Source organism: Lytechinus variegatus, chromosome 13 (assembly GCF_018143015.1).
Source record: "Lytechinus variegatus isolate NC3 chromosome 13, Lvar_3.0, whole genome shotgun sequence".
Lineage (NCBI taxonomy): Eukaryota > Metazoa > Echinodermata > Echinoidea > Temnopleuroida > Toxopneustidae > Lytechinus > Lytechinus variegatus.
The window spans coordinates 1,099,640-1,171,728 of NC_054752.1; the positions used below are offsets into that span (position 1 = coordinate 1,099,640).

At 35.8% G+C, this 72,089-nt stretch overlaps 4 protein-coding genes across 4 annotated transcripts; 1 reads left to right on the plus strand and 3 right to left on the minus strand.

Moving 5' to 3' along the window:
• The first annotated feature begins 15,355 nt into the window (after nucleotides 1–15,355).
• On the plus strand, nucleotides 15,356–15,947 carry LOC121426556. Its single transcript, XM_041622903.1, has 2 exons — nucleotides 15,356–15,447; nucleotides 15,601–15,947. Exons 1-2 carry the CDS (start codon nucleotides 15,405–15,407, stop codon nucleotides 15,945–15,947), a joined length of 390 nt encoding a protein of 129 aa, XP_041478837.1. The 5' UTR covers nucleotides 15,356–15,404.
• Nucleotides 15,948–16,520: 573 nt separating this feature from the next.
• On the minus strand, nucleotides 16,521–17,609 carry LOC121426557. The gene is made up of 3 exons (XM_041622904.1): nucleotides 17,390–17,609; nucleotides 16,959–17,006; nucleotides 16,521–16,631 (listed from the first exon to the last, which is right to left on the minus strand). The coding sequence occupies exons 1-3, from the start codon at nucleotides 17,607–17,609 to the stop codon at nucleotides 16,549–16,551; spliced, it is 351 nt and encodes a 116-aa protein (XP_041478838.1). The 3' UTR covers nucleotides 16,521–16,548.
• Nucleotides 17,610–23,173: 5,564 nt separating this feature from the next.
• LOC121426363 lies at nucleotides 23,174–25,060 on the minus strand. The gene has a single exon (XM_041622643.1). It carries the CDS (start codon nucleotides 25,058–25,060, stop codon nucleotides 23,243–23,245), a length of 1,818 nt encoding a protein of 605 aa, XP_041478577.1. The 3' UTR covers nucleotides 23,174–23,242.
• Nucleotides 25,061–44,020: 18,960 nt separating this feature from the next.
• Nucleotides 44,021–59,420, minus strand: LOC121426742 (co-chaperone protein p23-1-like). The gene is made up of 7 exons (XM_041623125.1): nucleotides 59,250–59,420; nucleotides 52,156–52,260; nucleotides 51,622–51,700; nucleotides 50,036–50,131; nucleotides 46,324–46,425; nucleotides 45,240–45,447; nucleotides 44,021–44,238 (listed from the first exon to the last, which is right to left on the minus strand). The coding sequence occupies exons 1-7, from the start codon at nucleotides 59,258–59,260 to the stop codon at nucleotides 44,183–44,185; spliced, it is 657 nt and encodes a 218-aa protein (XP_041479059.1). The 5' UTR covers nucleotides 59,261–59,420; the 3' UTR covers nucleotides 44,021–44,182.
• Between the last annotated feature and the right edge of the window lie 12,669 nt (nucleotides 59,421–72,089).

The following is a 72,089-nucleotide window of genomic DNA, read 5'->3' on the forward strand; positions in this document are numbered from 1 at the left end:
GTAAATATATAACTTTAGTGATCACTTAAAAAATTGTGCTCAATTTAGTTACTACAAAAACACACAACCTCTTTACACAGATGATAATCTAATGGTGAAAATATCCGTTTGCATCAAATTGCCCCTATTGGCCCCCTTTTTTTTACTTTGCCCCCCCCCAAAAAAAAAAATACGTTCCGCCGCCATTGGCTAAAACACGCATCATCTTCATGGCTAACTGCAAAATGTCCCCTTTAGATCAGGTCAGAGCTTATATATTTAAAAATTCTGTTCGCGCTTCTTGCTAGCAGTTATTATCTAAATTTAGTTACATAGGCATCTCGCTTTGAAGATCGCAAACATATTGCCCATCATATTAACAAAAATATATAGCTCGCGCTCGCATTATTTAAAAAGGGTTTATCATGTTATTACATATTTACTTTAATTTATAAGGATAAAGCTAATTATTGACTGTTAGGACTACACTTTCAAAGAAACAAACAAAAATCAACTTTAAACTGCCGATCAAGGAAAATATGGCTAAAAAAAATCCCCCCCCCCTCTATTTGACGAAAGTTGGATCCGCCGGGAGGGAGGCAGGGGGCATCAAAAATGGAATAAAAAACAGGGGAATTAATATTTTCCAAAATGGGAAAGTTCCTTTTTCAAAAATAAATATGCCGTTTTTCATGTTTTTTCGAAATAAAATACTCTTTTTAAAGTATACAAGTTAAGTTTTCAGGCTGGAATATTGAAAAATTTCAGCTTGCGCTTCGCACTCTCATTCGATTGGTGAAATATGCATCCTAAAGAGGTCACTAAATGCTTTCTTTAACAGGTTCCTTTTCTGGTCAGTATGTTCAAGCTCGCGTTTTGCGCTCGTGTTAATTCTTTATTTAGATGCACATCTTTTTAATGACAGCAGAAATCTGCTCGGATTTTTAAAAACTAATTTTCATCTTTATTGAAATAACCTAAAGTTTAGCTTGTGATTCACGCTCGCAACACCTCGCAATAATGCCATTTTAAGAATAACTGACCACAAAAAACGTTTTACAACTTCACCTTTGAATTTGTTTTACCAAGCCGCTCGCTCATTATATTCTCTCCCGAAAAATAAAGCCTAAATATACATTTTGCCATAATAAGAAGTCACTTCAAAAAAGTTATTCTCTACTTAATCACTATCAAACAGACAATGACTTCAAGCAGATGATAATCTTCAGGTGAAAATATCACCACAGTCCCAACTTTGACGTATGAGTTTCATTTTTTGGCTTTACCCCCAACGAAAATTCGTTCGGCCGCCCTTGCCTTCCCATCCTCATATGATAACTGAACGGCAACAGTGTCCCCCGCCCCCTCCCCTTGCCTCTGCCTCTGCTTTCCAGGTTTTCATTTTTCGGATTAACGAACCTTATTTTGTTTTCGGATTAACGAACCTTATTTTGTTTTCGGATTAACGAACCTTATTTCGTTTTCGGATAAACGAACCTTATTTTGTTTTCGGATTAACGAAGCTTATTTCGTTTTCGGATTAACGAACCTTCGGAAAAACGAACCTTATTTCGTTTTCGGATCAACGAACCTTCGGAATAACGAACCTTTTTTCGTTTTCGGATTAACGAACCTTCGGAACAACGAACCTTATTTCGTTTTCGGATTAACGAACCTTCGGAACAACGAACCTTATTTCGTTTTCGGATTATCGAACCTTCGGAATAACGAATCGTCGGAATTACGCCACAAATGTTCGGATTAACGAACCCTTTTTCGTTTTCGGATAAACGAACATCGAGGTATAGGCAATTTACGTGTTTCGGAATTACGAACCTTCGGAATAAAGAACCTTCGGAATTACGAAGCTTCGGAATTACGAAGTGTAACCGTCATTCCAAAGGTTCGTTAGTCCGAAAACGAAATGAGGTTCGTAATTCAGAAGGTTCGTTAATCCGAAAACGAAATGAGGTTCGTAATTCCGAAGGCTCGTTAGTCCGAAAACGAAATGAACAACGAACCTCATTTCGTTTTCGGATAAACGAACCTTCGGAACAACGAACCTTATTTCGTTTTCGGATTAACGAACCTTCGGAACAACGAACCTCATTTCGTTTTCGGATTGTCGAACCTTCGGAACAACGAACCTTATTTCGCTTTCGGATTAACGAACCTTCGGAATATCCGAACCTTCGGAATAACGAAGCTTCGGAAATACGAATGTATACGGTGCCCATTGTGGAATGAGATATTTTACGATAGATAGTTTTTAAGGGTGCAGTATGTTTGACAGAAAATGAAAAAAGTTTGTGTTTTTATTTTTGATCTGATTTTTAAAAATCATTTTATACTTAACGTTTAGCATCAGACGCACTTAGAATGTTGGACAGCATTCTGTCCACTGTGTTAGTAATATTCTGGGCAATTATTATTCAATTGAGCAAATTTATTAACAACTTATTAGTTTTTATTACCCAATTTGGACAGATTTTAACCAATAGCTTTGTGGACTGCATGTTACCCAGTGATTGTTAGAAAATTTTTAAGAGTGTGTTCTTGTATTATTTAATTTTCGCTTCTAGTCAAATATGACCCGATATGGACATATAGATGTATAATTAAAACATGCCTATATTCATTCATTTGCTTGATTTGTCGTTTTCTATAAAACCTAGTGGACACAGTGATAGATCCTGCAGAAGCAACGGGTATCGTACTTCGATCATCGACAGTGAACGATTGTCAAGCGATATATCGGTTTCTTGTGGCCCATGCTGAGTGGGAAGGATGCTTAGATATGGTCAAAATAACTGAGCAAGGTTTGTAAGCTTTATCATCTTTAATTGGTCTGATCGCTACAATTATTTAGTAAAAAATTAACAAAATGTAAGATGGTTATAGAGGATATTGACTGTTTGATTGAATTTAATATACACATAGGAATAAGGGTTCACGTTTGACTATTGTTCATGTAAACAAACAATGGAAAAATGTTGACTCTGGATATTGCCGGCATTAACAAGGACCCCCGGTTCTTACAAGGAGCCTCCCGGATGCATTCGATAGTCACACGGATGTACAAGGTGGCTACAAGGATGAACACGAAAGATGATCTGCCTGTGAACTCTGGAATAATTTGACGGTACATTGAGGATGGCGCCAGATGAGTAGCCGGTATGTACAATGTATATGTCCACGGAAGACACCAGATTGACAATCCGATAATCCGTGTTGCATTCGTGAATGTGTAAACGGGTTGTTTAGTTTCATTGTGAAGATAAAAAGGTCTTATCTCATTGTTACAGTAAGAATGGTAATAGATTCGTCCGAACTTGTTATTTTTTCAATGCTAATTGGGATTTTGTTTTTCTTTATAACAGATTTAATTAGGGATGGCTTCGGGGATAGACCAGTCTTCCATTGTGATGTAGCTGAAGCCTATGGCAGTGATGGCCAGACGTCTCTAATTGGATATGGACTCTACTCATTTCATTTTTGTGCGTGGGAAGGACGAACAGCATTATGGGAAAACATTTTCATCCATCCTTTATACCGAGGTAATCATTATCATCTTATCTCATTAGAAGAAATAATAAAATGAAAACAAGCATTTCCTTCAACATCAGGTGCAAAATGAAGAAGAACTTATCAAATCTATGTTTCGATGATTAAATCAATACATTAATTGCTGGTATTTTTTCTCTCTTGTGAAATAAAATTCTAATCTAAATTGCCAGCTTTCTCTCTAAATTAATTAAACATACAATTATTTTGTTATGGACCATTTAAAAAAATCATTTCATTGTGGCTTATTTGAATCAGTCAGAACCTAGTTAGGAACTCCAGATGGCCCACAGCGGCCTAAAGGTGGCAGTTACTGCGGCCACCTGAGAGAGCTTCTGGTGGGCCACCGCCGTGCTTGCAAATTCTTTTGCTGGTGGACCAGTTGGCAATTTACACGCTGTAATTATAGAGGTGGGCCGCCTGCGGCTACTTGATGGCTAAGAAGTGTTTGTTAGGTAACTTGGAAGTGGCATGCTGGTGGCATTGGAGGAGGGCCAACCGCGGCTAGCTGGTGGCATGGCAGTTACGTTGCTAGCATCATCCCGCTAGTGGCAATGAGATGGCATCGAGGTGGCACAGCTAGGGGCACAAGAGTGGCTAGAAGGTAGCAAATGTCAAATCAACTGTTTCTTCCTTGAAATTTGATTGGCTCTGAAAAGAGTAGTTGTTTCCGAGATGGAATATCATCTTTCGGGATGTGGGATATTTGGTGACAGCTTTGGTACCTTCTGAAATGGCACGCTTAGCAAGCTCACCAGTGAGAAGCAGATCACAGCCGTACTTTCGGGGATTAAAATGTTGCTCTTACGGCTGCTGTATGTGGTAGACGTAAGACTTCACCAGCGACACGCTTCTGTCGCTTGAACACATCGTTAAAGGACAAGTCCACCCCCAAAAAATTGATTTGAATAAAAAAGAAAGATCCAACAAACATAACACTGAAAAATTTCATCAAAATCGGATGTAAAATAAGAAAGTTATGACATTTTTAAGTTTTCCTTAATTTCATAAAACAGTTATCATGGTTATATATGCACATCCTGATCGGTACACAAATGAGGAAACTGATGACGCCATCCAGTCACTATTTCTTTTGTATTTTATTGAATGAATATGAAATATTCTAATTTTCTCCTGATTATCAAGTGAAACAACGATTTATTCCTTCCGAACATGTGGAATAAGCATTGTTGAATACTACCCAGTCAGCAAAATATATGAGGCCCATATGGGATTCATCTGGGCAAATCTGGGCAACAATATGGGCTCCATATGGGCAACACATATGGGAATGAACGGGCCCCATATGACCCATATGGGTCCTATATACCGTTTGCACCGTCATGGGCCCCATATAGGCCAAGTGGGTTTCACGCGGGTTAAATGTGGGCATGCCCACATAAAACCCATGAAAACCCCACGTGGCCCATCTGGGCCCCATATGAATACAAAACTGTGATTCCATCTGGGTTCCATGTGGGCCATGTGGGTTTCAAATGGGTTAGATCTGGGCAAGCCCACATAAAACCCATGTACACCCCACATGGCCCATCTTGGCCCCATATGAAAACTATACTGTGTTTTTATATGGGTCCCATGTGGGTTTCATATGGGAAAAATCTGGGCAAGCCCACATAAAACCCATGTAAACCCCACATCACATAGCCCATCTGGGCCCCATATGAAAACAATACTGTGTTTTTATATGGGTCCAATGTGGGCCCCATGTAGGTTCACGATGTTTTAATGAATTAAAAAAGTTCCTTTAATTTGTGTCATTAAGGTGACTTTACAACCTAATACTCTAATCCTTATCATTTTGCCATATCCTATAATCCTACATTCTAACCCGAAATCTCAATCCTATCCTACACCTAACTACTGAATCTTGTTATTGACTTCTATATATACAGCGAGTTTGCTATACTTGACAGGCAATGGTTAATAACAATTTTCAATATTTAAACTTGAAAATTTTGTCCTGAAATTAAATGTTTCGATTCTTAAATTTATAGTAATAAATTACATACTTTTCTGAAACTTTTCACGGTGGAATCCTTGCATAAACATAAACATTTCAATTGTTGTAGCTGTATTAGCTAAAAATTTTGGTCATTTACTGTTGTAATGAATATTCATGGTGCAGTCTAGATCGATCGATCCAGTGATATGCCCATCTCCAGCCCAGCTGATATTCATCTGGTACATATGGGCCCAGATACATCCCATCTGGGTCCCATTTATTTTTGCCCATCTGGGTCCCACTTGAAAATGCCCATCTCCAGCCCAGAGGATATTCATCTGGCACATATGGGCCAAGATATATCCCAGATGGGTCCCATATATTTTAGCCCATCTAGGTCCCACTTGGAAATGCCCATCTCGAGCCCAGGTGATATTCATCTGGCACGTATGGGCCCAGATATATCCGAGATGGGTCCCACATTTTTTATCCCATCTGGGTCCCACTTGGAAACGCCCATCTCCAGCCCCGATGATATTCATCTGGTACATATGTGCCCAGATATATCCCAGATGGGCCCCACATATTTTAGCGCACCTGGGTCCCACTTGGAAATGCCCATCTTCAGCCCAGATGATATTCATCTGGTACATAATTTGATTTGATTTTGATTTGATTTATTGTTTCACATTCCACAAAAACATACATCTTGAACACAATTATGAATACATGATGACAAAAAATACATAGTTGTAGTATTTAACAAGAAAATACAATTACGTGAAATATGAGGAACCTATTAAAAAGCAAAGCTTGTAAACATATAGGTTCCCAGAATAAAATATTAAAGGATTAAAAACTCCTAACGCAATGAAGCGACATTAATAAAATGAAAATACTCAATACATTATAAAGAGATCTACAAGATAGTCACTCGAGCAAGGCGCTTAACCGCTAGCATACGATTGTAAAAGAAATGTTTTCAGCCTACATTTAAAAGAATATAGAGAGGGTGCCTGAATTATATGGGTGTCTAAATTATTCCAAAAGGAAGGCCCTGTAAAAGCAAATGATTTAAGGGCAAGAACAGTGCGCACTGGGGAAATGTGGAAATTGTGTACTTGTCGAGTTGGGTAAGAATGGATTTCTTGATTTTGAACAAGCAAATCAGAAAATACACTTGGTAATTCCTGTTTATTTAGTTGATACATAAATATACCAACAAAATAATAATATAAATCGGTTACTTTCAATAACTTGTTTGAATAAAATAGCGGATTAGTATGAGCCAGAAAGTCAGAAGAAGAAATTATCCTCACGGCTCTTTTTTGAATTTTAAGTATGGATTCAAGTTTTGTCTTAGAGGCATTTCCCCAGGCTAAAATTCCATTATTCAGATATGGTAACAATAAAGTGGAATACAATAGTTTCAAAATGTGATGCGGAAAATGAGGCTTAAGTTTATTTATGACTCCAACATTTCTTGAGAGCAATTTACGAAGGTGATGAATGTGAACTTTCCATGATAATTTACAATCAATAAAGATACCAAGAAATTTTGCTGATTCAATTTGTTCTAAAACATTACCATTCATATAAACAAGACCTGGCAATGTGTGTAATGAGTTGCTAAAAACCATATAATGTGTCTTTTTAAAATTTAGGGATAACTTATTAGCTTGTATCCAATCACACACAGAGCATAATTCAACATTTAGTCTTTCAAGAAGGATTTGAGGATTGCTGTGTGTAAAAAATAAGCTCGTGTCATCTGCGAAAAGAAGAAATGATAATAAAGAGGATGAGTTTTGGAAATCATTGATGTATAAAATAAATAGCAATGGACCCAAAAGGGAACCCTGAGGCACGCCACATGAAATTTGCTGTATCTGAGAATCGGAGTTATTAATGACCACAAATTGAGTTCTGTTTATAAGGTAACTTCTGAACCACTCCAAGGCCTTTCCACGAATCCCATAATGAGAAAGCTTGTATAAAAGTATTTCATGGTTGATCGTGTCAAAGGCCTTGGAGAAGTCCAGAAAAATACCAGCAACATGAGATTTGTTATCAATTGCCTTGGTAACTTTATCGATTAATAACATTATTGCATGAACTGTTGAATGCTTTTTACGAAAGCCAAATTGTGAATTAATAAAAATATTACAATTCATAAGAAATTTTATTGTACGAGAATATACTGTTTTTTCTAAAATCTTGGAGAAAGTAGTCAGTAGTGAAATAGGGCGATAGTTACCCAATTCATCCTCTGAACCCTTTTTATGGATAGGTATAACTTTAACAACCTTCATCTTATTAGGGACAATGCCACACTGTAAAGAAAGATTGTATACGTGCGTCAAGGGCATCACAATTTTATCAATAATTTTAATGAGAAAATCATAAGAAATACCATCATTACCAGAACTTTTTTTCGCCGGTAGATTTTTAACTATTTCTATAATTTCGTGCTCGGAAACGGGTGAAAAGAATATGGTACGAGGATTACGGTTTGGCAAAAAAGAATGAAAGGGTTTGTTACTATTAGGTATAGCATTAGCCAAATTTGGGCCAATGTTTACAAAGAAGGAATTGAATGCTTCGGCAATGTCTGCATCATCTGTAATTTCCTTGTTTTGGTCGACGATCCTATTAATATTCTTTTTTGATCCTTCCTTCTTAAAAACTTGATTTATCACTTTCCAGGTTGACCTTGTATCTTTTTTATGAGTTTCAAATAAAGAGAAAAAATAGTTTCTTTTGGCTTGTCTCAGCACTGATGTTAGGGTATTTCTATAAATTGAATATTTAGATTTAGCGTTATCTGTGCCTGTAGATTTATATTTATAGTATAGTTTATTTTTCTTGTTTATTGATTTAAGTAGAGACCGTGTGATCCAGGGAGAACGTGGTACTTTTTTATAATTTGATTTGGATAATGTTCTTACTGGAAAATAATGGTCAAATAATGGTAGAATAATATTTAGAAATTCATCATAAGCTTGGTTAGCATCAGTTGTATTTAGTACCGTGGACCAGTCAACCTGAGACAAGCATTCTATAAAACGTCTAGTATTTTGTTCTGACATTCTTCTTAAACCTCGAAATGTTGAATAGTTTTGTTTAGTATTAAAAATGTGGGGAGAAGAAACAAATACAGGGAAGTGATCTGTTAGATCAGATACTATTATACTCATGTCTAAATAACTGTGGATGTTTGTGAAAACATTGTCAATGAGCGTCGTAGTAACACCAAAAATGCGAGTTGGCTTAGTGATGCAAGGAGTAAAAGAATTGGAAATCATAGTGTCTAAAAAATCCTGGCAAGCTGGCTTTTCGTGGTAGTGAAGCAGATCGATATTAAAATCGCCCATTATAAAGCAATGTTTGTTCTGAAAATAGGGTGAATCAGAAAAGGAATGCAATACTTCTGTAAAATCAGTTATGTTAGCGTTAGGCGGTCTGTAAATTTCACCAACAAGTACATTTTTTCCTGATGCAATTTCAATTTCAATGAAAATGCTTTCAATTGTTTCCGTCATGCATGTAAAATCATTCATTACTTTAAATTGGAGATTATTTCTTACATATAAAGCTACGCCGCCACCGTGTTTATTTACTCTATTATTGACAACGATTGCATAATCATCCAAATGAACAAGAGAAGTAAGTGGATCGGATAACCAGGTTTCGCATAAACCTACGACAGATATTTCTTCATTCAGTGAGCTGAGAAACAATTGAAAATGGTCAAAATTTTTATACAAGCTTCTTATATTATAATGTAGAGCTGTAAAATTTGAAGATTCTAATTTTTTACATTTTAAATCCTGAGGCAATACATAATAAGAAGACGTGTCTTTTATTGATAAGTCATTTGTATCATAAGTAAGATTTATATCAGGCATCCTTTCATTATAAATATCCGCGACAGTTGGATTTGTACATTGTATGTGTTCAGGACTTACATTAAGATGGGGAAGAACATTAGGCACGTCATGGATACTACTCATTAAAGAGAGCAGATGTCACAGGAAGAGAAAAAGCGCCTCTGAAAGGCAAACAGTAATTGGCATATCTTGGTGATAGTAAAAAATTCAAATCGAATTTAGATATCAAATAGAACAATAGCAGTTGGAAACGCATAGCCCGAGTGACCATTATGAACATCATGTCGATAGAATCAGACCAAACAACCAATGTGATAATGGCAACAGGAGTTACGTAATTTGTAAAAGAGTTTGTCTGCATAACGAATGAGAAGCATATTCTTTTTTCTGTAAATGTCATAACTTTTTTGTAGAATATAACAGGTTGGAATATAACTGTACATACAAATAATATGCTGCTGAGTTTTTTCCCACGCAATGGTTGTAGACTTTGCTAGTCGCAAATTGCAATAAAAACATAACAAGTGAATCCTTTTTGTTATTGCTTAAAGGTTTCTCATGAATTGTCAAAAACCCTGAACAGAAACTGTAATTTTGGCTTCCAATATATAATTTACGTGTTGACTCTGGCAGTTATATTCTTGTTTACTACAAAATGACTAGCCATGACAATATAATTTTGTAGTTTGCTAAGAATATTAATACAAGCAAATATTCTTATTAAAAAACCCTCATGGTTTACACTACAAAATTATATTTGCCCTTGTTCTAAAAGAAATATGCAGTAAAGATGCTTGAGAAAAATTGAGTGAAGAAATACTGAGGTACTCAGTGAAATAAAAAGAAAATATAATCTTTTCTGTGTTAGTATCATTGACCACACATGGTACTACATTGGTTCTCAATTTTATATGTTTAAATTCAACTAGCTTCCGGGGAAAGAAAAAAAAATGAATTTCCATTATGAATTGATTTTTAATGGGCCCAGATATAACCCAGATATAACCCAGATGGGTCCCACATATTTTAGCCCATCTGGGTTCCACTTGGAAATGCCCATCTCCATCCCAGATGATATTCATCTGGTACATATGGGCCCAGATACATCCCAGATGGGTCCCATATATGTTTGCCTATCTGGGTCCCACTTGAAAATGCCCATCTTCAGTCCAGATGATATTCATCTGGTACATATGGGCCCAGATTTAACCCAGATGGGTGCCACATATTTGAGCCCATCTGGGTCCCACTTGGAAATGCCCATTTCCAGCCAAGATGATATTCATCTGGTACATATGGGCCAAAATATAACCCAGATGGGCCCCATATATCTGGGCCCCATGTGGACCTACCCACTTCTAGCTAATATGGTTTCCATATGGGCCATATGGGTCCCAGATAACCCACATTGGACCCATATGGGGCCCAGATATTTTGCTATCTGGGTATGGTTCAATCAAGTCGGTCCTTATTGTCAAATCTCTAAAAAATGATATCGTCGTATCCCCTGCAGAAGGGCGCTAGCCGGTGCGCGCGCGGAAAAAACGTTTTCGAGATAATCGCGTTTTAAAGTTTTGAATGCCTACCAAAACTAAACTCCTTAGTTTGAATGACTATAACCAGGATATAATTTGGGAAATATAAACATTTGTCATGATACCGAATTTGAAAACCACATTTTAAATACTTTTTAAGTTACGAGCGTTTGACTGCCAGAGTCTTTCTGCCGGGACTGCCAGTGCGCGAACGTCTTCCCTGCAGAAGGGCCGTACGCGCCTAGCGCCCTTCTGCCGGGAGCAAACAAGCGAGATGCGCGCTGTCACAGAAGGGCCTCTTCCATAGGCGCGAGTGTTAAGCGAGCGCTCAGCAGTGTGCTCTACTATACTAGGCCTATGGCGACACATTTTGTGGGATTATAATGAAAACAGGTTGTTTTAAACAATTTGTTACATTTACAAAATTGATAAATTATGAAAATACTTCTCCTGGTTGTTTAATTTGCTATTTAAAGGTCAAGTCCACCCCAGAACAAAGTTGATTTGAATCAATAGAGAAAAATCATGCAGGAATATCGGATATCAAAATGGGATGTAAAATAAGAAAGTTATGATATTTTAAATTTTCGCTTATTTTTCTCAAAACATTTCTTTGCTCAACTCAGTGATATGCAAATGAGAGTCGGTGACGTCATCTACTCGCTATTTCTTTTGTGTTTTTTTAATTATACAATATATCAATTTTTATCGATTTGACAATTAGGACCCTCTTGTTTGAACCACAAAATGGTAAAACAATGGAATTCCACATGTTCAGAGAGGAATGAATTTTTGTTTCACAAGATAATTAGGAGAAAATTAAAATATTTCATATTTCATATAATGGAATACAAAAGAAATAGTGAGTGGATGATGTCATCGGTCCCCTCATTTGCATCCCGACCAGGCTGTGCATATAAATGTTTTGTGAAATTAGGCGAAACTTTAAGTCATTACTTTCTTATTTTAGATCCGATTTTGATGTAATTTTCAGTGTTATTGCTTGTTTTATTTTTCTGTTTCTATTAAAATCAGCTTTTTCTTTAATAAATGTTAAAACTATTCCTAATTCATCAACACTCACACACGTATACAACTGAACCCACTTGTTCTATTTGTTAAGTTATAAAATTTTAGTATTCCGTTATATTTCCCTCTGATAAGTTTGTCTTAAACTAGGGGCAGTCATCCCCCCCCCCACCATTCAGAAAGATAAACTGTTTGCTGTTCTCGGGTCCACTTTTTTTCTTATTGGTCTCGACTATCTTAACCGTGTAACACGACTCAGCCTGTGGTATTTGCCTTAAATATGTTTTGGAAAGTAATCTCTGTGTTTGAAAATTACACACCTCCCCCAATCCCGGCTATGGGCCTGCAACCTTCCTCCCAACATAATATTGACATCAGCAATTATTTCATCAAACTTTAATAATGCACAACCAAGCATACAATACCAGATCAAAGCCCTTATCAGTCTTTGTAGTTTTCTTCTCATCCTTCAATCCTTTCCCTTTTTATACCAACATCACAACTGCAAGTGGTATACGACAGTCACACATATATTTAAATTAGAGAGTTAATTTTTTATTAAAGAATTTCTTGTCGTACCACTTAGATTAAACAATGTCAAAAGCTTATATTAACAAATTATCCGGCACATCTATTGAAAATTGATTATGAATTGATAAAATAAAAAACATTCAAACATTTCATAATAATTCTATCGTGAACAAAAATTATATATCATAATGGTCTTATCTTAAAACTATCAAATTTCATAGTTCCACTGTATCATTATCCCTGTAAAGATTGAAAAAATGCGAAGGATGTATTAATAAAAACCGAAACCCAGTGAGTGAATCAACCTGAGAAGATGAGAGGATCAATATAAAAGTAGTTTCATAAAAATTTGTTATGAAATAATTAGAAAGTTATAGAAATTTGAAAGGTCTTGTTGTACTATCTATGGGGATCCTCAAATTGGCAAACATGCTTCAAAATGGCTGATTTTGTCGACAACTCTCCATTTGTTTGGTACACAAATTTTTCAGATTATCCCCACCATCTCCAAAATTGCATCCTATCTCCTACTGAGCACAATACATGTCTTTTGGAAAATATAATTCATACCACATATGTCAAGGTCAGGCTGGAGGAGATAATCAGAAATATGTATTAATAAAGGTGGAAATCTGAAAATTTGTGTGCAAAACAAAATCAACCATTTTGAGGCATGATTGCCAATTTGATGATCCCCGTAGACAGTGATGCAAGACTTTTCAAACGTCCATAACTCTCTTATTTTATAACCAACTTTGGTGAAATTTATTTAAGATTGCTCCTCTCATTTAACTCTTTCTAATAAAATTGACTAACCCATTGGGTTTTGGTTTCCTTTAAAGCGGGTCCTGAGAATCTGAACTCGCACAATGACTGGCGAAAACGCTATATTATTTACAAAGTCGTTGCACTGAATTCGAACAATTTCTTAAAATCCAGTATGAATTATAAAATCTGGAAAATGAAATCATACACACATACCTTTTAATATATACATTAATTAAAAAAAAAATGGTACCCCTAATTTCTCAGTAAATTTTGAGGATTTGAATACTAGATCAAACAACATTGCAGGGTTATATTGATAGACGTATAGATAGAAGCATCTGATAACTGATAATAATCAGTAAGCACCTGCAAATGATACATTATTATAAAATAATCTATATTAATTCATTTTGATGAAAAATACACTCATACATTATTTACAACTTTATGTATATTGGCAAATGAAGCACTTGTATTTGATTTCATTAAAAACATTGAATAATTATAAGGAATGTTTACAGATAGTTTTGTAGACAAAATAATGCAAAACAGTTCATTACAAATTAAACACAATATTCTGTGGCAATTAACATCAAATGCTAACTTTCTATAATACAGGACAATATTTGTGTGGCATGCAATATTCATATAGCTCTTGCCAACACAAACTAAAGAAATTGTCTATACATGGCAATATTGGTGGCATGTAATAAATTAAATCTCTGAACATCACACACTGAAGAAATTTTCTATAAATTGCAATATTGGCATGTAATAATTATTTCTCTAAACATTACAGTCTGAAGACATTTTTTTTATAAAAATGGCAATATCTATGGCATGTAATAAATTAAATCTCTGAACATCACACACTGAAAAAACTTATACAAAGTGGTTATAGTTTTAGCATGTAATAAAGCTCTGAATATCATTCAATGATGGAACTTTCTTTAACTTGGCAATACATTCACTTGCTCATTGCACTTACTTCGTACACAACTAAAATGGTCCTATAGATAATTTCATATCCGAACATTTCAATAGTAACAATCTTTTGAACGGAAATGAAAACTTAAACCTGCCCCATGCTTTAATTCTTAATACAAATAAAATAAAAGAAAACTAGAATTTCAATCTGATTATGAGTATTTGAACAATATGACTAAGGTGGTTTAAAATGATCTTAGGTTTTTTTTGGGGGGGGTGCAGTGTTTAACTCCTTGGGTGCCAAGCTCGCATTTTTGCGAGTTACAATACACACAAATGTCAAAGAGCATTAACATTTCTAGCACAGATAACAGATAACATTTGTAAATACTATATTGAAAAAGTATCTTTTAATTGTTTAGTTTAAAGTTGTGGAGCTCTGATAATGTTATCAATATGTTTTGATCACAAACTTTTAAAATAGAATATTATACATTATCACAAGATACTTTATTTTTATTTTGTTATGATTCTTTAATTCAATCAAATCTCCTAATATCTAAGAATAAAAAATGAATATAAATCCTAAAGGCATAAATGAATATCAAACAAATAGACACCATTAGATTTAACATAATTGAATAGCAAGTAAAGGGTAGACACTCTCTGGGTATCCAAATAGTACAACATGGCATATTCGGATGTCAACAGCTATTCAGATTATTTGAGTATATATATATTTGTCCGATGTCTAAGTTTAATATTCAGGAATTTGGATTATATATGTGGATGACTATAGAAGTTGACAAGCACTTACTTCAAACCTTTCTGGGTTTTGAGCTGGTTGTGCAGAAGCTGGCATGGTTGTGTGATATTGATCACTTGCCCTCTGCAACCACCCTGTCTGTGGTGAGTCTATACAACATACAACACACAAGTCTGTAGAATGTCACTTTTGTCACCAAAAAATTTCAGTTTCATTCATTTATGATTTTTTTTTTCATGACAGACTTTGTGTTCAATTTTTTTAATTCACTAGAGCGCTCAAAACATTAATTTTGAGTACATTTTTGGGGCGGCCTCTATAAGTTACTTTGCAAAGTAAAAACTCACTGTTTAATTCAGGAAAAATATGTGAAGAATTTAATCTAATTTAGAGCCAAGTTATATAATGAATCGGGATAGACCAATTCTGTGGACTTCTCGCAAGGTGTGGCCATGGGTCTATCGGGGTTGACCGATTCTGTGGACTTCTCGCAAGGTGTGGCCATGGGTCTATCGGGATAGATCGATTCTGTGGACTTCTCGCAAGGTGTGGCCATGGGTCTATCGGGGTGGACCGATTCTGTGGACTTCTCGCAAGGTGTGGCCATCGGTCTATCGGGGTTGACCGATTCTGTGGACTTCTCGTAAGGTGTGGCCATGGGTCTATCGGGGTTGACCGATTCTGTGGACTTCTCGCAAGTTGTGGCCATGGGTCTATCGGGGTTGACCGATTCTGTGGACTTCTCGCAAGGTGTGGCCATGGGTCTATCAGCGTTGACCGATTCTGTGGACTTCTCGCAAGGTGTGGCCATGAGTCTATCGGGGTTGACCGATTCTGTGGACTTCTCGCAAGGTGTGGCCATGGGTCTATCAGGGTTGACCGATTCTGTGGACTTCTCGCAAGGTGTGGCCATGGGTCTATCGGGGTTGACCGATTCTGTGGACTTCTCGCAAGGTAAGGCCATGGGTCTATTGACAACTCCCTGTAATATTTGAGACACAAAATGAAAGAGACCAATCACTTACTAGTAGAAAACTTGGATAACTGAAATTGCTAATTATATTTGTTATGTATATACTGATTGTCAATTACAAACAATTTGATTAAATAGGTTTTGACCTGCAAGTCCTGTGATTAGAAGTCAAGTTCATATCCAACTGAGCAACAGCATCTCCAGATGTCTGTGTTTACTCTTTAAAAACATTGATAAGGAAATTAATGTGAATTTTACACACTGCATAGTTGTTATGCTCTGAACATGGGTCGTCATCTACAAAGTGCTTGTAGCACAGGAAAACCTCACACACGACACAAACAGAAAACACCTCGTCTGCACACCAAAAGTGCTCACAAATTTCTACATGATGCTCCTGCCTGCCTCTAAGCACCTCTCCAAGAATGCTGATACATTCATCGTCAGTAAAAAAGTATTATTTCAAATGAAATCTGTCATCCCAACATAAGGGTGACAATTATTAGAAAACATTAAAAATATATATATATTTATACATATTCACCGTAGTGATTTTCTCATTTAAAAAAAAATCCATTAAAAAATACATGTCCTTTAATCATGTATGTATAACGTATGCCAAATTATTTAAGATGTAAATACTGCATAAAGATGAAATACATACCTTCTGTGACAGCTCCTCCAAGGTCAGCTCTCTTTCCTTTATCTGTTATACATTATACAGAAAAACAGAATGGATTTAGCAAAATGATAGGTCATATGCAGCATGCCTGAAGGAAAGGGGGGTTACGATTTAATACTGAGAATATCCAGCATATCACATTGACAAAAAAACCAATGGGCCATTTAGCCCACAAAATGTTCATTAAATGTTGATGCAAATAAAGTTTAGAGTGTTATTTTCATGCATACAATTTTGAAAAGTATTGAATAAGTAGCACCCCCCCCAAAAAAAAAAAACAAGTCATGATAATAATACTTCATCTATGATAGTATGATATAAATATTGTATGTATAAAGATCAAATATATACCTTCTGTAATATTTCCCTCTATGACAGCTGCAGCTCTCTCTCCCTTTTCTGTCAGAAATGGAGAAAAAACAGAATGATTGTATGTAGTAATCTGATAAATGGTATGCAGCATGCCTGGAGAGGGGGGGGGGGGTACATTTAAATACCAAGACTATCCAGCATATCACAATTAAAAAAAATACAGAGGGTCATCTAGCCCCCCAAATGTTAACAGTTTGATACAAATACAGTTTAGAGTGTTGTTTTCATGCATGCAAGTTTGAAAATCATTGAAGAAGTAGCACCTCCAACAAAACAACACTACATCTATCTTCAATAGCTACAGTATTAATGGTTCAGTAAATTAAATAAATTTATAATAATCATCTTGACCTGACCAAACAAATACTGGTCTGCATAATGCTGGGTCATAAAGAAAATGATTTTCTCACCTCTTAGGAATTTCAAAGGAATATCGTCATCATCTTCATCCGAGTCCTCTCTCAAAATTTGTAGCACCTTGCCGTGCCATCTCTCCCTCCCCCATGGCATGACGACTGCATCTCCGACCCTCGGATGGCGACGATGAGGACATATAATGTCTTTATATTCAACTACGTTCTCTGATTGGTTCCTAAAACATCTAATCAGCAGCAGTGTGTCTGGCTCCATGACTGTTACTGAATTTTTTATTAGGAAAATTGAAGGAAAAAAAACACAGAAAATCTGTGAACAGTGAATGCAAACAAAATATGATGGCTTTCTCATAATCAGGTCAGAACCAGGTGATTATTCGTCTAGATCTGTAAGAACTAGATCTAGACTTTCTAGTCTACCGACTACTGCATTTAAGTAAATGGTAGTAATATCTAGTAGTAGTAACCAGGGGGAGGGGGCACTTCACTTGATGAGTGGATACCATGCTTGTCCATGGGGTTTCGAAAAGCACCCTAAACAAGTATTTTCCATGTTCTGACAATTGCACCCCTTAACAAGTATTGGCGTGTGAATCCATACCGTTATTAAGTATTGGAAACAAAAATGGTACCCTTGACAAGTATTCGCTTAATTTGACACCCTAAACAATTCCAGCACTCACAAACGTCTGCTTTAGATCTACCTTTACCTACCATATTTTGGGTTTCGTATCGCCCCACCTCCCACGCCTCGCTCTAATCGGACCCTAAACACATAGTGTTGGCGCAATTGAAAGAGTACATTTTAGTGTTTTTATACCCTCACAAATTTGACCCGAAACACGTAGCTTTCCTAGCGAAATATATACCCTTATTTCAGTATTTTGGTGTTTTTCACCCTTACGATACGTACGTAACGTGCCCAATCTCGAAAAAGATACCCTTTCTACATGTTTCTTTGGACACGCATGGTATCTCCACTCGTCAATGGAAGTGCTCCCCCCCCCCCCCCCCCGAGTAGTAACTAGACCCTTTACTATAGTAGGCCTATACCTTTTGTAGTCAAGAGATCAAGATTAACATAGAAAACTTTGAATCCCATGCATCAACATACAAATTATAATAGTATCATTGAACAAAGTAACACTTTTTAAACAAATTAGACTTTGCACTTGGCCACTCAACACAACAAGAGACCCACAGCCAGCCAAGCACAGGCAAAATGACGCCCAAAATCATACAGGCACACAATGTCAGTAGGTCAAGATCTACTGAAGACGAGAGTTTGACATTTACCTTTCACAGCTAGTACTACTACTAGATCTAGTAGTAGTACTGCACATACAATGTAGTGATTATATAAGTGTCCTACTAGTAGTACATAGTAATATTAGCCTACTAACAATAATATTAAACAGAAAACAGTATTGAAAATACAAACAATACACGAATTTCGACAAGTGGGACTTGAGATCTAAACAAACAAAAATATGGCGTAATTTCACGATTTAACTTGTTTTGGGGGAATTGCCTTCATTGAAACACAGTGTGCCGGTTAAAATACTCGTAATGAACGATATTGTATAAAATGAAATTAAAATTTATATTGAAAAGCTGAATTTATCATGCTTACCGGACGCTCTCCTTCTCCCGTTCGGAATTAGCGCCTTTCTGCCGGGCTGAATTTTAGCAAAGCCGGTTATCGTATAAAGGCTGTAACGTGTGCGCATGCGCACGATCGCACTGCGCCCTTCTGCCGGGAAGTGATTTTGTCTTCCATCTGCTAGTGCCCTTTGATTATTGACCATAACTTTAAAAATAAACATTTCCCAAAGCCGGGATTTTTTTTAAAATGTTGGTCTTTCCAAACCCTATCGATTTATGAAAAAAAATGAAAAGTGAAAATTTGGACGAAATTCCCTGCTAGCGCCCTTCTGCCGGGCATACGACGATATATTATATTATTCAAACAATAAAAAAACAAAGAAATAGTGAATGAGGGACATCATCGACTGTCTCATTTGCATGTCACCGAGTTGTGCATACCAATGTTTTGTTAAAAATAAAACGAAACTTTAAAATGTCATAACTTTCTTATGTTTTATATAAAACACATCTGTAGGATTTGTTGTTGCTGTTATTGTCGATTGACACTTTTGTTGGCTATATTGACATGATTGATGACTCTTGAACATAGTGTAAGAACTTTGTGAAAGGAAACATAGATTTGGGTGAATTGAAAAAAAAAATGTTGAGTTTGATATGTAGATTGAGTAAAAGTGGATTTAATCCCTTTTACCATGTTTGCATGTAAACTCTTCATAGGTGAAATACAACGAGGATGAATACATTTTATGCTATAGCTTTCATTATAACTAATAATTACAAACAAGAAAAATTATATCTGAACATTATCGAGTCGCTGTTTATCTGGTTGACATATGCATCTATTTATATGGATATTTCCATGAAAATATGAAAGAACAATGACAACAAATCACTGTAAAGTATCGGTTGGTTTCTTTCAAAAAAAAAAATATTGAAGAACAAAATCATGCAAGGATTTAACGATAATACTGAAGGCTAGTGTATATGACAAACCATTTTCCTTACCTAAATCAAATATTGATATGCATCAGTTAAGTAAATATGTAGGGTAGACTCGTGTGGTCTAAATATTTTCACAAATAAAATATTTACGTTTATTGGCGCTAAATTCCGGAAGTCTAAATATTTTTACAATTAATAAATTTACGTTTATTGGCAATAAATTCCGGAATTCATTCCCCAAAGCTTGCATAGCTTTAAACAAAAATTGATAAACATATTGCTTTCCAAACACAATAAGAGCAGGGCCCGCTGGGAGAACAGTTTCATTACTGAAGTGGCTTCCCTGCGTAAATATATTATTTATCATTATCATTATTATTATTACATTTCATGGCAACAGTGATTGACTTGCATATAACCTCCTTCTCCTCCCCTTCTTTTTACTCTCACACATCAGATTTTTTTCATTCTCGTTCATGTAAAATTGGTTGTGAAGACCATTCTTTCCATTCAGCTTGAACCCCCTCCTTTTAACATTTTTAAACAAAATCCTGCGTATGCTAACTGATTCGTTCCATTGTAATTGTCTAATTATTGTATAGTCAGTCTAAACAGTGTCTTTGTTTTATTTTATGAAAAACATTAAAAAAAAACTAATATTTTTTCTATACATGTTCACCTTTTCAACTTCATATTGTAATCCGATTTTTTTATCATATATGTATTATGATGAGTTGTGAATGAAAACGAGAGTGGAAAAATAAATTCAAATCAAATCAAAATAATTAACATATTTCAATCTCTAGATGATTGAGATATTTGATTATGTCGCTACCTCCGACCAGTGGCATTGCTATAATTTGTAGTTCTTCAGTTTCTACCGTTTTTGTTCCATTTTTTTCATATCTCCTCTCTCTCTCTCTCTTTCTCTTTCTTCCTTTTCTATCTCCCCATCCATGTCTTTATCTTTCTCTCTCTCTCTCTCCCTCCTCCATCATTCTCTCAATTTCTTTCTCTATCTCACCATGCAATGCGACTTATTATTATTATTATTGAATTCGAATAATCAGCGACTATCTGTAATGTTTCAGTAAAACGAAATAAGTATACAAAACTCTCTGTATATAAAATTGTATTCTAATTGTTACCACTTCCATTTCTCCTATTACTCTGAATACGTCACTAATTCAAAATCTCGATATCCTCAAGTCAAATTTATCCAATCCAATTCACTTACATCATAAATCCTTCCAATCCGCTTTCTCGTATACATGTACTATATCTTAAGCAAAATTTGAAACCTCAGCAGCTACTTATATTTGAAAATTTTCTGTTGATTCATATTAACCCCCAAAGTATTAATGATAGTAGATTTTTTATGCTTTGTGTATTTTTATAATTCTATTTTGATACTGTTATGTTTAATGCTGTTTTTATGTAAAAGTTCTGTACAATTCAGCTCTTGCTGCGAACAGTCTTTGAATAAAATACCATTATTATTATTATTATTATAAATTTGTGTTTTAATCATCTAGACCTTTTGTAAATAATGTGATTACTGATTTTTTCTGTAAAAACTTGAATACATATTTTTTACGCCTGTACTCAATTCAATTCAATAAAAAAATGTTTTATCGAAACATGCCTCGTACTCAAAGGCTGAAAGGCTTAATAAAACACGTTTTCAATTCGCAATAACGAAATGATACCTTGATCATATACACAAAGTCATATAAGCGCAATATAATTATTTTTGTAATACATGGAAATTTATTGTTGAAAATAAAACTCATACATTTTTATTGTATTGAACATTATACATTATGAAGTACATAAATTATAATCACTAGTATACATTATAGGGCTAATTTTACATGCATGAACATTTTCAAATAACAAAAGCAAGATTTTTAAAAAGTCCATTGCTTCTTTTGGTTAACATATTCAACACAAAGATGGGTGTGCCATCCAATGGACAATGGTCGACCCCACCCCACAATACACGAAGTCACTCTTGTCATTAAAATAAAGTGCTAGCTAGTCTCCTCTCCTTCAAGTCAGCCATTATAATCTTACATTCATTCATTGCCTTTTATACTTTATCTACTATTGTATTAGCTTTTAAAATGTACAGCCTTTTAATGCATTTTACTATGTGTTTTACTACGTAATATTGTGCCAACACAAACTTCTAAATGCGATTTTTCCTGCTCCGGCTGTATTTCCATGTGCGATTGTTACTATCGTGTTTGATCATCAAAGAAAGACCATTTTTGAAATTGAAATACATCCATCATTACATGGCAATTTTATGGAAATCATCCAAAAGGAAACGCACATTATTAAAAAGTAATGAGTTAGCTATTTACGTATGGTATAATAGTAGAGAAATTTAGGTTATATTACGCGCGTTACCATTTTTAATGGTCACAATTCCAGGCTGTTTTCCATCGCTGCATATTACGGCTATCACGTGATATAAATTCATAGCTTCTTTATTCTCCTGACATGAGTAAAATAATTTATGTTACTTTTTTCAGCGCTAAATAACGATAAAACTGAAATTAATCTGGAGCAACACAAAATTTGATCAATTGGATCACCGTAAGGTGTATGTCACAGAACGGATGCAATAATGGTAGGTGATAACGTCGAAAATCATTATTGAGGAATGCAAATATGCCATAATAGAATGAAAATATATGGATAATGCACGGATCTAGCGTCAAAGAGCTTGATCTGCATGTTCATAACATCCATATAATTTACAAAATCAAAGAAAAACTGTGTAAGCTGGTATAAAGATCGATTTCTTGATGTAATGTCAGAACATACCCACGACTAGGTTCGAATAAGTGAGTAAGCATATTGACAAAAATACAAACAAGCAAAAACAAGACCAGACAGAACAAAGAACTTAAATGAATCATGGGTATTTATAGGCCTAGAGCGTTTCTGAAAATGAAAACATACGATACACTGTTAGAAAAAATAAAAGAAGTTCCTGCAGCAGAGTCTCGAGAACACCTGTAATCTTACCGAATTGCGTAATAATCATTCTGTAAATTCATAAAACAAGATTTTTTCTGCAATTTAACAGAACAGGTCTGTTTAAAAAGGGGAAAAGGGTGTTTTATTCAAGGAAATTTGTAAGATTCCATACATCAAATACCAATTTCCTGTAAGATTACGCAATTCGGTAAGATTACAGGTGTTCTCGAGACTCTGCTGCAGGAAATTCTTTTATTTTTTTCTAACAGTGTGATAAGACGCAGTAATAATTGCCCATCCTCGATCAGTATCGTTTGTTTGCTTGTTCGTGTTTCATTTGTTATTGTTTTAGAGGATAAATAGATTTTTGAATATGAGAATATTTTCCCCATCACATGCTACCATGTTCCCCGATGACGTCATTATCACACTAGATGCAACAAGATGACTGGATCCATACCGCAGAGTATTTGATAAAGGGAGTGATGCTACTCTTCTCTTCTTCATGTCACCCTCACACATCACCTGATCAATCACACACGTCTTGTACTCATCATTTGATGTTACGACGTAGAGGTCGTCTGTCATACGATCAACACACACATTTAGGATGATATCACTGTGGGGGATATTCTTTTGGGTGCCCCCACTACCCCGTCTGTCAATGATGAACGCTTTGCGATCTCTTGGCCATGGTTGAGCGATGATCTGACCTGATGACAGCACACCACGCATTGCTATCTTCTCTCTACACTTGATGGTATTGATAATCTTACCGTCAACTGGGTTGATGACGTATATCTTAGACTGACCCGATTCAGCAGCGATGATCATCCCATCCTGGTCAGTTGCTACATGCACCCATGTGTCATTATGCATTGTGTTCCTTGGTATTGTGACGTCACTGATGTGATTCCACTGTCTGTCGTATATACTGATGCATCCGGGTAAACTGCGTCCTTTGCAACCTTTGATGTATCTACCACATACTACCTTGTCATCATTCAGAGTTGCACATGAGAAAACCCATGATGTCTCACAGCCATTGATGACTCTCTGAGTGCCTTTGCTGGAAAGATCTAACATGTAGGTATGCCTATCAATTGTTGCATCTCTGACCATCGCCTTGTCTACACATCCAACGATGCGCGGGAATGTCAACTTATCTCTGACATTGATTGTATCGATGAGCTTCCACTCTCCATCATACCCAGCAATTCTTCCATCATGCTTCTCTCTCCCAACACCCTTCACAAACTTCACACCTGATACAACACGATTTATTTCTTTTACCTCACCCTCATTCAGCTGCTTCTTTAGTTCCTCACTCACTGATGCATGCACACGATGTCCATCTATTACAATATTTTTATCGTCTTCAAGAGTTCTGTCCAGTGTCTCTTTTGCTTTCTCTGTTGATTTTGTGTCGTCTTGCCATGATTTCTCAAGCTCTCCAATCTTTCTCTCGATCTCTTGAGCGATCTTCTGAATGTCACCATGAAGAATGCTCTGTTTATCACTTATCAGTTGTCGTCTTTTTTCTGCATTTGAACAGTTTTCTTCATGCCGCTTCTTTCTTTCCTCATTGTTCCTTTTAATTTTATTCTGGATCCTTAAAATCTCCTCCTGGAGTTTTTGATTTCTCGCATCGATTTCCTTGTCGATTTTATCACCATATTCCTTTTCCCTGGCCCTGTCTCTTTCAAAAGCCTTTACGACTTCGGAATCAACTTCATTCACAATGGTTCGCAAATGTTCGTCGGCGGTTGGTCTACATTGACAAATCTGCTTTCCATAAACTCGACATAGTTCTAATTTGCCCATCGTCGTTTTCGTTAGGATGCAGAGATTTGCCTTGATTTCAAGGAGGGCGTCCTCTATATCCTGACGTATGCAGTGTTGCCCATGGTGATCTATCATCGCGCATGAAACACACAAAGCTTTATCGTGACTTTTGCAGTATAGATCCATGATTTTATCGTGTTTTTCGCAATAAATAACAAGCCCACCTTTTCTTGCTATACCGATGCATTCTTTCTTCAAGGCACAGTCATGGCAAAGCTTCTTCTTCTCCTTCACGAAGAACGTCACATCAGTAAAAGATTCGCAGTCGACTTCTTCACAAACGACGCCCTCTATTGAGCCAAGACTGAATTTAGACGCCATGTTGAACTGCTTGCCGAAAAAGAAGAAGACAAGAGTAAAATGTGTATGAAAATGAAGCTCTAGGGAACAAATGCAGGAATTGAGACAAAATGGGAGAATATATAGCAAAAAAGGCAAGGAGGTGAGAAATGTAAAAAAGAAAGGCTTGGTTGGCATGGTTGGTCGGCACTGACTTTATTCACAATGAAATAATTCAGAATACAAAATTACTGAGAAGGAAAGATATAACAATAATTTTTTTTATACTTTGCCGTAATATTTTAACAAAATACTAAATATCATAACAAAATGGAAATAAAATTGTAGGGATGTCTTGTTCTTCCTCAGGGTCTATGGGGATTGGTTGAAGGCAAGATAGATTTAGTAAAACCCAGGGGCGGATCTAAGATTTTCCAAAGGGAGGGGGCAAGAGTGGATAAAAGGCCATGATGGGAGAGACAAACGGAGAGACAAACAGAGGCCGAGAGTGGAAGATAGAAAAGAGGGGGGGGGGGGGGGTTCGTACCAAAGCATTCCGTATTTTCAACTCGATCTTCCTTCTCCATTGGCCCCACTATTGTTTAATATCTTAAAACGTTTACCATCTAAAAACTATACAAGAACAAATTTATTCTTTTATAAAAATGGTGAAATCTGGCCATAGTAATGCTCTTTATATAGGCCTACCGCAATACACATCTTGCTTCTGTGTATAAAAAATGCCATTAAATAAATCGTAGCTACACAAGATAACATCATCACACACACTTTCCTTACCTTTGTAAGTCACAAATAAAGCCGAGCTGAATTTAATAAATTCTCCGCGATAATAATGATTTGTTAGAGGAAAATTCGTGTAATGGTAAAACATGCACGTGAATTACTCGAAAAAAAGATGTACAGCGATTAGTTGCTTGTGCAAATGAACTTCAACTAGTGATGTTTTAGAAACATACTAGTATTCAGAAATGACTCATTTTGCATGTATGACATTTGCCAAAGAAATTTGACGAGCAAATAAAAATGGAAGGCGTCGCTTTACTCAATGAATTTCAATTCAATTAAATGTTATTCAACCATAAAACTAAGTATATTTACAAAATCACAAAACAAATTAAAATGCAAAGTTATGGTTTTGGACCACAAGTAAAGGAAATGTGGATTGTTTAAACAATAGCGTGTGTTTTTTTGTTGTTGTAATCTTTACCCATTGCATGTGACTGTGTTCTTTTATTTGGTTGTTGGTTGTTCCTTTATGTTTTAAAAGAATACCCTATTTGGTGATTATTATTCATCTAGAACACATTATTTCTGTATTTTTAACGAAATATCATAAGAATATTACTCTGATATTAGTATTCATAACCCCATGATGCATAAATTTCTTGTGAATTTATATGATTCATTCAATCTTACAATAACTATATAGATCTACCCAACTCATGATGAGGAAATAAACGTTATTGGCGTTGAACCCCATAGCGATGGACAGGAAGGGAATCTCCCAGTGTTTTTTTTTTTATTTACAGTAGCCATCACAATGTTTGTTAGATCATTGTTACGTTGACACTGCAATGACTACACATGATGCTGAGAGTAGGTACCATGAAGGAATTAACGTGACGAAGTTAAAATGAGAGTTGACAACATCACCTAACATAAATTTGTAATCACTTTGTAATTCAGAAGACCATCAAATATCTTTCCAAGCGTTTTTTTTTGCTCGTTCGCCGGTCGACCGAGCAAAGAATACTCCGAAACTCGTTATAGCGGTAAATCTTGAGCAAGTAAAAAAAAATAGTTCAAATGATACTCCATGCATGAGACTTTTCAGCAGCAGTTACAGTCCTATAGTTCATATAAATGCTTCCTAAAATTCCTAGATCATTGTCTCATAATTTTTAAATGTAGTATTTACCCATTGCATGTGTGCTCTTTTGTTTGGTTGTTGGTTGTTCCTTTATCTGTTTTAAAAGAATATTTTACTCTGTTTCTGTATATGACGTCGATACGTGTCAGGGAAGGGCGGCGGGGGGGGGTCCCTGATATAACCGGATTTAATCACATAATGTGGCGTGCCCTGAGGGTTACGTCTTCCGGATGATGATGTTAAAGGACGGTGTGTGCCTGTAACATAGAGTTATATAAAAAGTTTAGTACGTATTTAACTCTATGGCCTGTAATCAAAGCTATGTGGGGGAGTTACAGATGTAGAGGTTCGAAGTTCGAGCCCTGGACACGTCTTTCGGATGGTGACGTTAAAGGTCGGTCCCAGACGTAAATAATCATATCTGATTGATACACGTCGATATTGTTCCTTGCTGTCATCAACGATGCTTGTGAAAGTGACCATCTATTACACTGGAAGTATGTAGATGATATGAGTATCATTAACACAAGATTTGCGTATGAATCCCCGGAGCTCACTGTGAATGCCTTACGGAAGTTACAAGATTGGTCCCACCTTAACGGAATGACCCTCAACCCAGTCAAATGTGAAGCAATGCAAATATGTTTCATGAAGTCGCCTCCTGAGCCCCCAGTGTTCAGAATTAATGGCCAGTCATTGAAAACTTTGGACACTGTTTAAGTTCTTGGAGTGAGACTTCAAAGTGATCTTAAGTGACAGTGTCATGTAGACTACATGCTCCAGCGAGCGAATGGGAGAATGTACATGATCAGGATATTGAGGAGCCACGGTCTTTGTGTGGATGATCTGTGTACAATCTACGTTGGTTACTTAAGACCCCTCCTGGAATATGCGTACCCTGTGTGGAGCGGCGGACTCACAAAACAACAGATTGCTTCCCTAGAACGAATTCAGAGGAGAACTGTAAGAATTATTCTAGTTCCCCGCTTCACATCATATGATATGCACTAGAATCACTCCACTTAAAGTCTCTTGCAGATCGAAGGAAAGATTTATGTCTTTCCTTTGCACAGAAACTGGAAAAGAATGAAAGACTATCACACCTGATCCCTAAGCCGAAGGATGTCGGCAGAACCCTAAGAAACAGTAGGGTCAGGCAACAATTGAAATGTAGGACTCAAAGACTTCGACAAAGTGCCATCCCTTACCTTATTGACTTATTGAATTCTATGTAAATGCCTTTAGATAATTACTTTTTCAACACCAAACTGAGCTTAGATTTTTTTTTCTCTCTCTCTGTCGTTTTAATCTTTTTCATGTTCATAACAACTGCATTATAGCACGTTTGCCAATCGTTCTATGTATCAATTAATGTATATGAGTTCTCACAGAGTTTTTTTTAACTTGCCAAGTCTTCCGGAATTCAAATACATCTGTTAGCCGTCCTACAAAAACCGTCCTAAAAACTCAAATACACACACACAGTAATCATATCTGATTGATACACGTCTGACAAAACTCAAATACACACACACAATAGTCATATCTGATTGTGGAAGCGTCGTGGTGTAGCGGTTCTGACTCTCGCCTTGTAATCAGAGGGTCGTGTGTTCGAATCCCACCATGGCCTAGCGTCCTTTGGCAAGGCGTTAATCCACACTTTGCCACTATCCACCCAGGTGTTAATTGGGTACCCCGTAGAATGTGAAAGCCTATATGCATTATGCCTAGCAATTGAGTCTTGGAACTCTTGTTGGAATGCTCCCCAGGGAGTGGAGAAGTGCATACATTGTATGCGGGCATGCAAGGATCCGATGACCGGGGTAATAATATGTCTGTAAAGCGCTTAGAGACGTAGTTCCGATGTATTAAGCGCTATATAAATGCGGAATATTATTATTATTATTGGTACACGTCTGACAAAACTCAAATACACACAATAATCATATCTGATTGATACACGTCTGACAAAACTCAAATACACACACACACAGTAATCATATCTGATTGATACACGTCTGACAAAACTCAAATACACACACACAATAGTCATATCTGATTGATACAAGTCTGACAAAACTCAAATACACACACACAATAGTCATATCTGATTGATACAAGTCTGAAAAAAACTCAAATACACACACACAATAGTCATATCTGATTGATACACGTCTGACAAAAACTCAATTACACGTACCCACACGCACACGCCCGCGCGCTAGTCTGCAGGCACAGATCCTGATTGAAACTGATCAAGTGTTTCTCCACGCAAGGACTAGCACATACAAAACTTGCTGTTTCAGTTCAACGAGAGGGCCTTCAGTACACAAGGCATGAGTAGGCTGCACATTCAGACCCTTTACTCGAGTGAAGGGTTTTCACAGCAGACTACCCGCGCGCGCATCATAATTTTTATTAAGCGAGTACCATCAAGAAAATATTTGATTAAAAAAAATGCCCCAAGAGGGTAATTATGTGTCCAACCGACATTGGGCGTTTCTTTTGGGCATTTTCATTTATCCAGCGTGATGAAAATTTTGCGCATTCTATTAATTCCTGCTTGTTTTTTAACCTTAGTGGAAAAAATATGCTTCCGGCACGAGGTAACATATAATTACCCTCGGGCTGGTTAAAATTGTGGTTACACTTCGTAATTCCGAAGGTTCGTTATTCCGAAACACGTAAATTGCCTATACCTCGATGTTCGTTAATCCGAAAACGAAAAAGGGTTCGTTAATCCGAACATTTGTGGCGTAATTCCGAAGGTTCGTTAATGCGAAAAGGAAGTGAGAGTTTAATTCTGAAGGTTCGTAAGTCCGAAAACGAAATGAGGTCCGTAATTCCGAAGGTTCGTTAATCCGAAAACAAAATGAGGTTCGTAATTCCGAAGGTTCGTTAGTCCGAAAACGAAACGAACAACGAACCTCATTTCATCTTCGGATAAACGAACCTTCGGAACAACGAACCTTATTTCGTTTTCGGAATTAACGAACTTTCGGAACAACGAACCTCATTTCGTTTCGGATTGTCGAACCTTCGGAACAACGAACCTTATTTCGCTTTCGGATTAACGAACCTTCGGAATAACGAAGCTTCGGAATTACGAATGTGTACGAAAATTTTAACCATAATATTTTTTGACAGTGTAATCCTACATTGTAAATCTATTTAATGCGTAGTTTGTTAGGTTTGGGAGTGTATGCCTGTATTTTGTCAATGGCAATCGTGAGATATCCCGTGTTTCCTTACTTTATCTGTATCTAAGCTTTTTAAACTTTGATCGGGAATCATCTGGTCAAACCATCTTGAAAAGAAATGTTGATTAAAACTGCATCTTTAATCGAAAATGTCAATCTATTCGGTGATCAATAAGAAAGGTTTTACCGGAAAAGTGAAAAAAAGAAAAAATATATATAAAAAATAATAAAAACGTAATTGAAAATAGTGAACAGATGGATAAATGGATAGAAATGAATATGTAATAATGTAATATAGATATTGATAATCAAATAAGAAAGTTCGTTATGAATAAGTTAGACCTCAGAGAGAAGTTAATTATTTATGGTGTGTTTGAGAAGAAGCTATGGTTAATTTCACAACTAACTAAATTTTTTATTTTGATTCTTACCATCCAGATCTTGGCATTGGCTCGATATTCTTGCACGAAATTTCTAAGGTGAGTTTACTTCAAGATAGCAGTGCTGTTTATTCAGATAAACTGATCATAAACGAAACCCAACCAAACAGTCCAAAAATGTATTCATTATTTATTACATTTACTCTAAAAACAGTCATGACAGTCCGAGTCTAAATTTTTACCCAATAAGCCCTATTTGGAATGGAAAATGCAAAACTCAAGAAAAGATGCAATCTTTTTGGAAAGAGTAAAATGAGAGGAACGATAAAAAAAGTTTCATCAAAATCGGTTAAAAAAATAAGCAAGTTATTGACGTTTAAAAATTCTTGTACTTTCTATGGGGATCCTCAAATTGGCAAACGTGCTTCAAAATGGCTGATTTTGTGGACAACTCTCCATTTGTTCTGTACACAAATTTTCAGATTTCCCACTTTATTTTATATATTTCACCTTATCTCCTCCTGACCTTGACATATGTGGTGTAAATTTCTATTTTCCCATGACATATCATATGTTGTGCTCAGAAGGAGGCAAAATGTAATCTGAAAGATTTTCAATTTTAATTTTCAATTCTTTTTATTTCATTTCCATTCAAAACATAATACAAAGTAATATAAAACAATACAAATCAAATACAATTTTACAGAAGGGCATTCTTCTTAAAAAAAAACCAGTATAATATAGAGCATAAATGGACATGGAAATGAGGGGGATCCACTAAAAAGCTAAGCTTGTAAAATTGTGGATCCCCTTGGAAATGAAGAAATTATAGTCGACTTATTATATGCGTTCATGCATGTATTACAGGAAATGTATTACATGCATGTATTACAAGATAATGAGGAAAATCTGAAAATTTCTGTACAAAACAAATGGAGAGTTGTCCACAGAATCAGTCATTTTGAAGCCAATTTGAGGATCCCCATAGAAAGTACAACAAACTTTATAACCGTCCGTAACTTGCTTGATTTATAACCGATTTTGATGGAAGATTTGTTAAATTGTTACTCTCATTTTACTCTTTCCAATAAGATTTCTTCTCTTCTTTGGGTTTTGGTTTCCTTTAATTCTGCTTCTAGCATAGTACATCAACCCACTGAAATTTCTTATACCCCCCCTAGAGTTGACATGTATTTCGATTTGTTCTTTTACTTTTCTTTTCATTTTCCTTACAGAAAATGTACTCCCTTGGATGTCGAAATATTTTTGGTTATTTTGATGAGAATGAAGTTGGACTAAAGCGTTGGTACGCTGCAGAGGGTTATGAAAGCCTCACAGAGAAATTTAATTTTCATATTTATTCTCAATCAGGAGAGAAACTAAGAAGATATATCCATCAAGATGGTCATTATGATGAATACCTTGAAAAGGCCTCATCACGTGGTATTCATATCCAATCATCTATATCAAAGGATGACGGTGGAATTTAAATATTTTGCACTTGTGATGTACATCCTCTGATATGAAGTCAGAGCAAATTTCGGCTGATTCGAGTGGATGATGTCGGGAGGAAGTGTAAGGTGATTTTGTATGATTTTTGGTCGGGGGAGGGGGGTGGGGGGCAAGGTGTTCCTCTCACATTGGCTGCTGTACAATACCCCCCACCCACCACCACCTAATAGCCGCCCATGTTGGTGTAACATAGAAGAAAATGCTGAAATCATGATGAAAAATAAGAGAGATGTCTATTTCCTTGATTATAATTCTTATACAGTGTACATAATTTATGCAATCATGACAGACTGGGGAGGGGGCCGAGGTGGATGACATCTGAGAATATATTGGTGTTTTATAAATGAAAATGAATAGAAATATATGATATAAAAGAGCATCCAATTACTAAAAGTAATGAAAATAGTCCTAATTTAAACAAAAAGTGTGGTAGGGGGGTTGTAGATCGGATCGGTGAAGAGCGTAGAATAATGGTTAATCCATGTATAGTTGCATAGAGAAATTCATTAATCGTTTGTAATCGATTACGCAGAAATTTTCTTTGAGATATATTTTTATTTTTGCTGAGAAATAACGATATTTAAAACTTTATGATTACAGTGTTTAATGTTTTTTGTTCCACTTTTGGTACAAAAAAGACATTAACCATCACGGTTAACTAAAAACATTTGTTTAAGATTATAACTGTTTTTAAAATAATGTCAAACTATACTGGTCGACAAGCGGCACCGCACCAGTGTCTGAGATGTAATACTTGCATAATGTTGCGTCAATTAGAGTTAACACGGTTCGTCTTGTTTTAGAAAAGTCCAAATTCGCACGAGATATCCATGCTATGTAATACTAATAACCCACTTTTAAATGTTGTCAAAACTTGCCAAGTTTGGAAAAATAAAACTTTCTGAATTTAGAAAGTAGATGTAAAAGGTATATTAATCCTGCATGTCATGCACATGCATGTTAATATTGTATATAATGGTGTGTTATATTTTAATGTTTTCTTTTATGACATCTTTTTGTTCTCATACAATTTATTATATCTGTTAAATATATGTGTATTTCCCATACACCGAAAGGGGTCGACATAAATTTGCAAATGAAGTTAATGAAATTTAAGTTCATAAAGTAGGTAAAAGTTATGAAATGTATTTTCTTGGTTGAAAATGTGTCATTTGTACTGAATTCTCACTGAACGGAGACATTATTCACACAAGTATGAAATAATGAAAAACGGATGATTTTATGTAATAACATAAGAGAACGGAAAGTAGGGATGTGACATCATCAGCCCTCCTAATGAATATTCATGATGACTGTTTAAAAAAATATTGCTAATTTTTAAACTTTAATAACTTTATCAGTTGTTGTCCGATTTTGATGAAATTTTCGGCATTTTGCTCGGTGAATTCTACTCTATGCGTATAAGGTATAAATATTTTAAGCCCGGACTTGTTTTTAAAAAAGTCCAAATTCGCACGAGATATCCATGCTATGTAATACTAATAACCCACTTTTAAATGTTGTCAAAACTTGCCAAGTTTGGAAAAATAAACTTTCTTAATTTAGAAAGTAGATGTAAAAGGTATATTAATCCTGCATATCATGCACATGCATGTTAATATTGTACAATATTGACCTTTTAAAGGTCAACTCCATCTCAGAAAAATGTTGATATGAATTAGTAGAGAAAAATCAGACAAGTATAATGTTGAAATTTTCACCAAAATCTGATGTGAAATAAGAAAGTTATGACGTTTAAAGTTTGACATATTTTTACAAAATGGTTTAGTCAAATGCGAATGTGAGAATGATGATGTCCCTCACTCATTATTTCTTTTGGTTTTTATTGTTTGAATTATATAATATTTCAATCTTTACAGCTTTGACAAATAAGGACCAACTTGACTGAACCATAAAACATTAAACAGCGGAAATTCCACATGTTCAGGGATAATTAAAACTTTGCTTCACAGGACAACGAGGACAAAATTAGAATATTTCATATAACAATATACAAAAACTATAGTGAGTGATGTCATCAGTTCCCTCATTTGCATACCGACCAGTATGTGCATATAACTATTTTGTGAAATTAAGGAAACTTGCAAATGTCATAACTTTCTTGTTTTACCTCCGAATTCAATGATTTTTTTACTTTTTTGCTTGTTTGATTTTACATTCAATATACAATAAACTTTTTTTTGTTGGGGTGGACATGTCCTTTAATGAGTGAGAAGTACCGTATACGTATATGGTCTTCCTGGTAAAACCTGGTTGTGTAACTTCATGAGATATAAATCTAATTACTGAGAAGGAGCAAAGAGTCAGAAGTTAAAAAAATGGTTTTACACCAACTGGTTATAATTATAATTGGCATAAATTCATACAATTCAATTGTTGAATTATTTTTCCCTACTGTATTCCATTTAACATGTTTAGAAGGAAAAAAGTAAATCCATATACAAATGAGTAATAAATCTACTCTGTATATTCTGAATATAAAAGCAATCCTCGGCCAATGTTATAGCATGATTGCTGTAAAGCTACAAATAAATAAAAACTTATTTTTTCGGGGGAAGTAATGTCATGAATATTGGTGAACAAGAATCATTGATCCCGATAAGTTTACGATGTTAAATATAACTTTGACTCCATTAAACGAGGCTTATTTTTAATCATAATACGTGTATTTGTTAGTTCTTTGTTGTTTTATCTTATCTATTTATTTGATTATTAATTTCTCTGTTTATCTATTCATTTGTTCATTCTTTCATTCATTTACTTTGTTATATTTACCATTGGCAACCCCATTACTATATAGTAATGAGGTTGAATAAATTAATAAAAACAGAAACAAGTGCTTATAAGCACTTGTTTCTGTTTTAACAGTTTTATAAAGAACTTTTCTCCTTCATAATGTCTATGTATATTAATTTAATCATATATCAGTGCAGTTGCATGCATCTTACCTCCGTTTGCATTATCTTTATCAAATCTTGTATTTTTTAATCGATCTTTGTATAGGATCTGGAGGTGCCGTGGCCAAGTGGTCTAGGGCGCCTGGCTATACATGAAAAAGTCCGGGGTTTGATCCCCGGCCGTGATGCCCGTAAGCAAGGCATTTAATCTGCATTGCTCTTTTATCCTGCTTTCAAATAAATGGAAATGCTATATGCATTATTGGTAACTAGGTGTGAACTTCTTTAAAAATCTCATTTCTTCTCCTATTTTATTGAGATATTTCTGTGTATTATCATTTCATGATATATTGTATCATCTAAATTTCATGTGTAGAGGGCGGGGTTACTATGATTCCCGATCCCGCGAAAGTATTGCACAATGTTGTGTTAACCATATTAACCCTAACTAGATTGGTCTATTATGACGCCGGGGGGGGGACTGTTTCAGCCCCCCCCCCCCCGTCTCCTTATGATCACGGACGTCGATCGTGACGAACATCGGCAGGCAAGTTACCCATGGCATAATCTACAAAACTACTATAAGATCAAATTCTGCGAAAAAATCTCATTGCTAATTCATTACGCGAATTTAAGCATAAAATCAAAAGTTTGCTCTAATTAAATAGATAATGCCCCTACAATGCTCCTTTTTGGTTCACAAACACTTAATGGGATCGGATAACTGAAATACGTCAAAACATTTGTATTATCAGATTTTTTTCTTTTCTATTTTGTTTTCATTTTTTTATTTCTTTCCTTTTCGATTTGATTTTGTCATTGTTGTTTTTCAATGGAAATTGTCATGGATTTTATTTCGACCAAGATGAAATTAATTGATTTCAATCAGTAAAAGGAAAAAAATAATGATACTTTCATGAATTTCAGCTAAAAACACTATTTGCATTGGATTAACTTTGGAATCCCGTATGGGCGTATCGCAATTTAGGCCTCAAAAGTTGCGCGAGATTCAAAAGTGAAAAGTCAGCTAGCGACCCGGTAAAAAAATGCGTGGCGGATTTTATCGTGAAAATTTCGAGGGGGCTGAATCACCCACCACACCACCCCCCCCTCCATGAGGTCTTATGGGGGCTAAAGCTTATACCAGTGAAATTATGTTTCTGTCTATTCAACAGACGAAAATGATAATTTTTTTTATTGTAGAAAATATGTTTTTGCTAAATTTTTGAAAGATGGAAATGCTTAATATTTTGGGGGATGAATTTAATGATGTTTTAAGGATGAAATAAATTTTCGCCTTTCAATTAACAATTTTTGACGTGATTTTGTGCATGAATTTCTTTTTTTATTGTTACTCATAGTTTTAAATGTGAAGATGTATTCCGTCCTCATAGTTCTTTGCCTGTACAACTTTCTTGATTTGCATTATCTATATAGTTTTATTTTCAATAATTTCAGGTCATGTATTTGTTTCACTCTTTTAACGAGCATTAATGCATTGTACACCAATATTCTCCGTCATTCGAGATTTGACCCCCAAAAGAGAGAAAAATATAACAAGTGGTAAATAAATCATTGAATATTCAAATTAGCAATATTTTATCCGGTTCTGTTTTTTATATGCAACTCAAAGCGCATGACCTAAATAAAGTTATACGATGAATTTGATAAAATTTCGCTATCTAACTCAGAATAGAAGCACGATGTTAATCGCCCCATTCGTTGGTGTAAACCAGCGACTACAGACCTATCAAACATGTCAAAGATATCACGTTATTCTGAATGTCATATCATTGGTCTATTTGGATCGTTAGTGCCACTATCCTCGCATGCCAGGAAATATTGTGATTGAATAATCTATCAAATGGTTTTTTTTTCTAGGTTTGGCAGGGTTTTGTAAAAATAACTCGATCATAATTATGCATATATAGTCCACTTATATTTCGAGTCTTCTGAATACTACTGCAGAAAATCGTTTTTTTTCAGGAAACGCAGATTGTATGTATGTGGGTGGGTGTGTGTGGGGGGCGGTGAAGGGGGTGAATTTGAAGATGCAACCATGTTTCGAACTAAACGTGTTTAAAATCGCTGATTCATTTAGAACATATATATGTTTTTATGTGATGCACAGAAGGACTTTGTTAAAAATGGTATACCCTTAAAGTTAAGAAGACCAAGATTTTATGATTATCATTTTTTTCAAGATGCAGAAGGGTCTAATCCTATTTGTCTACAGTTTGTCTACTATCCATCTAACTTCCAGTTAACTCCACCCATAAGGTCTAATATCTACTTGGTCTAACAGTTAAGCTCCACCCATATGGTTTAATATCCACTTGGTCGAACAGTTAAGCTCCACCCATATGGTCTAATATCCACTTGGTCTAACAGTTAAGCTCTACCCATAAGGTCTAATATCCACTTGGTCTAACAGTTAAGCTCCACCCATGTCTAATATCCACTTGGTCTAACAGTTAGGCTCCACCCATATGGTCTAAAATCCACTTGGTCTAATAGTTAAGCTTTACCCATATGGTCTTATATCCACTTGGTCTAACAGTTAAGCTCCACCCATATGGTTTAATATCCACTTGGTCTAACAGTTAAGCTCCACCCATATGGTCTACTATCCACTTGGTCTAACAGTTGAACTCCACCCATATGGTCTAATATCCACTTGGTCTAACAGTTGAGCTCCACACATAAGGTCTAATATCCACTTGGTCTAACAGTTAAGCTCCACCCATATGGTCTAATATCCACTTGGTCTAACAGTTGTACTCCACCCATGTGGTCTAATATCCACTTGGTCTAACAGTTAAGCTCCACCCATATGGTCTAATATCCACTTGGTCTAACCGTTAAGCTCCACCCATATGGTCTAATATCCACTTGGTCTAACAGTTGAACTCCACCCATAAGGTCTAATATCCACTTGGTCTAACAGTTAAGCTCTACCCATATGGTCTAATATCCACTTGGTCAAACAGTTTAACTCCACCCATATGGTCTAATATCCACTTGGTCTAACTGTTAAGCTCCACCCATAAGGTCTAATATCCACTTGGTCTAACAGTTAAGCTCCACCCATATGGTCTAATATCCACTTGGTCTAACAGTTGAACTCCACCCATATGGTCTAATATCCACTTGGTCTAACAGTTAAACTCCACCCATATGGTTTAATATCCACTTGGTCTAACAGTTAAGCTCCACCCATATGGTTTAATATCCACTTGGTCTAACAGTTGAACTCCACCCATAAGGTCTAATATCCACTTGGTCTAACAGTTAAGCTCTACCCATAAGGTCTAATATCCACTTGGTCTAACAGTTAAGCTCCACCCATATGGTCTAATATCCACTTGGTCAAACAGTTGAGCTCCACCCATATGGTCTAATATACACTTGGTCTAACAGTTAAGCTCTACCCATAAGGTCTAATATCCACTTGGTCGAACAGTTAAGCTCCACCCATTTGGTCTAATATCCACTTGGTCTAACAGTTAAACTCCACCCATAAGGTCTAATATCCACTTGGTCTATCAGTTAAGCTCTACCCATATGGTTATATCCAAATTTCATTTGACATTGTGGTAATTAGACCACCTTGGAATTGGACGACATAAAGATTAGACTAAGTGGGTTTCAGACGAAAAATCCTGTAGACCAAGTATAGTGTAGACCAAATATCAATCAGACCAAACAGATTAAATCCACATGGTAAGAGACTACCTGGGAAGTACATGTGAAAGCATGATAGCTCAGTCGGTATAGTGGGGGTTTCGGATTCCAGTGACCCGGGTTCGATTTCCACTTGGTGCACTAGTGCCCATAGTTAGGCATTTATCCTCATTACCAGGCCCCTCGGAGAGGACATTCAGCCATCGATCCTCTGGTTGCTTGCATTAAAGCATTCATGCTTTCTTTGCAATCAGTTAAAAAATCAACACCATTTACATGTATGTGTAACTACACATGTAACAAATATTAACCATGGCTGGACAGTAACCCGAGGCAACCAAACATGAGGGTCGGGCCAACAAAATTCTGTGAAAGCAAACACTCGGTGGCCCGGTTGGGCTACCAAAGTTTTGATGAATTGTAATGTTTTCCCAATTGTTTTAGGGCCACTAGCTATGCTTTGCGGGCCACCAAAAATATCTAATCAATGATTTTAGAGGACTGATTGGGCCACCAAGAAAAAAATCCATGTGGAGCTTTGTATAAACCAATTTTTTCATGTACAAGTTCAAATACAAATCACACAGGGATCATATTATGTTTGGAAAGTTCACAATTACATTGTTTCATTTTCAGAAAACAAAGCCACATTCCACAGTAAGAGGGTATCAGTGGAACACATGTACAAACCCTCAAAAACACAAATTTATACAATTTTGTTAACATATTCATTGCATGGTTGCATGTTAAGTTATTGCATGCCATCATTTTCTTTTTACTTTTTACTTTTCATTTCATGCACTACAATACATGATGAAGGGGTAATATTTATCAAAGGGGTTTACTATGCTAGATATGTACGAAAATTTAATAAAGTACTGAAATATGTCACAACTCTATCTGCAGGAAATGGTTAGAAGAATGCCACATAATAAGTCAATGACAAATATTAAATTTTTCCTGAATAATTTGAAGTTCCTTGATGAATTATTGGTCGAGAAAATGACTTGCAATCATCTTTGACCCTGGGCCAGGAGTATGCAATTCTACTGTTTGACACTTGTATGTATCACTATCAATGAACAGATTCAAAGCATAGTTTATCAATGCTTTCAAAGCACAAGTCAATATGATCTACATTGAGTAACACACAATATGAAATATATCAAAGGCATTGAGATTACTGAACCTTCTACGTTCATAGTTTTCTGACAAATGAACAGGCTGATCAAATACATCACTAAGATATCTTTTAGTGATGGTTGATACTGATTGAAATCCATGAGATACTTTTCCATCTTTTCTGAGTTAGACATTCAATATTGGTTCAAGGACCAGATGGATTTTCATAAAGCTGTTCGTAAGTTAAGACTGACATTACGAACAAACTTTTTTTGGCATTTACATACACCAAATTTTTAGTGATATTGATTTAGCATCTAAGAAAGGATCATCAGTCGTTCGTACAGTCATTTGTAACTTACGAACAGCTTTATAAAATGCCCACAAGATATTTGTTTCTTGTCAAAACAGAAACCTGTACATACTTGCACAATCTTTTACAAATTTACTTTACAACTGCATGTCTATTGAGAGTTATCAACCCATGTATAACAGCATCATAGGACACTGGGTCAAACTATCCCACCCAAATAACATAACAGTTAATCATTGTCATTAAAGCCTGTGTATAGCTTTGGTAAAGGGTCAATAATGTGATTGATAATCGAATATCATCTAATATGACAGTCTTACTGAAGCGTAGAGACCGTTAGATATTTTTCCAACTGCACTTCTCTGAGAAAATTTCAAATATTCAAATCTTGGATATATAGCGCCCTCTTTCGGCGATGCTTGTTTTAAATTAAAAAAAAGGGCATTCAAGGACTTATCTTATAAATTTAGTGATTAGATATCCAAAAGTTACAGACAAAGAACATATCTTGAAAGTTTCAGCCCATTCCATAATTTGGAATAGGATTTAATTGAAAGACAAAAACACACAGATATTTTGATTTGATCGGGTGACCCGATCAAGTTAAATTTCCATGTAAAATCGCAAAATTTATCCTGTAAAACACATTTTCATTTCATATCCTCCACATCATAACTGTTATAGGGCATATCCATTCATATTAGCTAGCAATGAATTGGAATAGTGATAGGTGCATTTTGGTGGATTTACCAAAACTATACACAAGCTTTAAGGGTCACTAAACTGTATGATACTAACAATTTAAATTGTCTGAATAACAACTTGGAGAAATTGGCATTTTGATAAAATAACAATACAAAAACTCAGGTTTTAATTTAACACCAGCCTGGGAGTTAAATATGTCAAAAAAAATGATGAAACAAAATCAAATAATAATATGCAACATTTATACAGCGCTTAATACAAATGTTTCTAAGCACTGCATATTATTACATAGCTTTGGGCTTACTCCAAGAAGGGGGATTGTCATCTGTTTTCATGTGGACTTTGACACCAATTGGATATAAGTCACACATAGTCAAACAATGGTAGGATAAGATTTCTGACTAGCAGACAATGTGTGTATTGCCTATGGAAAATGAGCGGTACAATCATCATCTCACTTTCACTGGCCTGACAGTTGCAACAGAGACTAAGACTTGACCAGAGAATTTCTCACTGAATTTGCTTGCCCCAAAAGATGTATCTGCTACCAGTATTACCAATGATTTCACAAATTCTGGTGTCAGCAAATATTAATGCAGTCCCATGAAAGCTGCAATTAGTGTTAAAATAACATTGGTCAGATTCTAAACTGGTATTGCTTTACTACTTCTCTTGGGCCCCCTGTAACATAAAGCAAAGTGATTATTCATGAGGCTAATAATCAATGTAATTGATTGTAGAAATCTATCCCATGACAATCACTTAGCTTTATGTTACAGCGTCTTGGGCCCTGTCTTACAAAAAGTTGCGATTGATCTGATCAACCACAACTATGGAAAGCCAACAACACCAACATTTACAATGCCTACTTGATCCTAATATTTTCCACATATGATGTAGATTTATACATTCGTTGTTTTCTTGAAAATTCAGTGTGCTTCTCTTTATTTACAAAAGGCATTGTGCAAATTTCCTGTAGTAGAAATTATGACATTTATGGATTTCCCTAAATCTGAGGTTGATTGGATCAATCGTAACTCTTTGTAAGACGAGACCCTGGTGTTGTCATAGATAAGCTAATAAACGCTGGTATTCTTCCTGTGTAGTACAGATGCTAAGCAGGGTTCCCCCAGAAAGATACATCCCAGAATTTTGGTAGGTTGCCCGACAGGTCTCGGCCATATTAAGTGAATAAAAATAAAATCCTCAATGTTATTGTCCCCTAAAACATCATATTGTTGCTTCTAATGACTTTAACTTGACCGAAAAAATAAACAAACATGATTTTTTTAAGCTTTGGTTTAATTCAAAGTCAAAGGTTAAATGATGGAACTGGTGATTAATAAATCAATAACAAAATGAAAAGTTTTCTTGACACAAAATAAAGAACCGAAGGGCTTTACAGATCCTAATTAAATTTGTAATGAAATTTTCTACATGAAAGTAGATTATTAGTAGTAGTCTGTATCAAAATTGCAGTAGGCAATAGAAAATATACAAAAATAATACTTGCTACCATATATAGAGACACATGTAAATTTTTAAAATAGTGGGAATTCAACATATTCGCAAGCAGTGAAGAAAATTATTGTATTCTTACAGTACCTTCCCTTCTTACTAATTATGAATACCAACATTGATCCAATTAATACATAATTCCTTGATTTTCAAGTTAATAACTGAGCCTTACAAAACAAACTACATATAGACCTGCAAGATAATAGATCCCTCAAGTTCCTTCATTTCCTATAAAATTTCTTTCCATCCTTTTCTTCAATAATATACATTTTCCTCTGTTAGGAAAACATTTTTGAAGATATGAAATTTGCATGCAGCATATTTGATTAATGATACTATTGGTAGAAATAGTTTGATAAGTATCAAATGCTCTTATTTTTGTCTGTGTTAATAAGCCAGAAGTATAATGAGATGTATGGGGATAATTTGAAGAAAACAACTACTATTTCTTTCAATTTTAATTTTTACTGTTTTCAATTCGAATTATGGCATACATTTGTTTTGAATACTGTTATCAGAGAAAAAAAATATGTCTGTCACATGGATAACAATATTCAGTAAGTAAAAAAACCCAAACTATTTCTGAAATATCTATGCAAGAATTTAGCAGTATCCATTTTGTTAAGATATTCGAAACAAGTTGATGGTCAAATTATCCCTTAAGTGAGACAAATTAAAGGCTCAAAATTCTACGAAGTAAGATCATCACAGTCTAAGCTGCACAGACAAATAAGGTTTCCTTGAAAATAATTGTCTTGTAACATCCTCTATGTGTATGCTGTTACATCCCCCAACTTTCATTCCTGATACATGACATGAATTCTGCCAACAAGTGGAGTTCCTCTGCGATTCAATATAGCAGCAGTGCTGACTTTGAAAACTATTATAAAATAATCATTCACAAAAAACACCATTCATATAATGATACAGTACTAACTTCATTGACCCTAAATGAAATTTGACCTTGATCATGTGACCTTAGACTTGTCAGTGATACTTGATTACTCCTATGTCCAAGTTTCATGAATCAGATCAATACGAAACTTGGCCAAATGACCTTTGAACATGGTCATGTGACCTGAAACTTGCACAGGATGTTCAGTGATACTTGATTACTTATACGTCCAAGTTATATGAATGAGATCCATAAAGTTTCAAAGTTATGATGGCAATTCAACAGATACCCCAAACTTGGCCAAAGTTCATTGACCCTAAATGACATTGGTCATGTGACTTTAAAGCCAGGCAGGATGCTCAGTAATACTTGATTAACCTTATGTCGAAGTTTCATGAACTAGGTCCATATATTTTTCAAGTTATGCTGTCAACTCAAAAACTTAACCTTAGGTTAATATTTTGATATTGACTCCCCAAACATGGTCGAAGTTCATTGACCCTAAATAACCTTTGACCTTGGTCATGTAACCTGAAGCTCGGTCAGTATGTTCAGTAATACTTTATTAACCTTATGTCCAAGTGTACTGAACTAGGTCCATATACTTTCTAAGTTACGATGTCATTTAAAAAAACTTAGCCTTTGGTTAAGATTTGACGTTGACGCGGCCGCCACCAGAAAAGCGGCGCCTATAGTCTCACTCTGCCGTGCAGGCGAGACAAAAATGAATGGAACAAATTCATACTGTATGCTTTCAACCTTTTTCAAAGATACACATAATGAAACTTACCACACAAGATTTCAAAAATGTAACAAAACTAAAAAAAAAGAAGAAAAATTATCATGGTCATTATCATATTTCTGTGTTTGATTGTGGATTCCTGTGGTATCTGGTTTGCAGTGGAATGCATACAATAGCAGGTGTAGAGGTGGTAGTGATTAATAACTTGCTGCTGCTTCATGTACCTACATCAGCATTCCTTGCAATGTTCTTTTGTTTTGAAAAGATGGAAACCATTTTTACTCTTATTCAGATCTGACTTCTGAATCCTTTCCTTCTGATTCCTCAAGATCTGGAATCGCTGTTAGATGAAAACATTTTAGAAGACAGTTGAGTTAAAGCTTTTTGATTTAGGAAATGGAATACTGTTCTCTCCATTCTACACTTGGCAGGCAGGGCAACTTAAACCAGACTCTTCAAATAGTTGCAATGGAAGTTTTTTTAATAAGAATAAATACATAAATAAATGAATAAATTTACAATTACTTAAAGGACAAGTCCACCCCAACAAAAACTTGATTTGAATAAAAAGAGAAAAATTCAACAAGCACAACAATGAAAATTTCATCAAAATCGGATGTAAAATAAGAGAGGTATGGTATTTTAAAGTTTCGCTTATTTTCAACAAAATAGTTATATGAACGAGCCAGTTACATCCAAATGAGAGAGTTGATGACATCACTCACTCACTATTTCTTTTGTATTTTATCACATGAAATATGAAATATTTTTATTTTCTCATCATTGTCATGTGAAATGAAGTTTCATTCCTCCCTGAACACGTGGAATTCCATTATTTTAACATTTTGTGCTTCAGGCAAGGAGGTCAAATTCGTAAAAATTGAAATATTGTATAATTCAAACAATAAAAAACAAAAGAAATAGTGAGTGACATCATTGACTCTCTCATTTGGATGTAACTGACTCGTTCATATAACTATTTTGTTGAAAATAAGCGAAACTTTGAAATGTCATAACTTTCTTATTTTACATCCGATTTTGATGACATTTTCAGCATTGTGCTTGTCTGATTTTTCTCTATTGATTCAAATCAACATTTTTCTGAGGTGGACTTGACCTTTAATGAAAAAGAGTTTCGCTTGTTGTAGTTATTGTACATGTTTATGCAACAATTACCCCTATGGCCAAGACAAAACAGCTGATATAAATCATGATTTCCTGCCCTGATACAAACTAGATAAAAATCTATTCAAACACAGTTGTTTCAAATATGGGCTATTGATATGTTGGGGCAAATCCATCCCAGGTTTTAGTTTTTTTTCTCAGGTATTGTCTACTTACGTTCATCATCACTGTCATCTTCATCACCAAGGTCTGGTTCAGCTCCTCCTCCTCCTCCTAGACCACCCATTAAATCGGCCATACCGGCTCCTCCCATACCGCCCATTCCACCCATGCCGCCCATTCCACCCATACCGCCCATTCCACCCATACCGCCCATTCCACCCATGCCGCCCATTCCACCCATGCCGCCCATGTTTGCCAGCATCTGAAATAAAATGGAAAAAAACAACAACATATCAGGCTCATTGATTTTGCAAAAAGTGAAGACAGAATGACATGTAGAAAAAAAATATAATTATAAAATCAAAGCTTAAAATAATAAACATCTCTATCGGTTTAAAAACTGTAAATAAAAAATCTAAACAAAATATTTTGTTTAATCCACTCCATACATGTATATGTGTAGAGGTATGAAAGCTTCTGCCTAAATATTGATTAGATTGTTTTGAATTTAATATCTATAAACTTATATTTTATCATAAATAGGACATTGAAATTTAAAACTGGATCTAAAAATTAAAATGAATAGTAGGCCTAAAATAAAACTCAAATAATCAATGCATTTGATCAGTTTACTAAAAACAAGCAACCAAACGCTTCGTTTTACACTTATCAAATTTTTGCCAGATGTTAATTACTGCGATTTGAGACATTTCATAATCAAACATGAATGGGTATAATCTTAAACAGATGACAACAAAGTGCAAGTTAACAAATGTAATTTTTGTGCTAAAATTCAATGAATTCCAAACATTGTAACTCTTTCAAATCACAAAAAAAAAAATCAATGATGGTCACTCCGGCAACCATGCAACAATCAGCTGTGTTGATGTGCATGTCATGGGCACTGTATTAGGACGCTATGTGTGACCACTGGTAGTCAAGGAGATTGGTCAACTTTTTTGTGATTTCTGATAATCTAAGAATCTTGATTGTTAAAACTATTTGTTTACCAAGGCAAACAATCAAATGGCAAGAAGGGCATTTGTTTGTCCTCGGCCTATGACTGTAATTGATTGTAATCATAATCAGTTATAATCATTTTCTATTTAATACAGGAAAATAGACAAAAGAATCTTACCTCATTTAGCCCCCGCTCGTCTCCTCCACCTCCTCCTCCTAATTCATCATCTGAATCATCTTCATCTTTCCACTTATTAAAATCAACTGACAACCAATGTTGCTGAAATAGAATAAAATACATCCAAATGTTTATTGTAAAAACTTAAAGAGCACAAACAATCATGCAACACATATTTCCTCTATAATATACCCTTATAACCTATCAGTTCATTGTCAATTCCATATAAATACATTATTACTAATTATATTAAGTCAATGTGTCATATGGTTCTTGAATTAATGTGAGAACAAAAGCGAGATGGAAGGACAACGTCCGACAACCTGTAAATGTACGAAATGTAATACATCTGACGGTCTATGCTACTACCTATGGTGGGCGGACACTTGAAAATCAATTACATTACATTTACAAATACACATATATACTTGTTAGAAATTTGATTTAATTTGACTTAATTTAATTAAATCTAATTTGATTTAATTCAATTTAATTCAATTCAATTGTTAGATATTTAAGCAAAAACTGACTTTAAAAATGTTGTTTGGATATTAAAAATTTACATAAAGTGTCACATCAAAATAACCCTGATAAAAAATAACGAATCCCTTTGAGTAATTTACCATCTGAAAAAGAATATCATGAGATATACAAACATGGTAATAAAAAGCATGGATTGGGCAAACCGCAAAGAAAAAATGGATTCTCAATCATTTTGAGGGAATGAAAATTAAAGGATTTTCTCTCAAAAGCTGTGAGCAGTTAAACTCGACCTCGTTTTTTTAATGCAATTTTTTTAATTCTCAAGCAATTTCCTCTCACAATAAGTAAACTTATCTTGGAGAGACTATTTTTTACATTTCTAAAGTTATTATATAATGATAACTTATACATATCCTTTAAGTATGATAATTAGGGAAAAAAACATTCTTAAAGATGATGTTAATAACAGCTATGATTAAATTATTTCCAGAATAATATTCCATATACTCATATATTGGTCTGTGATACTTCAATTTCTAAATGTTTTGTCTTTGCAACCCATGTAAATACTTTGACCTGCCATCCGTTTGGCATGAAATTATGGACCTGGTCTCTTTGTTTGCTACATTATCATTGTCTTGATAAAAAATACTAATGATGCTTAATTGAATTGAAAAGGAAATTTGACTCCAAAAACTCTAAAAACTAAGTATCTAAAAATATTTTGAGATTACAGTTCAGTCCAATCCAATAGTCATTTGACATACATGTATATCAGTGCATGTTCCTTTCGGTTACAAAGCGCTGCACACACACTTTTCTATGTTTGGGCCACTACAGTTAATGGTAATAAAAGGCATAGTTGTGCCCCACCAACCACAACCAATGCAAGGGTCCCATTATAAACGAATATGTACAGCTGCCAGATGAAGTGATTGGAACTATGGTACAACTTTTTTTCCAGAAGGGTGCAGCCCCAAAGCTGTAAATATTTGTAACTATCTACTCCTCTCAGTGCTTTGGTAAGACTGCAGGCTTGTGAAATCAGATGTCAGAATTCACAGCATTTTTGCCTAGTTTGGGACAGTAGTTGGAATCATCTATGGTCAATAACAATCTGACCAATAAAATAGTCAGATTATGATGACAGATACCAAAGTTGCTATTATGGTATCTTTGACATACATTGGTAACTACCATAGAAATGATGATCAACAGAGGCTTCCAAGGAAGTAGAAAGTGGATGTCAATGGTACCATAGCACGCTCTGCAATAGGGTGCACATCCAGAGTATTACGGTGGATAGGAATAGTGACCCCAAAAGATTTAAACCTACCCCACTATATTTCATATGCTACACGTATTCAGGTCATAAGGACCAGAAATTCCACTTTCCAAGATTCAGGACATTCTTAATCCCACCCTCCTAACTCTTAGGTTCCATTTCATTCTTTCATATTTTATTCTCAAAATCATTGTTAAAATTTGTTGTACAGCTTGATTCTCATTTTGTCCAAATTTATTATTTTTTTTTAAAGGCCTGTATTCTAAAGTCAGGTTTAACTTAGACCATGGTCTAACTCTGTGCTAAAATTATGGGAAGCCAAAAGTGTCAAAATATCTATTAAGTTGCATGTTTCTAATGTTTACTGTGCTCTTTCCTGATTCATCGATAATGCAGACAATAATCTTATTTATACTTCCTACACAATGATGAATGATTTGAGAGCCCCATGAGGTGAAATATTATATCTATATTGTTAGTGATTTATGTAACAATTGGCTGTCCATACTTAAACCACAAATTTAAACCTGAGTTTAACCCTAAAAAGACTGGGGGGGGGCTGATTCAGCCCCCCCCTCGACATTTTTCGTGATAAATCCGCCGTGCGAAATTTTTTGACCGCGTCGCTCGCTGACTTTTTATTTTCAAGTCTCGCGCAACTTTTGAGACCAAAATTGTGACCCCCGGGTACGCGGTTCCAAAATTACGCAACATTTCGTAAGTGCATGCAGACCCCAAATTACTCAAAAACGTGAATTTGTGTACAAATCCAATGCAAATAGTGTTCTTAACCAAAATTCATAAATGTATCATTATTTTTCCTTTTACTGCTTAAAATCAATTAATTTTATCTTTTTTATGGTCAAAATAAAGTCCCCGACAATTTCCATTGAAAAAACAATAAAAAACAAAAAGTCGAAAAACAATGAAATACATAAGAAATTTAGAAAACAATAGAATACATAAGAAAATAAAAGTGATTTTGAATTTTTTTTAAAATCAATTTGATCAGATGCCTATCTAGAGTGTGTGAAACAAAAATTAGCATTTCAGGGGCATTATTTTATTAATTAGAGCAAACTTATGATTTTACGCATAAATTAGCATAATTAATGAGACATGAGATTTTTTGCAGAATTTGATGTTATAGTTTTGTAGATAATGCCATGGGTAACGCGTGTGCCAATTTTCGTCGCGATTGCGCGATCGACGGCCGAGATCATAGGGGGGGGCTGAATCAGCCCCCCCCCAGTCTTCTTAGGCGTCGAAATAGCCCAGTCTATTTAGGTTTAAGTTAAACCAAACTTCAGAATACAGGCCAAAGAATACAAATGGAAGAAACTAAAGGTTGTTGCCAATGAGCGGAGTATTAACAGTTAAAGAGAAATGCCAGTAGTTGCAATAAACACTGATTTCATGAGAAAGTCTGTAAAACCAGGCTTAATTGTCAGTATATCATCGAGGATCTAGATCTGGCAAAGTTACATAAACTGAACTTCGTGAAATCTTGAAATCTACGCCGAAAAATATTCACACTGAAGATCACCAACACAGATAGGCACACGTGGGACAGTGTATTATTATTGCTGGAATAAAGACCAGACGGAAGTGACCAAATCCACGCTTATTTTGCTATTTCTCAGCAATTACACAATTTCTTCCAGAATCCTTTGGCACATTTTCTATTCATACAAACAGACACTTGGGTTGTCATTATATTAGATTCTGTAAAAAGTCATGTTGAGATCATTACCAATACTGGAATTTATCTTTAACCTTATGAAAGCTCTATGGGTACCTGATACAGAAATATGATCTTTACTTAAAGGGTACTTTTCACAATCTGCTGCATAGGAAAAAGTTATAACATTGCTGCATTTTGATCATTTCAGGGGTGAAAGTGCCATGAGCCAACAAGTTATCTTTTCCATGATGGTAACCTACCTTCATCTTGTCTTTGAGTAACCTTGGCCAGTAGCTCCCAGATGTTTTCCTAAATATTTCAAGTTCTATATGCCTTGCGAGTCTCGTCTTTGTTTTCTGAGGTTGAAAAAATAAAAAATAAATCATATAAAAATGAGCATTCTAGGACCTTATTTGGTAAATAAGAGTTTTCTGGGATAGCAAAATTCATATAAATTATTTAGTAAAATTAGATGCAATCACACGATCAGCAGCAGGGATCTTAAGGTGAGCTTTTGAGACCTCAGCCCCCCCCCCCAGCATGAAAAGAATAAAAATACCGTGGGAATATTAGGATAAGATTGCAATGTTGATACCACATAGTCAAAGTTCATTGACCATAAAAGTGACCTATGACCTTGGTAAGTGACCTATAACTTCTGCCAGATGATCAGTCATACTTAAATACCCTTATGTCCAGAAATAGGTCCATGTACTTATCAAGGTATGGCATAATTTAAATAACTTAACCTTTCAGATTTCAACGTAGATGAAAAGCAGTACCTACAGTCTCACTCTGCTAGGCAGGTGAGACAAAATAATAACAACATGACTTCTGAATGTCACAAGCACTGCCAAACTCATCTTCCAAGTCGATATTGGAGTTCAATTTATATCATATCATATATTCATTAACTTTCATAATGGACATATAAGGGAAGGCGGGGTAAGTTGTGATACTTTTTGCATTTTGCATGTTAGAATTGATATGACTAATATTTTAGAAATGAGTACCTTGCCTTTAAATTTGATTCTTGGGACATTTTTTTCACCTATATATAACTTTCTACCCCCACACTGAAATTCATTGTGACCTTTGAAAAAAAACGATGTCAAATGGCGCAACTTGCCCCATATGTGGGGAAGTTGTGACACCTTCTGGGGTAAGTTGAGCCACAAAAACTATGTACAGGTTTTTTTCACTTGCTAATTCTCTATAAATACTGACATCCTCTAAAAGTAAAAGAACTGTCATGTGAATTTACATCTTTCTGCCTGCATATCAATGGCTTTTGATTTTTTTTTTCATTCTTATTACCATAAGAATTACCATGGCTCAACTTGCCCCATGTTGGCTGGCTCAAAGTACCCCAGTCCGAACTTAATGCGATATTTTCACATCCACACATTTCTTATGCATCCATCATTTAAAAGACTGTGACAAGAATGAAGATCCATACCTGGACTAACAATATTGTTCTTATTTCTTTATTATAATTAAAGGCGTGTGTGGGTAAAAAGCACTCCCGTGTTTTACACCCTCTTTTACTTTTTTGGCTAAAATTTGTATTTTTCTGTCTAAAAAAGTACTTTTTGTTTCAAAGTCGAAAACAATATGGTTGGGTAAAGGGTTATGTAATGGGTCATCAATACATGACACCACCACAATGTCTGACTCATTCATTATTGGCCTGGGGGTGGTGGCTAACTTGCCTCTATGCTCAACTTACCCCGCCTTTCCCTACATATATGAAATCATTTGAGAACAACATTTAATAACTTTCAAACAAAATAATAATTTTAGCAAATTTGAAGAAGCAAAAATTAGAAAACATTACAAAATTTACCTCTGGGTCGACCTCTTCAAAAAATACCATGTCTATTGCATAATTCACAGAGCCTTGTCCTTGACAGGTAAAACTGAGTCTGCGTGGAGATAAGAATGTACATCAAATAATTTGTTGAAACTTTTTTAATTCCATTTAAAACAATGATCTTACAATGTCAATTCATTTTGCTTAAAATAGTTGATTCATCAATACAGTCACACGTGTTTGAAAATATGATGAAAAGGATTTAGAAAAATTATGCGTAAAAATATAAGGATAAGATTATATTCATAAGCCATTTCAACATAGTGACAAAATGAACTTGATTTGAACTGAAAGTGAACAGGAACAATAGTTCTACCCTGACCACAACTCTCTTTAGTCTTGGGTATTTTTTAATAGTTTCCTTGTTACTTTTACAAACTGATTAACTAGCGTGGTAAGACAGCCATCTTTCAAAGACAACTTACACAATTTCAACCTAAGTTCTTTCAGCCTAAAAAGACACAAATGATAAAAACATTGTACAAGAAAATCAGTGAAATAACTTACTTTTGTGAATCCACATTAGCTTTGACATTACTATGATCCTGTACCATTATCTCTAGTAAAATACGATCATTTCTCTGAGCCCACTTCACCGCTGGTATCTGAGTCCTGGAAAAAAATTGAAAGAAACCTGCCCATTTTTTAATTTTCCAACTATGCTTTTTGTTCAGCAAGAAAAAATAATCGATCACATATTTTTTTTTTACTCTGTATTCTAACTTGTATTACAACAAATTACACACATCAAAGTACAGCAGCATAGAATATACCCTACTGAAGGTGTTAATTACTTCTTCCGGTAAACAATAGGGAAGCGTAAATTTCGGTTAGACGATTAGTAATCCTTCCGGTGACTTCCGGTGACAATAAGGAAGCGGGTATTCATTAATGAGATGTCATTCCAGTGACATCCCGTAAACAATAGGAACGCGGATATTCGTTAATGAGGCATCCTCCCAGTGTCTTCATTTATCCGGAAGCACATTCTTTTGTTCTAGAATCATTCATGGAGCAAGAGGGGGGGGGGGTCACTGAGCCCTTTACCTGGGGATCAGCCACTTGGTTTCCTTGAGCAGGATAATCAGACAGGTATATGTCTGTGTAGGTCTGAATATATACAATATGATCAATAAATTACATTCTGATATTTCTGTGGACACGCCCACCTTATTAGATAGAACCAGATTGGTCTTTCGGTTTGACGATTTTAGAGTGGAATATATGTCAGTGATTAAAAGGGCATGATGCGCATGTATTACTCTTCACTATTAGCCAAATTTTTTTTTCTGTTTTCATTTTTATTCTTATTCTATATTTGTGATTCAATTCAATGCTGGTATCTTGATTTTATTCGATGAAACAATCTTCATATTGTTTCATACTTCAGATTTGAATTTAGTTTGTTTGGTTCATTATTATAAAGTAGATGCCCCCTGCTGTTTTGTCATTACCACTTGGTTGTTGCGCTATGTGTTATCTACAAACCATTCCTATTTTTTTAGGGAGGGTGTGGTAGATGGGGTAGGGTAGGGTAGACTGGTGGGTCTATTTAAAGATTGGTAGCTGAGGTATTGATTTATTTCAGATTTTGTATAATAATATAATAATAATGACAACAATAATAGTTACATTTATGTAGCGCTTCATAAGTTGGTTTGTAAGCATTTTACACATGTCATTATCTTCACCCTGGTCATATAGGATCCATCACTGCTCCACACATAAAGTGGACCATCTCCTCTCCCTGGAGAGCATCCTGGCCAGGCAACTATTTATCGGTGCACATGCACATACCAATCTAATTGCATTGACGTTCACATCCTATTGCGTACCCATTTAATACCTGGGTCGAGAGTGGCAAAGTGCGGATTGTCTGTAGCTAGATAGTTCTACTTGTGAAATTTGAAGTTTCAGCCCTTGGTAGACGTAGGTACTGCAATATCAAACAAATGTACAACATAATTAAAGTGAACAGTATTTTATTTTTTCAATGCGCATTAACATATAGAAATTACAATCGCCATTACTGTCAGTATTTTCTTTCACAGAGTTCGTTGACGGTCAGTCTGAATCTTATGCATCGTTGCCTCACTTGCCAGCATCTTCGGTCTCATCTGTTTCTCCTTCACTGCTGTCTTCATCTTCATCCTGGTATTGGAACAATCCCTCAAATTTTGTCTTATGTCTGGCTAATACACGGCGAATGGCCTTCCACTTCTTCATGCCATTTTCTACTTTCTTCATGATGTGAGAAAGGATTTCATAATTGGTGTCATCATCTTCAAGGTACAAGCTCTGTTGCAAGAAGTTAGAGTAGTGGTCAAAGAAGAGTCGTTTAACAGCCCATAGAACTTTCACATGGCTTTTTTCTTTTGCATCATCTTCACTCATACCATTGGAGATATATTTTTTGTATTTTTCATTCCTCGACTCCTCAGTTGCTATCATGGCCATTTCTAACCATTCATGGTAAGCCTGGTTATCTTCAAGTTCTCCTGTCTCGTCCATCTCTGAATTCATTGATTCTTCCTCTCCTCCACTTTCTGAGTCCTCGGATGGTGCATTGCCGTCATGGATAGCCTCCGCAACTCGGTGCTTTTTAGATGGAGGTTCATACTGAGAATCATCTTCGCTATCCTCTTTTTCGTATTCAGTGTCTTCGTGGTGTTCCATTTTGGGGTGTACAATCTGTTCGTGCCTCTTGAGATCAAATTTTCGACCATATGATTTATTACACAGTGAACAAGTGTAGCGCTTGGACATGAAACTATTCATGTTCATTCGTTGAAGTTCCGTTTGCAAAATGACACAGAGCAACTGAATCTTCATACTTGTACAGATCGCATTGCCGCAAATAAAAAAGGCGTTTAATAAACGTCGTTGACGGCGCTCGAGATGCATTGCTACGGAGTCAAAGAGCAACTGAATCTTCAGACTTACGCCGTTACTCAGTTGACGCGTATAGTTTCAATGCGGAGTTGGCGCATTTGTGCTGATAGTGTGGAGACTCTTTGACGCCGTAGCAATGCATCCCAAGTGCCGTCAACGGCGTAAACGCCATTTTTTGCGGCAATGCGATCTGTACAAGTCTGAAGATTCAGTTGCTCTTTGACGCCGTAGCAATGCATCTCGAGCGCCGTCAACGGCGTTACGGCGTAAACGCCGTTTTTATTTTTTATTTGCGGCAATGCGATCTGTACAAGTACGAAGATTCAGTTGCTCTGTGTCATTTTGCAAACGGAACTTCAACGAATGAACATGAATAGTTTCATGTCCAAGCGCTACACTTGTTCACTGTGTAATAAATCATATGGTCGAAAATTTGATCTCAAGAGGCACGAACAGATTGTACACCCCAAAATGGAGACACTGAATACGAAAAAGAGGATAGCGAAGATGATTCTCAGTATGAACCTCCATCTAAAAAGCACCGAGTTGCGGAGGCTATCCATGACGGCAATGCACCATCCGAGGACTCAGAAAGTGGAGGAGAGGAAGAATCAATGAATTCAGAGATGGACGAGACAGAACTTGAAGATAACCAGGCTTACCATGAATGGTTAGAAATGGCCATGATAGCAACTGAGGAGTCGAGGAATGAAAAATACAAAAAATATATCTCCAATGGTATGAGTGAAGATGATGCTAAAGAAAAAGCCCATGTGAAAGTTCTATGGGCTGTTAAACGAATCTTCTTTGACCACTACTCTAACTTCTTGCAACAGAGCTTGTACCTTGAAGATGACACCAATTATGAAATCCTTTCTCACATCATGAAGAAAGTAGAAAATGGCATGAAGAAGTGGAAGGCCATTCGCCGTGTATTAGCAAGTCATAAGACAAAATTTGAGGGATTGTTCCAATACCAGGATGAATATGAAGAGAGCAGTGAAGGAGAAACAGATGAGACCGAAGATGCTGGCAAGTGAGGCAACGATGCGTAAGATTCAGACTGACCGTAAACTAACTCTGTGAAAGAAAATACTGACAGTAATGGCGATTGTAATTTCTATATGTTAATGCGCATTGAAAAAATAAAATACTGTTCACTTTAATTATGTTGTACATTTGTTTGATATTGCAGTACCTACGTCTACCAAGGGCTGAAACTTCAAATTTCACAAGTAGAACTATCTAGCTACAGACAATCCGCACTTTGCCACTCTCGACCCAGGTATTAAATGGGTACGCAATAGGATGTTAACGTCAATGCAATTAGATTGGTATGTGCATGTGCACCGATAAATAGTTGCCTGGCCAGGATGCTCTCCAGGGAGAGGAGATGGTCCACTTTATGTGTGGAGCAGTGATGGATCCTATATGACCAGGGTGAAGATAATGACATGTGTAAAATGCTTACAAACCAACTTATGAAGCGCTACATAAATGTAACTATTATTGTTGTCATTATTATATTATTATACAAAATCTGAAATAAATCAATACCTCAGCTACCAATCTTTAAATAGACCCACCAGTCTACCCTACCCTACCCCATCTACCACACCCTCCCTAAAAAAATAGGAATGGTTTGTAGATAACACATAGCGCAACAACCAAGTGGTAATGACAAAACAGCAGGGGGCGTCTACTTTATAATAATGAACCAAACAAACTAAATTCAAATCTGAAGTATGAAACAATATGAAGATTGTTTCATCGAATAAAATCAAGATACCAGCATTGAATTGAATCACAAATATAGAATAAGAATAAAAATGAAAACAGAAAAAAAAAATGGTCTAAAAGTGAAGAGTAATACATGCGCATCATGCCCTTTTAATCACTGACATATATTCCACTCTAAAATCGTCAAACCGAAAGACCAATCAGGTTCTATCTAATAAGGTGGGCGTGTCCACAGAAATATCAGAATGTAATTTATTGATCATATTGTATATATTCAGACCTACACAGACATATACCTGTCTGATTATCCTGCTCAAGGAAGCCAAGTGGCTGATCCCCAGGTAAAGGGCTCAGTGACCCCCCCCCTCCTCTTGCTCCATGAATGATTCTAGAACAAAAGAATGTGCTTCCGGATAAATGAAGACACTGGGAGGATGCCTCATTAACGAATATCCGCGTTCCTATTGTTTACGGGATGTCACTGGAATGACATCTCATTAACGAATACCTGCTTCCTTATTGTCACCGGAAGTCACCGGAAGGATTACTAATTAACCAATTTACGCTTCCCTATTGTTTACCGGAAAAAGTAATTAACACCTTCAGTAGGGTATATTCTATGCTGCTAAGTACACAATGAATTATCAATTAAAATGATATTAGAGGTAGGCTATAGATGGGTGATATTTCAAAACCCAATTTTCTCAGAAAATTAGGAATTTTTCCCATTTTCAACGGATGATGACTCAGCATTTCTTTACTTTATAAAGGTAATTACACGCACATGAGAATTTTACGGAACAAAGCCATATTTTGGTAGGTATCCAACTTTTCCTTCCTAAATCTCTTACATATATATGTTAGATAATTCTTGATGAACCTTCTCCATATTTTTTTTTTCAATTTTAGTGGAGGGGACATATGAAAGTCTTGCCCCGAGCTATGAGCTTTTTGCCCCACATTCTTAGTACTTAAATACTACTTACTTGATTCATATTTCCCCAAAATGAAACCTATTGTGTAATTATGATGCCTATTCGCCATTAATTTGAAGTTCATTTTGATCCTAGTTCGAGTCTCACTCGTCTGTTTGAGCTGAGATAATTTATGCACGATTTATGAATGGAATTTATCATTAATCGCGCATGCGCTAGTGCTTTAATCAAACCAAATCGAAATTGATCTGAAAGGAAAATCATGACATGATCAACGTAAAATGAATCTTGCTTTCATTAACAATATCATGACCATAGAACATTACTTAACTGTAATATTTTAACAATACTTCGCAAATGATAATTACTAATATGACTTTGGAGCTTGATGTGAAACATTGATTTGTATTTCGTTTCCATTTTTAATGACAGACATCACAAATTCCGTAACGAGTGATGGGTGCACTTGTCCAAAAAGTATTCAATTTTGTTACAATCATGTACAGAAACTCTTTTCACGATCGTAATATCACCATAGAATACAATTTTACATGACAAAGCAGAGAAAATTATGTTTTCTCAAAAAAGCTTGTTTGTGCCCAACTCTGCATTACGTTGTTAGAACTTGTTGTCGTTAGAACTAATGTCATGGAAAAAAGTTCTAGTCAGTAGAGGCGCACGGCCAATATTGGAGACTGTCTCCAATGTGGGAGATTATCTCCAATATCAGAGACTTTTATAAAGAATTTGGGTATCCAATTTCAGAGACAGTCTCCAGTTTTGGAGACTAATTTCCTTTGTTTACATTTGCGGCAAAAGGATTACCTTGGCGGCTAATAAAAATTTGATAAGCAGATTCCTCATGAAAATTTACACCTTTTCACCGTCTACTTTAAAAATTCACCGTCTACTTTTGTTTTGATAAGGATATTTGTTGTCATCCACACACAAAACAAATGCATGAAATGGGCTTCTGACCTCAGCGAGACAAACTTTTGGGTGGAAAAAATTGTGCTTTTGTTGGTGTTGTTTCTTTTGTCCTTTTGCAAAGCAAGTCTCCAATGTGGGAGATTGCCTCCCCTATTGAAGAGAGTCTCCCATATTGGCCGTGCGCCACTTGTTCACTGCTACCACCCTGCCTGTGGGGAATCTACAGGTAGGACTATGGTATGCCAATGTTGTACAGAGCACACACTTTAAAAATTCATTAAAATATCACTTTTGTGACCAAAATTACTAATTTCCATACAGTTGCAATTAAGTTTTCTTTAGTAACTTGGGATTTTTGTATTCACCAGAGCCCCCCAAAACTTGAATTTTTGGCATATTTTTGTGTACGCCCTCTATTGGTGGAAAGTAATATGGCAAGAAAATTTTCATTTTTTGATCTCTATTTTTAATTCAGAAAAAAATGATTTAAAGAATCAAATTTAAGTAAAAGCCAAGTTGTATGAATAATAGGTGTAGTGGAAACTGTCAGTGTAAAGAAATCAACCATTTGCCCCAAAGAAAAAGAGAAAATAAGCCAAACATTGCCACCCTTATTTTGCCACACATGGAGATATAACTGAGAACAAGGTTATATTATAACCTTGTCATTGAATGAGTGCCGTGCGCCTCTACTGCTACTATAGTGCTAGTTTAAGACTTTATCTTTTTATTGCTATATTGCCTATTGCTATTGGCTATAAGCTTTCTATTTTTGAGACCCCAATCTACCCCAGTCCTGTGTCTCCCTCGTTTTGCACGGTCAACTCCTGGGCTCCAGCACGCTTCGCGGGCTGGAGCTCCCTGGGTTAATTGTCAATATGAATTTTAATATGACAATATACTCAAGCAACACGACAGACTACATGAAAACTAGCGAGTGGGGCCATACACCCTACTTCTAAACCTCCCACGTGATAAGTCTACGATTATTCGCACATTTCCACTCCAAATCCCTCATATTTAAACGTTTTTCATGTAAGTCTTTATCATACACTTATTCAATTAAATACAATCAAATAAACATTAGGACAATATAATACTCACGTTTCTGCCATGATTTATATTGTAATTCGCAGGTTATTCAGTCTGTAAAATAGAAGCTTCGCGAGAAACATTCACGTTCAATTGGCCAATCAGAACTGTCGTTACAAAGATGTAGTCAGTCCCGATTCTCGCTAGCTAGCGCTTGGCGGCCGGGTGTCATCATGGTCATAGAACCGGGCCAGAGGAATCGTAAGGAGCAAAGTTTTGAGAGGGCAGACTTGGTGTACGAGGGATTTTTTTTTAAGCTGCGAGCGAGCAAAAATTTTGACATTTTTTAATGAAAAATATAATTTGTAACGTATAGACTTCGACACAATTTTCAGAGAATGATATGTAAAACGTGGTATTGTGTGCAAACACATACATAACCCCCATGCCTAAGGTAGTGCGAGATGTCGATCCTCTCTTTAGATTAAAAAAAAATCATGGTCCATGTTTACAATCAAAAAGTAAAATGCTGTTTAAAGGTCAAGTCCACCCCAGGAAAATGCTGACTTGAATAGATAGAGAAAAATCAAACTAACAATGTGAGTACTGAAAATTTCATCAAAATTTTGCTTATTTTTCACAAAACAGTGATATGCACAAAAATAGGCAAGTCAGTCGATGATGTCCATCACTAACTATTTCTTTCTTTTTCTTTTTTTTAATTATGAAATATTTCATTTTTATAGATTTGACAATATAAAGACCAACTTGACTGAACCATTTAGTATTAAATAATGCTAATTCCACATGTTCAGGGAGGAATTAATTGTTGTATCACTTTACAATGAGGAGAAAATAAACGTATTTCATATTTCACAGTGGCGTAGACAGGTCCTTAGACCTGGGGGGGATGATCCCTAGCTGGGTCATACTTTATATATATATATATATATATATATATATGTATATATATATATATATATATATATATATATATATATATATATATATATATATATATATATATATATATATATAATTAATATATAAATATAAAGAATGAAGGAGATAACGTACTCGATAAAAACAAAATATCATGGGCCAAAGCATACGAGTTAAAGATAACAAAACAACACGATCTGCCTCATGGATTATCTCGTGTGTCTTTTAATCACTTTGCTTTCAGCAATAAACAGGGCATCCAGTAATAAACAAACTTCCTTGCACATTTTTCATGGCAGTAATCTTTTGTTTGATTAATGACAATGAGTAAAGATGGGGACATCCCGATAGACCGCGGTTCCGATAGACCGCGGGTCCGTTAGACCGCGGGTCCGATAGACCGCGGGTCCGATAGACCGCGGGTCCGTTAGACCGCGGGTCCGATAGACCGCGGGTCCGATAGTCCGCAGTGCGTGTAAAATTATGATCAGATATATCAAATGTCATCGAGAGGTCCAAAGGTCAAATGATACGAGACCATGGGGTTCTATCAGGTGCGGATCCATGGGGGGCGAGGGGGAACTGCCTCACCCCCCCCCCCCCCGCTCAAAAAAAGAGGAGGAGAGGGGAAAAGGAGAGAATAAAAAGAGAGAGGAAGATGGGAAAAGAAGATAATAGAAAAGAGAGTATAAGAGGGGGAAAGGAAAGACAAAGAAAAGGGGAGAAGAACAGGGGGAAAGAAGAGAAAAAAGAGAGGAGGGAAAAGGAAGAGAAGAAAAGAAAGCTAGGAGAAAGGAAAACGAGGAAAAAGAAGAAGAAAAAAAAGAGGAAGGAAGAGAAGAATATTTAAATAGAGAGGAAGAAAGATAAGAAAAAAGAGAGATAGAGGAAGAGGGGAAAAGAAGAGAATAAAAAGAGAGAGAGTGGAAGGGGGAGGGCGAGAAGAAAAAAAAATAAAAGAGAAAAAAGGGGAAAGGAAAGAAAAAGAAAGAGGGATAAGTAATGGGGGAAAGAGAAAAAAAGAGGAAGAGGGAAGAGAAAGAAAAGAAAAAGGAAGAAGAAAAAATAGGAAGAGAATAATATTAAAAAGAGAGAAAGATGGGAAGAAAGATAAGAAAAAGAAAGATGGAAATGAATGTCGAATGTCCCATTGGGGGATTTGAAATCACCTTTTTTTAGGTTGGAATATCAAAAATTTTCAGTTTAATCGTTGAAATATGTATCGTCTTAATGACTAACTTTTCGACCAGTCCATAATATTTAACATTTCTTCTCGCGCTTCGCGCTCGTGGTAATTATCTAGTTATATACGCGTCATGTTCAGGTTCACAAACATTGCCCAGAATGTTAAATTTTCAGGACAATATACATGAAATTTAATTTTTAGCTTGCATATGGCTTATGAGATTTTAACACATTTATGTTGCTTATAAAGTAAATCTAGGAAATGACTGTTAGGACATGGGCGTTTGCCCCCCCCCCCACAAAAAAGAGAGAATCAAGGCTAAGAAAAAATAGAGAGAAAAGGAAAGGGATTAGGATGTAATATACTATTATTTTCCAAATATTATGTCAAAATCTATCACAACCTTGTATTTTTGTAATAAAAGTGTCAACATATTTGCTTGCTCGCTTCGCTCACTGCCAACTTCTTATTAATTTTATGCGATACGCCATATCAAGCCCCCTCGAAATTATTGGCTCATTACGGCACTTGGACAAATCAACTTTGAGCGGCCGATCGGGGAAAGTATGGGTGAAATAAATGGCCCCTCCCCCTATTGGCGGAAGCTGGGTCCGCCCCTGACTTAGGCTTTCAGGATAAAATACAGGAAAATTCTATTAAAAAAAATCAGATCGCGCTTCGCGTTCTCATTATTTATTTAGGCCTTGTGAGATATATCTCAATGTATTTTTCAAGAATAAAATCTCAGATTTTATTTAACGTCTACCCCCCCCCCCCATTTCATTTATTTATTTTTCTTCGTGCCCTCGCCCCCCCCCCTGCACCCATGCTGAATTAATACGCCACTGATGAGGATAATTAGTCGAGATTGCATATTTCCTAGAGGTTATCATTAATAATATTGAAGGGTATACTAAAACAACAGTACAGAAACTACAGCTCCCGTTCACAATATTCTCGTAGGGCCTACTCTGGTGAGAAGTTAAACCAAATTGAAACCCCCCAAAATCACTCGTGCTTCGCGCTCCCATTGATATTACATCATTGGCGGAAATTCCAGGGGGGACAGGGGGACGTGTCCCACCTACTCAAAATAGTAGGGGGGACGCAATATCAAATGTCCCCCTACTATTTTGGTCTTTGATAATCATAGAAATACATAAATCGAAATCGAAATAAAACATGTATTTTGGGACGAGATGACCTCACTTTGGCGATGATAACCTTTTTTTTTGCTTGTCATATTTTCCCGCCCCTTGTCCCCATAGGCGGATCCAGGGGGCCGAGCTCCCCCTCCCCCCTCTTGGCGGAGCAAAAAAAGAAAAAAAAAGGAAAGAAAGAAGGAAAAAGGAGGGAAAAGAGAGGAGAAAAGGAAAAGAAGGACGACGAAGGCATAAAATAAGATGAGGGGAAGACTTGGAAAATAAAAAGAATCTTTCGTGCAACTGTATAAAACTTTCGCTCGCGCTCACATTGCCTATTAGGTAATTTGCATACCTTGTTCAATATGGAGATCGAATATCAAGTTTGGAAGTCAATATACAACACATATTTCACCTCGGAAATCGAACTTTAATTTTTTTGGTGTAATTTACAAATTGGTTTTTACAAAGTGCTCTGTAAAAATGTCAATTTTATGGTTTGAATGTTAACATTTGCTGCTTGCGCTACGCGCTCGCAAATTTTGATTTATCAGGTACCTATATTTTCTAGTATTCCATAAAGTTTTCAAAATATCCCTTTTCTGGTCTGATTGTTAAGGCATATCAGCTAGAGCGCTGTATGCTTGCATTTTGATTGGCGAGTTATATAAATGTTTCAATATTGTTTATACAACAAACTACTTAAAATCCCCTTTTCATGACAGTTTATCAAAAAGTATAGCTCGCGACTTGCGCTCGCATCAATGGTTAAAGATATAATCTGATGCATCCTATTCATAATCACAAAAGTGAAATGTCCAGTTTTTATGCCATGATATCATCAGATATAGGCATTTATAAATAAGATATCAATTTAATAATTAAATTGTCCCTTTGTTTCATCTCGCGCTTAGCAAGATGAATAGGAAGATAGTCATCATTTTCATATGATGGCATGTCGTAAGGATGTTCCGTTCCTATGTCAAAACTCAAAGTAATAATAATATCAGCTCTTTTTTAAATGCGATCCATATCCACCTTACAATTTTTCTACAAAGTGCTATAGAAATATAAAGCTGAAATTGACTCTTTTTTCAGATCTGACTATCAAAGTTTCATGATTTTCATGATTAAAGTTGTATTTAGAATGCCTAGATTCTAGGTCTAAATATGAAACATGCTCGCGCATGTTAGATAGATAGATAGATAACTGGTTTATTGATAAAAAACATCATTGCGACAAAGTCGAATTGCGATGAGTTTACAAAGGTAAGTTTACAAAAGAGGCATTACATAATCATAATAATCCAAACAAAGTAAATAAAAATATTAGTTAAGAAAAATATATCACATAATCATACATTCGTAATTTCATGAAAGTAATACATTTTAAACACAATTTAGATGTATAATACGAGATCAGTTTGAAAACAAATATATGAATTCAGAGAAAGGTAATAAAGAATATGCACGTAGATGGAGGAGAAAAATAGGTGAAGAAGGAAAGGCGGGGAGAAGATACTGAAGTTAAGGAGGGGAGAAATAAGAGAAAAGGTGAAAGGGAAAAGGCATACAAAAGAAAGAGGAAGGATGGAAGATGAATCACACAGATTGAAATATTGATAATTTAATGAGAAAAAAAAATGTTTATTCAGATACCCAACTTGTTCTCTACTTTAAATCATTATCCAGTTTCAGATCACAATATCAAAATTTTTCTGCTCGCGCTTTGTGCTCGCATTATTAAGGAAGGAAGACCCCATATTACTCATCATTTTGATGATTTACAAAACATGAACAGAATGGCCCACTTTTAGGTCTAAATCTCGATTTTTTTTTCTGCTCGCGCTTCGCGCTCGCATCAATCGTTAAATTACATAGCTATCCTGTTCACGATTACAAAAACTGATTGAAATTTTCCATTCTTACTTTAAAAAATTTCAAAAATGTTCAGCTCGCGCTTCGCGCTCGCAATTTTTGATTGTTGAATTATGTGACGCCTTCATGGCTAAGGGCAAGCAGTCCTTAACAGGTACCAGTTTAAAACGTATAATTTTTTTGCCGCGATTTGCGCTCTTATTATTAATACTCATATTTTTGAGGATTTACAAATCATGAATAGAGTGTCTCGTTCAGTAAATATTATAGGACTAAATCTAGAAATTTTCCGCTCGCGCTTCGCGCTTGCTTTAATTGTTTACTCATATACCTATTCTGCTTGAGTTAAAAAAGTGCTTAGAATTTCCTTTCTTTGGGTGAAAATTTCAAAAAGATTCAGCTCGCACTTCGCGCTCGCATTATTTGATTTTTTTTAAATGCTACTTTAACAGGTATCTTTTTCATCAGTTCGTTTCCCCTTGCGCTTTGCGTTCGTAGTGATTATTAAGTTGCATACATGTCTTTTTCAGGATAACAAACATTGTCCAGAATCAGTTCAAATTTTAGGAAAAAATACATAAAATTTCCCCCAAAATTAGCTCGCGCTTCGCGCTCGCATCATATAAATGAGGATTATGATATTATGTATTAATTTATAAGAATAAAGCCAAGAAGTGACTAATGAGGACTACCCCTTCAAAGAAACAAACAAAAATTATCTTCGAGCTGCCGATCGGCCGGGGAAAATATGGTTGAAACAAATTTCCGCCCCACCCTCCCCCTATTGGCGAAGGCTGGAACCGCCCCTGTGTCCCCCTACCTTTTGGTATTTATGTATTCATGGATTTTTTTCGAGAACACATTAAAAAGTGGTCTTTATTTTTTGTATGTGATTATAAGATAATTTAAGTTAGCCTGGCCGGGAGGGAGTGGGCGCCATTTTTCGAAAAGTACACATGAGCGCCAATCATCAGGTCAAATTTGCTCCCCCTCCCTCCCCTTGAAATCCTGGATCCGCGCCTGGGTTCTATAACAATAAGCCAATTAGGGGCAATCACCCCCTGACAACTACTTCAAGGAAAATATTAACCCCATATTTTTTACCGCCGGGGACTGTTACCCCTCCCCCGGAAATTTACTCTCCAGACAATTACCCCAGATTATGAAAATAATAATTGTGAAAATGCCTTAACGTGACGACATGGTGTGGTACTTTATCTTACCATGTCTTAATTAACCATTGGCGGCCGAAGGCAAAACATTTAGGGGGATCCACCTGAAATTTTGGGATGGACACAGGTAAAAAATTGACAAGCAAATCAACCAAAATTTTAGGAGGGACCACCAAAACATTTTGACAAGGAAAAAAAGAAGGTTATCAACCAAAATTATGGGGGGGGGACAAAAATATCTTAATGTGGTCTACCTCAATTTAGAGGGGGGGTAGAAAAGAAATTGACACCAAAAAAGGTTCTCAACTTAAAATTTAGGGGGGGCAGTCCTCCCACCTCATATTTAGGGGGGAAAGCCCCCCCCCCCGCTTCCGCCGCCTAAGTAATTAATAAGCTTATTATTTCGACATAGCGATGTATTATATCTCGTCAAGTCGATATGTCCACATGGCGAGATATGAAGTGTACAAGTCCGGCAAGAATCCCGACATATCGCCATGTTGACATGTAATATAGTTAAGTCGACTTGGCAAGATACAACATCTCGCCATGCCGACATATTACTTTTTATAAGTGGACTGACTTGGCAGGATAACGTATCTCGCCATGCGGACATACATGTAATAAGCTTATTTAGTCGACATGGCGAGATAAAGTATCTCGCCATGCCGTCAAGTCGATGGCATTTTAGAGGCTCCATATGGCGTCTAGAGGGCATATTTCCGGGGGGGGGGGTATACAGTCCCCGACGATAAAAAATATGGAGATAATATCTCCATATTTTTTATCGTCGGGGACTGTATACCCCCCCCCCCCGAAATATAGATGTCAGGGGGCGATTGTCCTGTGGGTCATCATTATAGAACCCCATGGACTCGTATCAATGACCTTTTGACCTCTTGATGACATGGATTTCACTATATTGTCCTGATCATAATTTTACACACACCGCGGACTATCGGACCCGCGGTCTATCGGGCCCGCGGTCTATCGGACCCGCGGTCTATCGGACCCGCGGTCTAACGGACCCGCGGTCTATCGGACCCGCGGTCTAACGGACCCGCGGTCTATCGGACCCGCGGTCTATCGGGCTGTAACCGTAAAGATGATCATAAGAGAAATGTCATTTGTCGGATGTCTAGTTATCATCTTGGTCATGACAGTCCTGCTAAACATGATCTAGAATAACTAGTATTCCTTATTTTACTAGTATAGTAGTATACTCTTTTAAAAGTAGCGATATTGTTAATGATCAAACGAATGAATCAACAACTAAAGGAATAAACAAATAAACAGCCAAATAACTAAAAAAATATCAATTACAATTATAGTAATAGGGGTAAAATAAAAAAGCTCAACATTATATTTCTTATCCACGTGCAGATATGCTGACACTAAAATGATAAGCACACTCTGTTTAATTACCATGATTACAAAGGCTTGATTGAATTAAGTATGGAAATGAAATAAACCTCACCGGGTTGTCGGAAGTAAACTGTATAGATAGTAACTTGTCATAATTTCGATTCATTTCTTATTATGTACCTTGTTATGATTATGATAAAAACATAGGTAAGGAAATGTAACAGTTTATAACCTTCAAACCTAGAAGACTGCGCAGTATGTGTATAGGTAATTTCTTATTAATTCGTTTGAACAGTGTTAATGTGTTATGAAAGCAATTGCTCTGAAAAAGGGAGTGATTAAGCGACACTTTCTTAAATATGTAATGAAATATTTTGAACTTATCTCCTTTGCAAATACATAATTATTATAAGGAAATGTACTTGGTGAAACTCTGAATAACGATCCTTAAATGTATATGACGACGCAAGACAGTTGTTATTACTTAAAACTTGCAAGTTGTAAATGCATATAAGATGATTGACTCTGAATAAAAGTCCAATTTTGATCATGTTTGTCATTGCTGTACGTTATGATTATTACTGCTATTATTACTGATTGATTTTAACCAGCATTCATTGCTTTATTACTGTATAGTTTTGCTTCTTCCCCCACAGAAACCTGGGGGGGGATGATTGTACACACCATCCCCCCACCTAAAATTCTGGGGGGGATGCATCCCCCCATCCCCCCGCTATCTACGCCCCTGATATTTCATATAATAAAATACAAAAGAAATAGTGAGTGAGTGATGTCATCAGTTCCTCATTTCCATACCGACAGAGATGTGCACTGTTTTGCGAAATGAAGCGAAACTTTAAAATGTCATAACTTTCTTATTTTACATCCGATTTTGATGAAATTTTCAGTGTTATGCTTGTTGAAGTTTTCTCTTTTTATTTCGCAAATCAAGTTTTTGTTGGGGTGGACTTGACTTTAAAGGTGACTCAAGTCCACCCCAGGAAAATGCTGACTTGAATAAATAGAAAAAAAATCAAACTAACAAGTATTGAAAATTTCATCAAAATTTTGCTTACTTTTCACAAAACACGGTGATATGCAGAAGTAGGCGACTCAGTCGATGATGTCCATCACTCACTATTTTTGTTTTTTATTGTTTAAATTATACAATATTTCATTTTTTTATATTGACAATACAAAGAACAACTGGACTGAACCATTTAGTATTAAATAATGCTAATTCCACATGTTCAGGGGGTATTAATTGTTGTATCACTTTACAATGAGGAGAAAATAAACATATTTCATATTTCACATAATAAAATACAAAAGAAATAGTGAGTGGATGATGTCATAGGCCAGCCGTGGCGTACCTAGGATTTTTCACAGGGGGGGAGCAAATTAGTTCGCCCAAAAATTTGACAAGCAAAAAAAAAATATCTCAGTAACCACACCAGAAAAAAAAATTGACAAGCAAAACAATGTCTTCAGGCTCGTCAGGGGGGGCAGAGTGCCCCCCCCCCGTAGGCATACGCTAGTCTCCTCATTTGCATACCAGCCAGGATGTGCACATAACTGTTTTGTGAAATTAAGGGAAACTTTGAGATTTCACTGATAACTTTCTTATTTTCTTATTTTACATCCAATTCTGTCGAAATTTTAAGTGTTGTGCTTGTTGGATTTTTTCTATTTTTATTCAAATCAAATTTATGTTGGGGTGGACTTGTCCTTTAAAAACTAGCTCCTAGCCTCCTACTCCCAAAAAGAGACGTGGTACAGTACCGTATGTCAACTGTCCAGCGCTGCAATATACCCACGACGCGTGCGCAAATAAAAATTTTAATGTAGCCGCACGAGGCTGAAATACCTCTTATCTAGACCAACATTTTTAATTTTATACAGAATTATAGAAATAATCGGTTCTGTGATAATATTAAAATTACACCAATATATATATATCGAAGCATTTGATCAAAACAAATATTTATAGAATACATTTGACCTTCAAACAGAATTATAGAAATCATTATTTCTAAGACAACATTCAAATCACATCAAAAATTACACTAAGATATAATTATTTTGAAACATTTATCAATAAAATTAAATAATTATAATATCTACCGTAGAAAGATTTGATAAATGTGGAACCAAACGGCGCGGCTCTCCTATCGTTTCGGCCAAAATTTGAACCAGTCATTTGGATCTGGTGGGCCCGATCGACAAGCCTTTTTGTACTGGCGGTACTATTCAGCTAGCCGTTTTGGACCACATTGGGTAAATACTGCCCAAAATTGGATGGACGCGTAATGATCCTCGTGGTTGTTAAAATATATTACCCAATAATTTTGTACAGTGCTGTTCATTTAAAAGAGACCGTAGTTGCATGAAACAATGCCTTCTAGATTCTAGAATCAGGAAATAAATGAGATATGGACACTGGCGTATAGGCCTTTTGATGAAAGATGCATGGGTCGAGGTGAGGGGGGGACCTGCCCCAAAAAAATCAAGAAAAAAGCATATAACAACAGAAGGAAAAGAATGGAAAGCGTGTTGGGGAGGGGTCGGGGAATTGTCTCGCTTGTCGATTTCGCTTCTCCCGCCCTCTGTTGGTTATCTCGCATAAAGTCGACAGCTTGCTTATTTTCTAAAATTTGCTATTAGCCCTTTCTTTGATTGCTTCCTATAATATATGAACTTCTGATATATGGGTCTTGCTAATATAACTTTACAAACTTGAAAGAAATGTTTATTTTTATTTGCTAATTTATTTATTCATTAAATTATTTATAATGACCCCAATTGAGTGTGATATTGTAATTTAAACCATTGATTTCTTCTTTAAAACAAATTCTGCCATAAATTAAGGTCACTCAGCTCGCTCACCAGCAGCATAGCTAGGATTTTGTCAGCAGGAGAGCACCGGGGGTAGCAAAATAGATTTATTCATCAAGTAATTATTATCAAGTACATATCAGCTTTATTCTCACAAACAAGATTATGGATGAGCGCGAAGCGCAAGCAGATTGTTTTGTATATGCCATGAAATTTATGCTGAACGTTAAACAATATGTAGGTGTAATTATGAATATGATTCTATCTAATTATCATATTAAAAACATTCAGAAATTTGTAATAATCTGACATGAAAACGGGGCATTTAATACATATTTGTTCAATAAGCGCAATCTAATTTTTTATATTCCAATCTGTAGACTGGACAAATTAATGACGTTTTGAAATAAAGAACACTATGTACTATTTAAAAAAAATAAATAAAAGCCGGTACAAGCGCGGGTCCGCTTTTTTTTTAATTAGAAAGGAAACATTCAAAGGCGCGATACTAATCGGTAGATCGGGGCTTTCGGATTCCGGTGACCTGTCTTCGATTCCCACTTGGTGCGCTAGTGACCTTTGGTAAGCAGTTAAATCCTCATTACAGGTCATTCGGAGAGGACCTTATAGGCCGTCGCGACGGCCTAAGGTCCTCTCCGAGTGACACGTCGGTCCTCTGGTTTCTTGCTAACAAGCATTTATGCTTTCTTAGCAAATGAGGTAAAAAAAAAATCACCACCAAATCACGAACAATATCAGTATCTATATTTTAAACGATGATGCGAGCCCGAACCGTTAGTTGAAAATATCGAATGAAAAATGGAGCATTTTAAACGTTTTTAACGGCAGAAAAGGATGTACATCTCACTAAACAAAAATGACGGCGTGAAGCGCTAGCTAAAATTGGGAGAGACTGAGAGCTAAAAGTTCGATATTTCATGCTCATTGGTTTAATAAACAGAGGTCAAGTCCACCCCAGGTAAATGCTAACTTGAATAAATAGAGGAAAATCAAATTAGCATAGTGCTGAAAATTTCATCAAAATCAGATGTAAAATAACAAAGTAATGACATTTTAACGTTTCGCTTATTTTTCACAAAACAGTGATACGCACAACTCGGTGAGTCAGTCGATGATGTCCATCACTCACTATTTCTTTTGTTTTTTACTGTTTGAATTATACAATATTTATTTTTTTTACAGATTTAACAATAAAGATCAACTTGACTGAGCTAAATACTATTAAACAACTCTAATTCCACATTTTCAGGGAGGAATTAATCGTTGTATCACCTGACAATGAGGAGAAAATTAAAATATTTCATATAATAAAATACAATAGAAATAGTGACTGGATGATGTCATAGTCTCATTTGCATACCAGCCAGGATGTGCATGTAACTGTTTTGTGAAATTAAGCGAAATTTTAAAATGTCATAACTTTCTTATTTGACATCCGATTTTGATAAAATTTTCAGTGTTATGCTTGTTTGATTTTTTTTCTCTTTTTATTCAAATCAACTTTTTGCTGGGGAGGACCTGTTCCTTTAACTGGACGCTTATTACCTAAAGAATGCAATCACGAGGGGCAAGTTAATAATTTTGGATTTTCTAACCTGACAAGTTGACACTTTAAGCATGTCTTTTAACAGATATTAAGTTGTTTATCTCATTAATAAAAGAAAAAAATGCCAGAGCGAAGCTCGGGTCGAAATTTTGTCCGGCATCATTTTGTATAAATCCTGAGTAGGGTGCCTATCTCGCTTAACTAAAATAGAATAAACACTCGAATCAAGTACAGAATATCTTAGATATATACCGATTATTTTGAAAACGGGATATTTTCAGCCCCATGTAATCCTTTCTGGCACTACACATGACCTTAGTCACCGAGTTGGGAGGGGGGAGGGGCATGGCCACGGGAAGCGGGCACCCACAAGATTTACCGGGGGTGCTGCGTGTTGTATCCCTGGGATTCTATAGGTGTGAGAAATTAATAAATGTAACATAAAAATCCCCCCCTTCTTGGGACCAAATTTACCTACCATTTTGGTGATTTTTTTTTTTTGCTTGTCAAATTTACATCAGCACCCGACTTGAAATATCGTTCCTATAGTGCCCTGCCCAACCGCGTGTACTTTTGTTTTCTAATCCTAGCTATGTAGGGACTCTGAGGGCATATCAAAACAATAAGCACCATCAGTTCATGACAGATTCTGAGCTCAAGAACCAGTGACTTAATAGATATTTCTTTATTCGGATCGAATATTTTAACAGAATGTTCTCGATTACATAATGCTTGTCCAGGGGCCTGTTGCAGAAAAGGTTGCGTTAAAAAACAACTGAATATCAATCGCAAGTCACTAACCGTGCATCACATTGGTTTAAAGTC

What these genes read in the sequence shown, in the direction of transcription:
- LOC121426556 (XM_041622903.1), top strand. Translation starts at nt 15,405, where the DNA reads ATGGGTCTATCGGGGTTGACCGATTCTGTGGACTTCTCGCAAG. An exon ending in TTCTGTGGACTTCTCGCAAG is followed by an intron (nt 15,448 to 15,600) that starts GTGTGGCCATGG and finishes ACTTCTCGTAAG; the next exon opens with GTGTGGCCATGGGTCTATCG.
- LOC121426557 (XM_041622904.1), bottom strand. Translation starts at nt 17,609, where the DNA reads ATGGAGCCAGACACACTGCTGCTGATTAGATGTTTTAGGAACCAATCA. An exon ending in TCCTTTGAAATTCCTAAGAG is followed by an intron (nt 17,007 to 17,389) that starts GTGAGAAAATCA and finishes CATTTCTGACAG; the next exon opens with AAAAGGGAGAGAGAGCTGCA. An exon ending in AGAGGGAAATATTACAGAAG is followed by an intron (nt 16,632 to 16,958) that starts GTATATATTTGA and finishes AATGTATAACAG; the next exon opens with ATAAAGGAAAGAGAGCTGAC.
- LOC121426742 (XM_041623125.1), bottom strand. An exon ending in GCTAATGTGGATTCACAAAA is followed by an intron (nt 51,701 to 52,155) that starts GTAAGTTATTTC and finishes ATCTCCACGCAG; the next exon opens with ACTCAGTTTTACCTGTCAAG. An exon ending in TACTCAAAGACAAGATGAAG is followed by an intron (nt 46,426 to 50,035) that starts GTAGGTTACCAT and finishes ATTCTATTTCAG; the next exon opens with CAACATTGGTTGTCAGTTGA.
- LOC121426363 (XM_041622643.1), bottom strand. Translation starts at nt 25,060, where the DNA reads ATGGCGTCTAAATTCAGTCTTGGCTCAATAGAGGGCGTCGTTTGTGAA.